The following is a 72,089-nucleotide window of genomic DNA, read 5'->3' as shown; positions in this document are numbered from 1 at the left end:
TTGGTCCAAGGGAGTAAATTTTTTAAATATTTAAGAATGGAAGCCATCGAAAGTGTAAGAACTACAGAGGCATTAATCCTCTGTCCCATGGCTTAAGATCATGGAAAAGATTATCAAAGCTACACTCTCAACCATATTAGAGCCTATCTGAGAGGAAGAACAACATGGCTTTAGATCTCACAGAAGTGCTCATGGAGAAGTACAGGATAAAATTCTATTTGTGATCTTCTTGGATTTGGAAAAAGGCTCTTTACAGCGTTCCAAGAGATGTCATCTGGAGAAGCCTAGAAAAACTAGTCGCACCAGACTCCCTTACTGGCAAGATCGAAATGTTATACAATAAATGCTACAGTTACAACAGAATTGCTGACAATCATTCAGAATGGTTTGAGACAACTTGAGGAATACAACAGGGAAGTGCTCTTTCATATATACTGTTTGTGACAGTCAGATGCTCTAAAGAAAGACTTGAAAAAAGAACTAATTCGAGAGTTAAATGCCTTGGTGTCTGCTGATGATGTAGGTATTTGTGGGATGCAGAAAAGGAGGTACAAGACCAGCTCAACAAATGGGTAGACTAAAAGTAAGAAAAGTAAGTAAGTAAAAGTAAGAAAAACCAAAACCATTGCCATTAAAATGAATAGAGACAAAACTGGTTGCCAAATACGTCTTGAGGGATATTTATTATTAACTTATAGAATGATGAATTAGGAATTCGAATCATTTATCAATGAAAGATTCAAATAATTTCCAGTTCTTTGAAAACCTTTAAAAAACAAGCTATCGATAGGGAATCTGCCATCTGGGTGACAGCCCTACATTACAACAGTACAAGAATTCAAGTAGCGGTACCTTGGGAGCGAGGTCCCAAACAAGGTTGGAGAGAGAAGCGGAGGGGACCGGAGAGTGATCAGGGAGGGAGAGACCTACATGCAGATCACTGATGACGAATGACAATACATTACAACAGTACATGAATTCAAGTACCGGTACCTTGGGAGCGTGGTCCCAAACAAGGTTGGAGAGAGAAGCGGAGGGGACCGGAGAGTGATCAGGGAGGGAGAGACCTACATGCAGATCACTGATGACGAATGACAATACATTACAACAGTACATGAATTCAAGTACCGGTACCTTGGGAGCGTGGTCCCAAACAAGGGTGGAGAGAGAAGAGGAGGGGACCGGAGGGTCATCATGGAGGGAGAGACCTACATGGATAGACAACGCTGGTGCGAGCTCACTGAACACCACTCTATCCGGTAAGCAGGAAGGGTTACATCATAATGAGTAGGGCCCAGATTTTGATGAAAGGTCATCTTTTTTCTGAGTATTCAGAGCCGATGCTTAGTGACAATTAAGTGTATTCTGCAATAAATAAGTTAGATTTGGGAGGTTCACACAAGTATGAAGAATGAGAGTTTTCCACCTAATCAATACTTTATTATATAAAGTGTCTAAAGTATTTCAATCACATTAAAACACGGAACCGGTTTTGACCTGTTAATTAGGTTATCTGCTAATGAACCTGCTTACTCAATAATGATTGTACAATGTAAAACATTACTTAGACTAAACATGAATGTCACATATTCCAATAAAATATAAAATAAAACGCTATATACAACAGAGTACAGTTCCTGAAGTATTTTGTGCAGTGCTCATATAATACAGATATTCTAACCATGTATTCATTATTTGTCTAAGACGATTATTAAGACATTTATAATTTTTATTACGTAATCTTTTAAAACTTGAGGTCAGTTTAAGAGAATTTTAGGGGCATTCTATAGGTCATTTTTCAATAATTTTAGGTCTTCAACATCCGGGCCCTAAATAGCATTAGTTTTGAAAGTTGTTAAGGTACCTTCTGATTGGATGAAAACAGTAACTGTACCTCTCTATAAGCGGGGCAACAGGAAGGATTGCAACAACTGTATTCCATTGATCTGTATACCAGGCTAGTCCCGCTCCTTGGCTGAAAGGTCAACATTGACGCCTTCAGTTCAGAGGGACCCAGGTTCGATTCCTGCCCAGGTCAGGGATTTTAATCGAATCTGATTAATCATTCTGGCTCGGAGACTGGGTGTCTGTGTTTGTCCCAGCACTCTCTTCTTCATACACAGACAACACACCACACTACCAACCAGCACAGAACACACAATAGTGATTAAATCCCTCCATATAGAGTTGGCGTCATGAAGGGCATCCGGCCGTAAAGGAGGGCCAAGTCCCCTTGAGCAACACAGTTCTCACACCCCACAGGTGTGAAAAACGTGATACAAGAAGAAGTACAGTATACCAGGCTAGGTGCTCACCAGCTTTTTGGAAAGGAGGGTACGATCAGTGGTTGAAATTCTGTGTGTTTTCAGACCTCGAAGGTGCTGTACAGAAAGGCGTATGAAGAAAAAGATGTTCGCCGTACTAAGAGATTGTGGGATTGTGAGAGTAATCAAAAAGATTAGAGTATGAAGGCTTATAATATATATAATATATAATATATATATATATATATAATCAAAAAGATATTTATAATGACATATGGGTTACAGTGAGAACTGACAACAGGCTGAATTCTTCGCTCGAGGTACTTACAGGCATTAGAAAAGGCTGTGAGTTTTTCACCTTTGTTGTTCGTAGTTTACCTGGATCATCTACAGAAAGCTATGAAGTGGCATGTAGGGATTCAGTTAGGTGGAAATGTGGTCTGGCATGTGCTGATGACTTGGTCTTACGGTAGTCTGTGCTGAAAGCCTGCAATCAAATATCTTGGTATTAGAAAATTGGTGCAGCAAGTATGATATGAAAATTATAATTTTCAAGACTAAAGTGATGTTAGTAGGGATGAAACCTGAGAGAATTGAATGCCAGATTGGAAATACAAAACTGGAAGAGGTAGTTCATTTGAAGTATTTAGGTTGTGGAGTATGGTGAGATTGAATGAAGGTGCAGCAAAGCTATTGTAGTGAGCTTGCAGTTGCGATCAACAGTATTCTGTAAGAAAGAAGAAACTATCTTTATATTGTTCTGTTTTTAGGCCAACCTGGCTGTACAGGAGTGAAAACTGGGTGGACTCAGGATATCTTTTTCATAAGTTAGAAGTCACAGACATGAAACTAGTGAGAATGATCGCTGGTACAAACATGTGGGAACAATGGCAAGAGGCACTCAGAATGATGAGATGAAAATTAAGTTAGGAACCGATTCGATTGATGAAGTTGAACACATAAACTGGCTTCGGTGGTTGGGTCATGTGAGGGGAATGGATGAGGATAGATTACCTAGGAGACTAATGGATTTGATCATGGAGGGTAGGAGAGGTAGAGGGAGACCAATATGATGATGGTTAGACTAATTATGAACATGATATGGAGGTAAAGAACCGAACTTGCTACAAATAGAGGACTGTGAAGGCATTTAGTAAATTCACAGAGGCTTGCAGACTGAACACTGAACGGCATAACAGTCTATAATGGAGATGTATGTATGATGACCAAGATATGGATATTCATCAAGTAACTACCATAAATGCTTCAGATCAATATGGTAATCTATAATCCAAGTCTCTCCTGCATTTGACTGAATAAGTCATATTAACAAGATTATGCCTTTCTTGTTTTGTGACAGAGATATGGCCCTTCCGTTGATACCCAATAGAATATAATTTTTGTTTCTTTAGGTCTGGTTCTGTATATGTGTATGGGATGGTTTCACCTTTCACTTCGATAATGTATTTTATTAATTCAAAAGGGGAATAATACATGATCTTCCTTTATGGCTTGTTCCGTGTGTCAGGGGAAGGCGATAGCGCGGCCTGGTGACTCATTTGGCGAGTGATATATTGCTTCGTGACCGGCTAAGATGATCTAATGCAGTACGGTACCGATAGCGATAACCATTGCTTCACAACAATAATTCAGTTTAACATCCGCGGTACTGGTAGCGTGTTCATTGTGTTCGCTTTAAAATAGCGAAGTTTCTGTAGGAATACTAGGAGGGATGTACGGTACACAGTAGAACAGCGTGTTGTGCTATGCGAAGCGTTCTTCTTATAGAGAATTCCGCTTTCGATTCATTCGCAAATTTCCTGGCATCCTCCCTCCTCATAGGAGTACGGTACGTAAGTTGGTAAAGAAATTCCGCACCACCGGGTCCTTTCTTAACAAGAAATCACCCAGGAGACGAACCGTATTAACAGAGAAAAATCTTGATGAAATAGGAGCTCACTTGGAAAGAACTCCAACAAAATCTCTGTGGCGTCTCGCCGTACAAGCTAATGTGTCATTATCTCCTGCCCACAAAGCAACAAAACTGCTAAACAAAACCGTACAAACCCACCTTTGCCCAATATTTAAGGGGACCTGACAGTTTCACTAGGGTTCGGTATTGTAACTGGTTGCTTCAGTCAGATCACGATGGGTATGTTGACCCAGAACTTTCATTCTATAGTGATGAAGCATGGCTACACTTAAGTGGCTTGTAAATAGTCAAAACAATCGCTACTGGTGTGCAGAAAATTCCCACCAGGTGCATGTCCGTCCACTTCATGATGTAAAAATAGGAGTTTGGTGCGCAATATGTGCTCGCAGAATTATAAGGTCTATATTTTTCCGCGAAACAATAAATGCTGATCGATACATAGACCTTATTCCAAGACCATTCTTTCAAGACTTGACGGAAGAAGAAAGGAGTAATGTTTACTTCATGGAAGGTAATGGGATGGCTCACTCTGCTAATCGGTCTATGCAGGTAATACGGGAAGTTTTCGAAGATCGTGTGGATAATTATCCCCCTAGATCTCATGATTTAAATCCTTGTGATTATTACCTGTGGGGATGCCAAAGGGAAACTGTATGTCAACAACTCTCAAACAAGAGAAGAAATACAAGAGAATATTACACAACATCACAATGGCTGAGATTCGCTGAGTGTCTGCAAACCTATTTACGAGGTATCAGGCGTGTTTGACAACTGAGGGACAACATTTTGAACATCAAATGTAATGCCAGGTAGGTTTTAAACTAATAGTTGCACTAGAAATGGATTTCTATAAGCGTGAATTGCCGTGAGTAGTAGGGAGGAAAAGCGCGCATTATACCGGCTAGCGACCGAGCCGTGCTCTGAGTGGTGCTCCGGAACCAGTTAAAAAGGATGTTACCAGCTGCTCTGTTTGATTGAATTCATTTTCCATTTCATCCTGAAAGGATTTCAATGATGGTATGAGCTCTGTTATGTTGCCTTCGCAGAGGCCTAGTGCAGTCCCGCAGGCGACCTGCGCTTCGTGATGACGAAGAAATGAGGATGGAGATAACCCCATGCCAGGGGAATGGTTAAAATTCCCGACTGTGCCATTAATAGAACCCGGCACCCCTGTGACCAATGGCCAGTACGCTAACCATTTAGCCATGGAATCGGACAGGTCTGAAATAAGTTGTACTTAGTCCTGTAAAACAACGAATGTGTTTGAATATCAAAATGGTTGCCTATACCGTACAAATACCAAGATTGCTTCCTACCCAAAACTACCTCTCGGTAAATTCAAAGAATAAAACAGTTCATGCATCATATTTTATTTGGCTTCACAGATACTACGGGTAATTTTATATAAGCAGATAGTGACAATGTTGAATGTTTGAGAATTGCTGCCAGTGTGATTCACAGAAAATTACTGCTTTTATACTTTGAGGACTATTTATAAATAACTTTGAGTGATACCGGTAATTTTCTACTGATATATGGGATTGTTATAAAGCCAGATTTGATTCAATTTAGACCATTTTATGCATCACTTGTTTATTCTTCAAACTACTGTTGCTATATTTGGTTTAAACACTTATACCTGTAAATCCTGGTGAAAGGTATCTTGTGTAACCTTCAGTGGCACCGACTTTGGTAGAGGCAAGGTATTTTCTGCCCCCTCCCCCACTAAAAATCATCTCAGGGGGCAGAGTGTCAATTTTCACTCCCGAAAGAATTATCTTTCTAGATGGTAAGTCCCTTACACTACCTCCATCGACATGTTGGTTGACGTGTGACCCGAGTCGACTGCTCCAGGACTTCCTGAGTTTCCATAGAAGTAATCAGTGCAGTTAGTCAAGAGAGGTAAAGACTAGCGAGTTTCGTAAGTGTGAGTTAATGCAGCATGGCCAGAAATGGAGATAACACAACACACTTTTCATAGTTTAATGACAAAGAAATGAAATTAAAAGTAAAAATGTAAATGGTTTGTGGAAAATGAGAAAATAAAAAGAGTAAAATTTAAAAAATGAAATTGCAAGAATTTACATATCTTGGGAAACTTTAAGTTAAAAATAAGAAGTTTAGAAAAATTAAAAGTTAAAAAGGCTGGCATGGCATTTAAACCGAACCATTATTAATTATGGTACATTCCAAGCTCAATACTGAACTTTTAAAATTAGGGGTACTGTTTACGTGTACAATAAATGGTAAATTTATGGGTGTGGCTATCTATAGGTATTTTCAAATTCAATTATCATAAACATACTTAAATTATTTATCTTAACAGATCCAAACCTTTCCCCACCCTTCGCCTTTACCAGATTAAATTTTCATCAACATAGCCACCAGGCGTAACCGACCACAAATTACATCATCTTGGTTTTCAAAGAAAGGGACCTTCGAGAATAGTGAAGAGTTTTTAATGAAAATAAAGAATAACTCTTACAAAGGGAAGCGCCACCATAAATACATCAAAGGAACAATAAACAAATCCAGGTAAACAAGTATCAAAACCATCAATATAAGCAAAAATAAACAGAAGAACATATAATTTAAACCGGGAGAACAGAAATAAAATATAAAGTCCATCAGGACAAGTTAAATACATTTCTTTGACTATGTTCGACACACGAAACACATGATAAAGATGTTGATTCCCATACATTCTGGTGGCCAAGCAGGCATCGATTTTTGGTAGTGAGACAAAGTCTCTCTTAGTGCATTGGTACTGCCGGTGGCTCCAAGTAGCCTACGCAGGAGCTTCCATGGTATGCACTAGCCATGCGTCTTAGTGGATGTGCTAAGTACCAACTGAGGAGCCCAACTTAGCACACGGGGGCGAAACGCTTGCAACCAGGAATGATGTAACTGGAAAATAACGGACCATTTATCTTGGTACATTAAATATACGTACACAAAGCAATTTCTCAACAATACAATGCAGGTGATAACATGAAATAATCACTATCACCACGCCCAATGGCAACAATACAGCATTCAAGAAGACGTGATCTTATCGGCAAGCAAAAGCAACATCTCACAATAATGCAACGGACGGCGTCAGGTCCAGAAAAGAAAAATATTGGAACGTAAATTACCTACGAGGAATAATAAAATAAATTTAGAATAATCAAATCAAGGCAACTGCCTACGCTTTCCGCTGGCTCTGATTGAAATATTTATATTTCATATTCCGTAACAAAAATTACTGTCCTCAGATTCTCACATCCATGAACCTAGGCAGGAAGCTCATCCACTGCCATTCAGGACTAACAAACTCGTACTTTGCTGTCTTATTTCACAAAAAATGGCCATTAGATCCTGTATTGTGAGAAAAAGTGCGAGTAAAATCTCCAGCGCAGCATCCTTTCACCCACCACTCACAGCGGTATCACCTTAACAACCACTAATGACAATGTGACCACCGCTTCTTCTATTTCAGCCAGGTGATTGTAGTCAGTTCAAAGACAGGTGCGTGTTTTGTGGAAGTGGTTTGACCGATTTACAATAAACTAATAAAAGTATCGCCATACCTGTGGATAACTGTGGATAAGGGGTATAAAGAGACACCGTGGAAGTGATTTATCTCTCCTCCTAAAATATTCAGTCCTAATAAAGAACAAGAATAATCAAAAGTACATTGTTTTTCACTTCTACTTCTGCTCCCACCAGCAACATTAATTCTACACCCAAACACAAAGTGTAAATATCAAGATGACTGACGCTCTTTTGAATAATCAAGAACCACCTCAAAATCTTCTTTCTTTGGAGATTTTAGCTAACGACAGTTTGAAGCCTGAGAGACACTTGCAGAGAAAACATCCAGACTGTGTAACTAAACCTACGGAAATTTTTAAGCGTCATGAGCAACAACTAAAAGGTGATGTCAGATTTCCTTGAGAAGCGCGCAACAGTGCCTAAAAGAAAGTGCTAAGAGCATCCTGTTTAATTGCAAAATTCAAATCGACATGGATCATTGGTGAGAAATTATTCTTAGCTGTGAAAATGTACGCAATCATACACGGAGACAAGTCCGGCGAGTGTCTGAAGTGGCTCGCCGTACTGATACAATACCCTCTGACAAAAACATCAATATTGCTACCACGTCACAGTGCCCAGCTCCTTGTTTTCGTACGCTACCGTCATGAACATGAAATGCACGACGATTTTCTATTTCGTGGAGCTCAGGAAGGAAGGACTACAGGGGAAGATATTTTTTCTTGTAAATTCGTTTTTCATTGACAACAATCTGTCGTGGACAAATTGTGTTGGTATATGTACCGATTGAGTGACGGTATTTACTGGAACTTCAAAGAAGCTCAGAGCAAGAGAGAGTCCCGTTACTAATTCTGTAAAATTTACACATTACATGATAGACAGGAAGGCGTTGACTTCAAAAGTATTACAACCAGAAGTCAATAAATTGCTGAACGATGCAGTCAGTGTTGTAAATCATGTAAAACCAAGAGCTTTAAACAGTAGGCCATTTTCCATTGTCTTTTCGAGATCGGATCTACACGATTCGCTTCTATTGCGCAGGGAGGTACGTTGGTTGTCTCGTGGTAGAGTTCTTCGTCACGTTGATGTTACTGCGTGCTTGAACAATGAAGAATGGCGGATGAGAAGTTATATTTATTAGGTTATAAAAGTAAACATTCTTCTGGAGCCTAGCGGGTGTCGCAGTGAACACATTTCTTCTCTACAAGTTATTCCACATAAGATTTGTGACATTTCAAATCCATTATAATGTTATAAAACTTACACTCCACATACTGCATTTTACAATTGTTTGATCAAATAGAACATGTTCTAATTTGCTTTCAAGACTTTTGAAGACCTCTTAAGATTTGTCAAGTACTGCAAGCGATGTGACAAGTAAACTTTTGAAGTACTGAACATTCTTGTGAAGTATTAAACTTGACAAAACTTTGACCGTATACCGCAGGCTTTAGTTTTGCGTTTCACTGTTCCCTTGTCGCACTCATGATTGTGTGGGAAGTAGTTGATTCCTCCCAAACATAGAGTATAATAAAAGTAAGTTGAACAATTAAACTTACATTTATTTTTTGAAAATATCAACTAGTACCATGCACTAAAGTAAATGAATGAGGAATTTTGAAATGGAATCACAATCCAAGGACAGGGAATCAAAACTCTGAGATTTGCTAACGATATTGTTATTTTATCTGAGGCTGTAGAAGACGTGGATGGTGTGGACACAGTCTTGGAGAAGAAGTCCAAAGCAAAAGTAAGGGAGTGCAGTCGAATGATATCTTAAAGTAGGTGAATACTGATGGGAGAAGTAAGGACATAAAATGCAAGGTAGGCCTTTCTTAAGAAATTAGCCTACTTCGAACACTCATATAGGAATCAAGACTTTCGTCTGGTGTGTGGCACTGTATGGAAATGAAACATGGATGATAAATGGAACATGACGTGGTCCAAGCAATAAGAACTTCCGCTCCGTCCCTCAAGATTTATATATACGCAGACGACATGGTGATGGGTTCTCAAGATACTAACGAACTCCAGAAACTCTAGGAACATGGGCTGAATACAACGGATTGCAAATAAACGCAGAAAAGACTGTACACATGGTCTTCAGGACAGGAGGACGCCTATCCGCAAGGGACAAAATTTACCTCAAACATGAACCTTTACAAACTACGAACAGCTTCAAATATCTGGGCGTAACGGTCCAGACAACAGCACGCTCATTCAGAATTCACACAACACAACGAGCAGCTGCCGCAACCAAAGCTATCTACGACATCGTGTCATTAAGCAAACTTTCCCTGGATACAGCTATAGCCCTCTTTGAAGCCAAAATCGTTCCTATTCTAACATACAGAATAGAGATAACATGGGAAAAGTTAAGCTATAAAGACCTAATACGAATGGAAAAAGTGAAAGCCAGATTCTTGAAAGTAGCCCTCGGAATTTCAAAGTACACCAAGTCAAGACTAGCGTACGAACTCGCGAGAGAAACATTTCTAATAGAGGACCTGAGATGGAAATTCAATCTGCCCTGTACAGACAACTGGAAGAAACTGCGATTAGAGAGGGAGAAGAAAAAGAAGGAGATATGGCCAGAGTTCTACTCTTCAGAGGCCATGATGAACAGAGCCTGGACCGGTACAAACCAGGAGCTGAGACATTTTGTAAATTCCATGGCAGTCCATGGCTACCATCACAAAATCTGTAGGTCGAAGACATATCACGACCCGGACTCGATGTGCATATGTACACTCTGTGTTAACATTGTAACCGATATCACGTACTGTCGTGTAAAAATGGTGTGAAATCAATCATAGACCTCTGTATTGATTAATGTATCCTAATATTGCACAACTTGTGCGCAATAAAGTTTATATATAAAATGTATTGTTACAGAAGAATACAGATAGATAGAATTATGAAGCTTATTTTTTACAAATTACTTTACGTCGCAGAGACACAAATAGGTCTTATGGCGACGATGGCATAGGAAGGAAGTTGCCATGGCCTTAAGGTATAGCCCCAACATTTGCCTAGTATGAACGTGGGAAACCACGGAAAACCATCTTCAGTGCTGCCGACAGTGGGGTTCGAACCTACTACCTCCCGAATACTAAATACTGGCCGCACTTAAGCTACTGCAGCTATCGAGCTCTGTGAATTACGAACGAAGAGGTACTGAATCAATTGGCGAGGGGAGAACGATCATAACAAGAGAATAATAGGACACACAGGACTCGTTCAGTTGGTGTAGGAGTAGACAAGGTACGAATATGAGTAGATGTAGTAGGTTAGCACAGGATAGGGTGGGATGGAGGGCTGTATCAAAGCAGTCTATGGACTAATGACCCAAACAAACAACATGTATTTATGCGTCACACTATTGATATCGCGTAAATGATTCCAACTGTCACCACTCAGCCTAACAACCGGAAACTAAAGAATCAACACTTCTCTCCGTCATTTTGGAAAATGTTACCCCTTCTGAATCCCCCCCCCCCCTGCCGGTGGAGGCTGAAGATGGACTTAAAACGACATCCATAGTGTCGAATTCATGTCAGTACCCCCAAAAAATATGGATTCAACACTATTTTGGGTTATTTTTATATGCAATCCTTACCCCACCTCCGTCCCTAGCAGTGCTAGGATGGCTTATCCCACAGTGCTTCTCTCAAGACATTAAGCCATTTAGCACCAATTTATAACTTTGAAATATTTAAACAGAATCTCTTGTAAATACTGAATTTAACGCTTGTATACTTCTCACAGCCATTACTGTAATACTGTAGTGTGGAAATTGGGAGAGTATCTCGGCAGATTAATTTTGTCTATAAGTTTTAAAATATATTTACAATGATCATGCTAATAACAGTGTGGAAATGTGGATCCAGTCGCCATAAGTGTCTAGCAGATTAACGCTAGGTATGAGTTTAAAACGTTTGAAGTAGAATCTCTCCTTAGCTTTGCCTATATTCACGCACATGCCTACTTCGAACACCAAACCTTTATGCTATTGTAGAATCCTTGAGCTGACATATGGCCTGTCATTTCTTCATCAGATTCCTAATGCCAATATCTCCGATGGTTAGTTTTAGGGCCTCAAAACAAGGTTTTCGATGCCCCATAGGGAGTTATCGAGCTTCGTCCTGTCCTTGTACTCTATACCAGATTCGATATTTTGCCTTTATTAACGTGCCAAAGGGCCTAAATCTACGGAATGAGTTATTATAGACAGGGTTATCTGCAGGGTCCTAAAAGGTAAGTACACAAAATTTGATTCAGATTGACGGAACGGTATGGATTTGTATATGGAACGGCCCGACAGACATTCTGCTTAATATATGGTATATATAAGTATACAGATTGCTACGGCTGATATCATACACATCATGATATTATTTATGCGGACAATATAATTCTCACCTCAAGATCCAGCGCGGAACTACAACAGACATTTAACGTGTTGGTGAAATGGACAGAAGCAAACTTCACTGAAATGAGGGTAAGACGAGACATTTCCAAAGACCTTCAGAATGGGTGTAAAAGGGTCTGAATCTAGGGAATGGGTTCTTATAGACAGGGTTATCTGCAGGATCCTAAAAGGTAAGTACACAAAATTTGATTCAGATTGACGGAACGGTATGGATCTGTATATGGAGCGTACGGACAGACATTCTGCTTAACATACGGCATATATAAGTATACAGATTGCTACGGCTATCTTTTTTTTTTTCGTGCTGGTGGCTTCACCTCGCAACGACACAGATAGGTCTTATGGCGACGATGGGAGAGGAAAGAGCTAGGAGTGAGAAGGAAGCGGTCGTGGCCTCAATTAGGGTACAGCCCCAGCATTTGCCCGGTGTGAAAATGGGAAACCACGGAAAACCATCTTCAGGGCTGCCGACAGTGGGGTTCGAACCCACAATCTGCCGGACGCAAGCTCACAGCTGCGCGCTCCTAACCGCACAGCCAAACGCCTTATATACACATCATGAGATTATTTTTGCAGACAATATAATTCTCACCTCAAGATCCAGCGCGGAACTACAACAGACATTTAACATGCTGGTGAAGTGCACAGAAGAAAACTTAAATTAGGATAAGACAAGAAATTTCCAAAGATCTTTAGAATGAGCGTAAAAGCTTCAGAGTTTTCTCTGAAGAATGTATCGAGTTTCAAATATTTGGGCATCACGCTAAAATCTAGGGGTAATGTTTTCTCTGCCCACATGAATGACAGGATAAATGTAGCAATTAAAGTCACAAATGACAAAAGAACCTGAATAAACTTTCTATTAAAACAACATTAAAACTATTTCACCCGTTGTCACATACGGTCTGGAAATTGTCTGGCCACATTTGAAAGTGAAACAACTAATGCAACAGGAAAAAGTGAAGACAACGTTTCTGAACAAAATCATTATGTGTTCCAAAACACAGACCTTCAAGGCTTGTGTATGAGTTAACATGTGAACCGTTCTACGTAGCAGATCTTCGTTATCACGTGATGCTACCATCTACACCGAGTTATGTACAGTTTATAGAGAAATTAAGGACAGAGAAGAGACATATGGAGTGAATTTTACTCCACGGAAGCAATGATCTGCAAAGACTGGCAAGGAGCAGGTTACGAGTTGAGACGCTTTGTTACACGCTGTTTTCTCTTGCCGTGTGAACGCGCCATAGATCTGGGCCAGTGATATGGGGACAAGGAAAAGAGCACCCAGTTAAGAGCCGCAAAGTGGCCTTAGGCCTCTACTTTCTTGCACAAATACCACTGGTCTGGATTGGTTAGGGTAAGTGCTGGACAAGACCATTGGTCAGGTCTGCTTTAATTGTGCCGGAGTTGCTAAAGGAATCCAATTATCATGACAGACGGGAATGAAGTCACGTACCACTTTACCCTGGCCAATAGGAATGCAAGCAGCCACTGCAGCAATGGAAAATGGCATCTAATGCTCTCCATGAGGTTATAAAAGTAAATGTACTTCTTGGGGTGGGATGGTAGGTTCCTGGGCATTGCAATGAACACATCTCTCATCTGACGCTCTTTCCAAGTATGATTTCATTAATGTCTACCTCCCTATAACGCTAGAAACATGTTGTGACTAGGTGTCAATTTTTACCCACGTTGGAAAAAGAGATGCACCCGGGGCCACTGTCAGTCCTTCACAGTTTCATCTTTATATTGTCTTTAGTATGCTTGTTAAGCAAGACAGAGGTGAGGTGTGGTATCAGGTTCCTGATATTCTGTGTGAACGATACACAACTCGCGCAGCCCAGAAACAATAGGCCTACTTATTAAGTGCACCACGTGAGTTGTATGCAGTTCACGCCATCAGTGTTTGTCCTCAGCTCCTCGTTGCATTACATAACAAGAACCATAATGAAGTGTCTGTGCCAAGTCTCGGTCGTCCTCTGCCTTTCTTAGCCGTGATTTTCCCTTCCAGCAGACTGGTAAGAAGGATTCATGTCAGAGGAACAACATATTAAAAAAGATCTGCAATGAATTTATTGATATGAGTGATAAGGATGTGTCATTATCTAATGATGGTTCAGTTGAGTATTTACCTCGTGAATTTACAAATGAAAATAAATGAGAAGTAGGAAGTAAGACCAGGAGTTAAAAACCCGACAGTATAAACAGGATGTGCTGATGCTAAGGACTCTTCAAGGTGATGAAGAAAAGGAAGTTGAAACTAGAGCAGGACCAAGAAGAAGCCGGTAATAGTAATTGACTATGACCATTCAAAATCATTCATAGAAGTCTCTGTCCGATGAAATCATACTTCCATTCCCTAAGACGTGGCATGAAATATACTAATCCCCACAACAGCTGGAGTCTAACGCATAGGCCTAGCGCCACTGGCTCGAGAAGGTTGACTAAAGCTGTTCGAAAAGGATCTATTGCTATGGCAACGATAACAGCGATGCCATCGCCCCGTGGGTTGGCTTGCTCTCAGTCTCTTTTGTAACATTATATGAGCTGTTGCTGTTTGTATATTTACCTGTTTGTTTTATGAATATTATTTTAGTTCTTAGTTCATTTGTGTTTAGTTGTTAATTTTATTGTAAGTTAATCAGTGACCAGTTGTACAGATTTGTTCTCTATTTAACATGTGCACTTATTAAGGTTATTGTCAGAAACTTATAATTCTGTTAGTGATCACAAAATCTATTTATCGGTACTGAGCTATTATTGCATAAGACCAATTTCATGTTTTTGCCCGTATTGAACTTACTACTAGTATTTAAAATTCTTGTCTTTATTATCCACTCAATTCAATACGTGAAATATTTATTATCTCCAAAGGGACATTACAATACAAATAACGAAAACACAACGAAAAAATACTGCAATTTAAATCCTTTAACTTTCACTAATTTCATTTCCCGATAAATACACTAACAGTGTTGGAAAAATCAAGAAACAACCGAGAATTAGCCAAATCTTTCAATTTAATTGTCATATTTAATATGACTTGGACATCAATATTATGTCATTAACGTCTAGGCCATTGATGTTACATTATAATTGTCTAAAAAAAATTGTTGGTTACTACTTTTTAAGTAGTGACGAAATTTTATTGTGTAAAAAATTTTCAATCAAAAAGTTATTATAAATAAGGTTTAATGTATGACTCAACCTTGAGAAAATCGTATAAAAGATGGCCGAAGATGCTCGATATAGCGTAAAATAATAATGAACGTAAAGTGAGTCCACTCGAGACCTCCTTCCAGCCTTCACCGCCAACACCCCTTCCTCCACACCTCAACAACCGAACTTTGCCGAACAGTACCCCTCCCGTCAAGAACGTGAAACCAACAAAGTGCTGGTCTGCATTGATTCAATCGTGACAGTAAGCAGGTTCAAGATATAGAAAGAGAATGGGTGGCATACAGGGATGCTGTAGTAGCAACAGCAAGGGAATGCCTAGGAACAACTGTGTGTAAAGGTAGGAAAAGGTGTACATAGATGAAAGAAACAAAGCGAAAAAATAGTTGCTGAATCCAAAAAGAAGTCTTGGGAAGATTTTGGTAGTAACCTAGAAAGGCTAGGTCAAGCCTCAGGGAACCTTTTTGTACAGTAATAAAGAACGATAGGAAGGGAGGGAAAAAGGAAATGAACAGTGTTCTGGGTCACTCAGGTGAACTCATTATAGATCCCAGGGAATCACTGGACAGGTGGAGGGAATATTTTGAAAATCTTCTGAACATAAAAGGAAATCTTCATGGTGGTGCCGCGAACAATGGAGCTCAAGAGGAGGAGGAAAATGATGTTGGTGAAATTACGCATGAAGATGTAGAAAGGATGGGAAATAAATTCCATTGTCCTAAAGCAGCAGGAATAGATGAAATTAGACCTGAAATAGTGAAGTATAGTGGGAAGTCAGGGATGAAATGGCTTCATAGACTAATAAGATTAGCATGGAGCGTTGGTAGTGCACCTTTACATTGGACAAAAGCAGTAATTGCACCTATAGATAAGACAGGAAGGATTGCATCAACTATCGAGGTATCACTTTGATTAATGTACCAGGCAAAATATCCCCTGGCATCATGGAAGGGAGGGTGCGATCAGTCGTTGAGAGGAAGTTGGTTAAAAACCAATGTGGTTTCAGACCACGCAGAGGCTGTCAGGATCACATTTTCAGTATGCGCCAGGTAATTGAAAAATGCTACCGGAGGAATAGACAGTTGTGTTTATGCTTCGTAGGTCTAGAGGAAGCATATTACAGAGTACCGAGGGAATAGATGTTCCCCATACTGGGAGACTATGGGATTAAGGGTAGATTATTAAAATCAATCAAAGGCATTTATGTTGACAATTGGGCTGCAGTGAGAATTGATGGTAGAATGAGTTCTTGGTTCAGGGTACTTACAGGTGTTAGACAAGGTTGTAATATTTCACCTTTGTTGTTCGTAGTTTACGTGGATCATCTGCTGAAAGGTATGAGGCCACAGCATTCGTTGCAAGTATAGGATTGTGGCGACATTTAGTAAATTCACAGAGGCTTTCAGGCTGAACGCTGAAATACATAACGGTCTATAATGATGATGTATGTATGTTTATATGTTTACTGTCTTAAGCCACACACACATTACGGTACGGTATATAATATTATATAATATTTCTCGATGCGAATCTTGTTCCTAGCATGATTTGTATCATTTGGCTTAGTTGTTTAAGCAGTAACAACAGTACTATTACGTCAAGTGTAAACGAGGTGTCTCATGCGACTCATAGTCAAACGTTGCCAATATGAATCTCGAAGATTGTCGAGGTCTACAGATTCAGCACTAGGGAGTCCACGTATCACTGAAAAGTTTCACGACTAATACACACTCCTTATCCACAACGACGTAATACATAAAATCCAATCTACCTCCAATCAGAAAAGACTGGGATGGAGTACACTACCGTCAGACTAACACAATTCCATAAATTACAGATCCGTAACAGTTACACGACAGTTAGGTACCGGTATAGTTTCTGTACAGTCTTTTTATTTTAATGAACGTTATGAAATACTGTACACTGGAAATATTAGTATCGTGGCCAGAAATACTCATTTCAGGCAAGAAATCAGTCCAGCCCCCGGAACGCTGCTTACACACACTCTCTCATTGGTCACATCCATTAGACGCGTTAACACATGCACACATCTGATGAGTGAGGGGAGGTGGACGAAACGAAGTACGAGGATATCTAGCATGAACGAAACACACGCGGAAGGGAAGGTATTTGCTTCCCCGCCTGCCCATACGTCCCAAGGTCTCGACAATGCAAGGAGAGAGGAATGAAGGGAGGAACCACACGCCGCCCTGAAGGCAACAGACGTATTGGTAGGTCAACCCAATGAGGGTCAAATTCTCCAGTTTATTTGAAAATCATGTGTGCGAGTCTGCTTGAAATGTTAGCGGTCCTGACTATGACTTCATTATCAAATGGTATCGCGCTCAACCACTATAAGAAAGAATGACCCTTATTATCGTCAATGTAGGCCATGTTAAATACTACTAGTAGTAATAGTAATATTAATCATAATTTTTATCCTCGAAAACTGAGGTAAAAATAACCTGGAATTATATAATTATGATTATCAGAAACGCAAAAGCGTTTGGAAGACCGTTCCTATGAAATTATTTTCAGCGCTGATCAAACAATAAAATGTCACATATTAGGGGAATTATATCGTGCTCACTTCATCGCAATTAAATTACAGTTAATTAATTGTTTTCCTTAATTAGGAAAGCTAGTATAGCCAGGATGTTTAACCATAGAATCATCTTAATTAATTCCGGAAAATATGGAGTTGGATATGAAATTTGAGTGCGGAACGTCGCAAGCCACACCTCTTGGAAGACGAGCACATTGGTTACTTCTCCATCATCCTCAGGGTTGGCAAAAATATTCCTCCGAACGTTACCTGTTTCCTTTTTTACCCGTAATTCTTGTGATCGCGACAGTACATACAGCTTACACTGACGTTTTTCTGTGCAGTATGCCGATTTCAATGAATATTATTAAATACTCTATTGGTAGAAAGGCACTAAGGTTAGTTGTATCCCATTTATCGTAATCTTCTTCCCTCACACAAAATATGTACGTTAACTAAAAAGAAAGTATAAACAATACATATGCACAATGAAGTGTGCCGAGCACGATTTTTCTAAAATTAATTTACAGTAAATAATTTAGATCAATTTGGTTGTATAAAGTAAGGAAACATGTGATTACACGTTGTTGTTATAAGTACGCGGCTGTTCACACACCTGAAGAAAAAGACGTTCACCGCAAGATGTCGCGGTGAGCGCACTCCGCTTCGTGTATCAGTAGCTCCATCTGCTGCTGTCGTGCTCCACTCCACACAAAATCTGCGTGCCGCCTCGGTCTCTAGTGTTTAATAAATCCATGTCAAAATCGCAGTCTGAATGGACTTAAGCAAACGCCGTTCCTTTAGGCTCGAACTGGTACGGACGAATGTTATTTATGTCTATTTTGAGTAAAAATAAGCCCACTAACAATGGTAACATTGAGTGGTGTACTGGTTGGACTGGACTTAAGGACTTGATGTGCTCTTTGAGTTTCAAGACAAAGGAGGGTATCTGTCATTGGTGGCGTCTCCTCCACGAAGTCTGCTGGTAACCTCATTGGTTCTCCATAGACGAGTGCAGCAGGAGTAGAACCTAAGTGAAGTATGATGATAGATCGGAGACCAAGAAGAACTAGCGGAAGTTGGGGCATCCAGTTGCTGGAGAGCTGTGTACGCAGTGCAGCTTTTAGTTGACGATGCCAACGTTCGATCTTCCCGTTAGCAGCATGGTGATACGCAGTTGTTTTTATGTGGTGAATGCCTAGGAGTTTCATCAGGTTACTGAAAAGAGACCAGTCGAACTGTTTGCCTCGGTCAGTGGTGATAACAGATGGTATGCCGTATCGAGCTATCCATGTGTGCAGCAGGGCATATGCAACTGTTTCTGCTGTTATATCCACCAGGGACGTAGCTTCCGGCCAGCTTGAAAAACGATAAATTATAGAAAGGATGTAGGTCTATCCTACAGATGGAGGAAGAAGGCCGACGATATCTACATTAATATGACAAAAACGGCGGTCCACAGGTTCATAGGTGCCTATAAGGCTGGCAGTGTGCCTCGTGACCTTGTAGCTGGCAGGCTACACAGGATTTACTCCACAATTTAATGTCCTGTCTCATTGACGGCCATACATACCGTTGTTTTACAAGTTTGGTAGATGCATTAATACCTGGGTGAGCCATATTGTGTAATGCATCAAATGGAAATTCACGGAACTGACTTGGCAAAAATGGTCGGAGTTCTCCTATAGAAACATCAACAATTAATTCCGCTCCTCATGGTAATGCAATGGTCTTGAACTTGAGTGTTGTCTCTGTGGATTGTTGTAGTTGGCGAAGTTCGAATTTCATCATTAGATGCCTGTGCTTGGGCAATTTCATCAGATGATAGTTGTGATGGTATGGAAATGGATGAGATGCGTGAACAGAAGTCAGCTGGAATATTGTCTTTCCCACGTAGGTACCGTAAGTCAGTCGTGAACTGACCAATGTGGTCTAGATATCGAAGTTGTCTGGGCGACGCTTTATCAAGGCGTTGTTGAAAAACAAAAGTCAAGGTTTTGTGGTCAGTGTAGATGGTAGAATTTCTGTCTTCTAGTAAGTGACAAAAGTACTTTACAGCTGAATAAGCTGCCAATAATTCACGGTCATACGTTCTATAATTCTTCTGTGTATTGGGGAAAGTCTTTGAGATGAATCCTAGTGGTTCCATCTTTGTGTCACGGATTTGATGTAAGGAAGTCAGATGCGTCAACCAGCAATGCTAACGGTAAGTCACCTGAAGGATTTGCTATTTGTTCCTTAAGTTGTGACTACTTCTGGTGTCCAGTTAAGCTCTCTGCGTTCACGCTTCCGTGTGTCTTTACGAAGACTGAAGAGTAAGCGTTGAGTAGCAGCTGTGTCTGGTAAGGACCGGCGATAGAAATTTACTAATCCAAGACATCTTCTCAAGTCAGCAATAGTACGAGGTTGTGGGAATGAGTGAATGAGCGAATAGCATCAACACGTTCGGAGAGTGGTTTAAATATGACCACTGTAGCCTAGGAAGGAAATTTCTGAGGCACCAAAAACACATTTTGAAAGATTCACATTGATACTGTATTTATGCAGTCGTTCAAGGAGGATACTTACGTGATGCTCATGCTCTTCTTCATTTTGAGATGCAATCAGGATATCATCGAGATAGCAAATCTCTCAAAATGAGTCCATGTACCTTTGAAAAGTTGGGGCAGCATTTCGGAGACCTGCTTGAGCCCCTGTGCCGCCCCTCATGATATGATACATCACGATTACAAACAATACAGGTGACTACACATTTAATAGATTTCAGGCCAACTTAATCATTAGTAGACTATAGCACGCAGCACTATTATAGAGTAAATACACGTACATAACAGTATTTTGGAGCGTCATCGAGCTCGAAGTGTGAAACTATAGTTTGCTGAGCGGCAACAAAATTATTCTATTCATACAAGAAAGCAAAGACCTACTTCCACTGTTTTTCACACAATTACACTTTTAAAGATATTTCCACAAATCGAACATCTAATGAGCCATATTCCACAGTAAGTAGAGAGAAGGGCATTAAGGGAACTTAGTGGACAAACAAACCTTCAGGCACAGCAAAACTCCACGACACTTCTCCAGAGAGAGATAAGAATTTTGTGTAATAATGACAATAATGATTCTGAGCCACACATCCTGACTGATGTTCAAGGAAAGACCTGCTAGAAAAACGTGGCACTGTATACATGAGAAAAGTGTGGCCTCAATCGTGTGTTAGTGTACTGGTAACATCGACAATTTTACCACTGGGAAAATTTACTATCGTATACATACGCAGATTCATTACCTGAACGTGGACTCTCTCAAGTATGCATAAGCAATTTTCCCTACATACTCGTATTGTCTTGAAGCTCCCTAATATGCGTACGTAGGTGTTCCCAGAGAAGAGAACTTTTAGAAAACTTATTACCACATTGATCACACCAATTTGGACGCTCTTCAGTATCAGTAAGCAGGTGGCGCCGAAGATACATCTGAGATAACCCCTTATCACACTGTTTACAGGAAAGCGGACTCTCACCACTATGTGCAATCAGATATTGCCGAAGATGCGAGTTTTAGAGTAATCATAGAACCACATTAATCACAGGAATGCGGCCGGTCTCTAGTATGTGTAAGCAGGTGTTGCCGAAGAATTGCCTTCTGAGTAAACTTAGAACTGCATTGATCAAACGAATTTTGACGCTCTCCAGTATGTGTAACTACGTGCTGCCGAAGACTTGCCTTTTGAGTAAACTTAGAACCGTATTGATCACAAGAAAATCGATGCTCTGCAGTATGAGTAAGAAGGTGACGCCGAAGATGTGACTTTTGAGTAAACTTAGAACCGCACTGATAACAGAAATGTGGCCGCTCACCAGTATGTGTAAGCAGGTGTTGCTGCAAACCCGACTTCCGAGAAAATTTAGAACCACATTGTTTACAGGAATGTAAACTCTCACCGCTATGTCTAAGCAGGTGTTGCCGAAGACTTGCCTTGTAAATAAAATTTAAACCGCAAAGATCACACAAGTATCGACGCTCTCCAGTATGTAAAACCAGGTGTTGCCGAAGACTTTCCTTTAGAGTAAACTTAGAACCGCATTGATGACATGAATGTGGGCGTTCTCCAGTATGTGTAAGAAGGTGACGCCGAAGAGACGACTTCAGTGTAAACTTACAATCGCATTCATCACAGGAATGTGGCCGCTCACCAGTATGTGTAACCAGATGTCGCCGAAGACTTGCCTTGTGAGTAAAGTTAGAACCACATTGACCGCAAGAATGTTGACGCTCTCCAGTATGTAATACCAAGTGTTCCCGAAGACTTGCCTTTTGAGTAAACTTAGAACCGCATTGATCACACGAATATCGACGCACGCCATTATGAGTAAGAAGATGACGCCAAAGATGAGACTTCTGAGAAAACTTATTACCACATACCTTACAGAAATGTTGACGCTCTCCTGTATGTGTAACCAGGTGTCGGCGAAGACCTGCCTTTTGAGTAAAGTTAGAACCACATTGATTACAAGAATGTTGACGCTCTCCAGTATGTGTAAGCAGGTGTCGCTGAAGATTTGCCTTTTTATTAAAGTTAGAACCACATTGATCACAAGAATGTAGCCGCCCACCACTATGTGTACGCAGGTGTTGCCGAAGATGTGACTTCCGAGAATACTTAGAACCACATCCATTACAAGGAAATGCGCACTGGCTAAGGGGATGGACTGACCTTTGATCAGATGCTGAGAACTTGTGTAGGTTGCATTCATTACAAGTGGACAAAATGCACATTACCTCACTTCCTTTTTTCAATATCTTGCACCTATTGTTACATGTACTCACAGGACCTCCGGTCAATAATGCAACGCTCCCAAATCTAGAAAACAGCAAACTAAAAGTTATTACATTGTACGATCAAGATAACACAATCAAATACAATATCCAGAAGCAAACTCAATTTATGTACAAAGACTGCTTCTTATCCATTCCATAGCACTCCAAATCTCAATAATTCCAGATAAAGGCTCTAACACATAAGCCCATATAATTTCCAATTGCCAAATAGAATATATGATAGCTTTGCACTTAACCACAGCATATCCAAAGAATTCAAGAGGGTCCACTAAGGAAGGAATTAATGCGAGATTGCTTCCCATAGTGATTTCATTACGTGCATTCTTGAACTTTATATTAAATTGTCATCGCATTTAGGATGCCAAATAATAACTAATGTTTTAATAGCTTCATCCTTAGTGGGATTACATGTTGACAAGATTTCTTTATCATCGACAGGGACATTGGCAAGGGCGTCTAGACAATTTGACGTCCAATTTCTGAGATACACATGTGTACTATAAAGCCAGGAAGAAATTTCTGACTGAAAATCGTCAGCTACCTCAACTGGGCTAGTACCTGTCAACAAATCAACGTAAAAACAATCATATGCAGTAGGGCGAGATTCTGTGTCTTCGTCAGCAAGTTGAAGTAGAAATGTCGGACCAAGAAATGGGGCGGAACTTGTAACAGTAGTAAGGTGGTTGTCCTTGATCTTTTCATCAGAGGATTCATGCGATGCAATATTCTGAAGACTCCTGTGGTCGGGATATATTAACACAAATGTGTATACGTTACGAATATATAACAATGTAAGTTATAATAATAAGAATTTATTGCAGCCAGATGGTCATACAGTAGGTTTCAAGGTTACAAAGTAAGCATGAAATATTGTCACACAACATACTGCAGTTTAATCTTTGCCATAGTCATCTATGCTCTTTTACCTGTTACTACACAGTCTTATGTGGTATTTGTCGCATACCAAATACATATACATTCTTTGTTCGGTTCATGGCATTTTACGTTTTTGAATATTATGTGATGGAAGCTGTGTAGGACGAGACTTGTGACTACGTTTCTTGGTTCCTGATTTTCCTGTGTCCATCTTCTATCGGTCATTGCTTCCGTTGCGTAAAATACAGTGGTATATCCTGTTGCTACAGACGCTTCTGCTCAAGTACCTTCTCCATTTGCAGGGTAGATTGCAGGTGTAGTCTGAATCGGAGGCCTTCGATATAGAAAGGTTCCTCGCTAATTTATAAATTAATCTAGTTATGAACTTTAAAACAATAGACAGGAAGTTAGGCTGAATTTCAGGGTCAATCATTTACAAAGAGTTCAAAGCTATCCCTTTTAAGGATTCACAACATCTGTCAAACTCAACTCTTGGCTTGTTTGACATGCTAGAATCTTTGAGCAGACAATGATGGGGTATATGAAAGCTTGAGTTAAAAGTCACAAGGGGTACATTTTTCCATGTGTCCCATTTCACGGTATTCACGCATGAAAATTACATACAGCTCTTTCAAATCTGGAAACCTAGCAAACATATCTTCAATGTGTTCGAGCAATTTAACAGAATTATGCTTAGACTGAGCTACAGGTAACACTTCAGGAAGAACAGGAGGTATGGCATTAAACCTGCCAGAATCATCCATTTGATCATTATTCAAGAAAACGTTCTTCAAATGCCCTTTATTCACGAGTAAGAAATCGCCGATGGAGTTATTCAAGCTTCCAAAAGCTTAGCAAATTTTGTGTAAAGAGAATCAATATTTATAAGCCTGGCACACCGAACCTTGGCGTCATTCTTAACACAAAACTCAGAGATAGTGCCTACAATCCCCAAACAAATGTGGTCATCTAACGAGGTGAGATAACCTTCCTTATGCAAGGTATTAGAAGACAAAATATCATAGTAGACTTCAGCTCTTAGCAAGATATAAAGAGGAGAACGCTGCTTAAATATACTAACACTTAAAATGATCTCACGAGCAATATACCAACTGGAACAATCAATTTTCTGTGCAGGAAGTTGGCTTGTGGTTGTATTCACAACTGCACAGTTCAACTTCAATGTATAATCTGACACATTACAGAACGCAACAAGGTTGCATGTGAATCATTCAGGCGATACATCAGTATTGCCTATAAAAAATATAGGTAGCCAACAAATCTTTGTACAAATGCCAAGCTTCGTGAAAAGGCTAAACGACACAGGATAAATGAGTCCCCCAATCCAAAATATCTTTAAGTAGTACAACCTCTCCTGAACTGTTATTCACTGCTACATGCTTAACTAAATATTTGAGTGGGTGGCACAATTGAAGAACTTCTAACATTTATATCATTATTGGGAATTGTTTGTTGTTTACAAAGCAATAAGGTGTGGTGTCCATTGTACCGGGGGCACTTCTGTCGCTTACACCGTTTAGATACATGAGAAGCAAAAAAACATAGATATCGAAAGTTTTTCCCTCACAAACTTGCGGCGATAATCAATGTTGTTTGAACTTTCTACAATCAGAATTGCTATGATTATCAAGTTTTCAGCACTTACAATTAAAGAAAATGCTCTTGTTGGTATTAAGAAATAAAATCTAAAACGAATGACAATGATAAAATGGCCATGAATCAAAGACAATCAGTGGATACAATTCACAATGCCTTATTTTCAGAGATAATGCTTGTTGGCCAAAAGGGTCCAAAATCCATGTCACTGAACCTTGCAATAGTATTAATTACTGGTAAATCAGAACCATGGCCTTCCTCTCACGCTGGAACTAATCACAGGTAATATAGACACATGGCATGTCATACATAATGGCACCACTCACCGGTAACACAGACCAGTGGTGTTCCCCACATTTTGTTACTACTCACAAGCAATGCAGACTGATGGTGTTCCTCACATAGTGGGACTAAATACGGTCACCGACGAGATCGGTGATCATAATTCTGGTATAAGGGGCCTACTGGTACGAGGTGCAACAAAATGAAACAATAATTAAAACTCCATCATGTATTCATTGACAAGAATCTAAAGTAAAAGATGATGAAAAATTGGCATGAATTCAAAACAATCAGTGGATCCGATTGACAATGCTTTAATGACTTCTCTATGCAGCGTAGGATTAGAGACACATTAAGATAAAACATACAACTTAGCTTGGAGTCCCACCGCTTAATGCTGCATCAGCCTGTTTACATCACGGAGTCGGCGTGCTTTCCTCCTCCACACAGCGAGTTAGATACATGTTTTAGGCCCTATAGCCAAGAACATCCCCTCGAGGGATGGTGAGTTCGAATCGATAGTTCAGAAGATAGTTTTAAAGTGGTTTCACATTTTCATACCGAGCTGGTTAACATAACGTCACTGTAGTCTGAAAATCCTTCTCCTCAAAGAGTTAGTAGCGCTTGACCTCCTCATGGACAGAGTAGTGTATGACCTCTTCCTACTCAGTACACAATTCTGTTACAAAATTGAGTAAATCTCAGATTTATCTCTCGGACCTCTTAACAGAAAATCATACTTACACCTTTATCGAATAGACCTAAATGAATTGCTGTTAAAATTTGATTCTTCATCCATTCAGATTAAAATAAATGTCTTCCTCACCACCTACATTAAGAAACAAACGCTGAATCTCTGAGTTCACTTAGCAAACTGGTATCGTTATACTTTTACAGACAATCGGTTCATCATGAGATTCAACTACTGAATCGTGTGCCTGTACACTGACTATTTTGGCGAAATTTGCGTACAGTTATCCGTTTCAGATATAATTATTAGCGTGTTTTGGTGGATCAGCAGAGGTGAAAGAAGGTGCGGGCTGGAATGGGTCTAACTACAAGTCCGAAAGATAAATTTAAAATTTAAATAAAGGTTATATTTTCAACAGAAAACAAAATTTAACAAATTTTTACATATAATTTGACAACTTAACAAGTACAAGTCAAATCAGTTACAAGACCAGGAAGGCCGAGATTTAGAGGGATTTTAACAATCTGGGCCACAAGCCCTAATTTTTTTTCAATTCCTGAGCTGTCAGCTCATGACCAACATATTACCAAAGGACAGAAAACCCCTCATAACATGGAGCACTTGCTCCCTCCTAGTAATATCACGCCTCCCAGAGGCACTTTTCAAACTCAAGAAAGAGCTGGGCCGCTCTCAATTTTTCAAGCCTATTAAAGGCATTACCTAGACTTCAGAATTCACTGCCATCAAGGCACAACTTACAAATATAAACAGGGGTATCTCATACCCAATCTACTGGGCCTTCGTGGAAAAAGAACAAATTAATTAAATGAACTTGCACTCCTACATGAAGCTTGTTAAAACCTAAGTGGCGCTAGTCCGATCAGCAGGGGCTATTCCCATACTATGGAGGTGACACGTATACAGAATAAATTTAACACTTTAAGAAGGAATATAGGAACAGTTACAAAAACGTAGTCACCTCAAATTCAAGATGAAAGGGAGCTCGAGAGGGTAAGGTACTCTCTATCCCCGATTTACAGTTAAAGTTATATGAAAATTTTACAAAGACCGGAATGATTTTACATTTTCAATGGATTGTTTACATACTAAAGGCTTCGGACCTGCCCGGAGGGTTAAACTGCTGAGCTAGCAAGAAATAAAGATGTTAAACGGCCATTACCTTGTTGAAGAACGGCTGCCTAAAGAAACAGGCACTTCCCGTCCCATGCTACATATCCACACGCTGAGCTCGATGTTGTTCGTGGAAGCTTCGAGACCTTTCATGAATAATTAAGACACACCCACTCAACTTCATTGGGTAGCTAAAAGTTACACATCAACATCGAAGAAGAAAGACACCATTGGTCAAAAATTAATTAAAGAAATTCGGGATTGGCTGAGTTCAAAACTGGCGGAAAGAAAGATTAATATTGCCAACCCAAAAAAAGAAAGAACAAAATATAGTAAAGACAAACTTTCCAATACAAAATTTCTTCAAAAAGTTCCTTCCCTTCGCACCAGGGAGCATGATCATGGTATTTTTTGGTAGAGACATCTGCCAGAGAAGGTCCACACTTCTTCATCAACCAAAAAACAAAAACAAATCGAAATACACACAGTGGCATCTTCTGAGGAACTGTTGAATTAATTCAGTTGTTAAAGTTCAGAGTTTCTCCGGTAGAGAAGTACTTTAAGGCGGAAAATTCAAAAGTGCGACGTTGAGGTGTACCAGCCGGTACAGACCTCCCCCCACCACAAATGTCCTTCCCTGATGTGGCACAGAAGGATTTCTTTAACATGATTATTTTTTAAAAATCCATTTTTAGTGGTTGCTAATGTGAAGTTAGTTGGATTCCAGCTTCCTTGCAAATAGATGTGTGGGAGAGTATTAAAGAAACGTTAATAGATGAGAAAGTCTTTTACGTTGAATAGAAGAAGAATTTAGAAGAAAGAAAATAAATTTCAAAGTCTTTTTGTTGATAACTTCTTAAGACTCCAGACTTAGAATGACTTGTTTGCCGTAGAATACGAGGTACATGTTGCTACTTTTAACGGCAAGACCAGCCGTCGCTGCCAATGTCCAGTCGAGGTCGCCCGGACCCCTCAAGTACCCTGAGATACCTCTCTCCCGCACTATGTGAGGGGTAGTCGTGGTGAAGCCCGCCGCAGATGCGAAGTTGGTTTACAGTCCAGAGATAAGCTGGCGGATGTTGCACCGCACATCAGCCTGTCCCGGGAGATAGACTCCGGCGCGCCGTACCCAGGAAGACATCACGGGATTGAGGTGGGCCCTTACCCTTCCACAGTGGAGGTAAGGCGCCGAACGGCTGCGGGGCGCTGAAACAGTAAAATCTTGCCGGCAGAATTGTTGTAGGAACTAATGCTTTAGGGTAGTATCTTGGTGGTGAGGCAGATGGGCCAGCGGCGTGGAGACTTTTTTTAATGTCACTGGAATGGTTTAGCAGGAGACGGGAGCTTGGTAATGGTCGTACAGGAAAGGACAGCAGAATAACCGTCGGATCAGATTTTACATACATATACAAAGGTAGATGAAAACACCAAGTGCACAAGGCCTAAGATTTAGCACACAATATAACCTTCCGAGTTCCAGCAAAATGTTAATGACAAAATTAACAAGGATTTTACACAGGCTTAATTTGTGAAATATGGACCCTAAAGATCCTCTCGGTGGCTGGATTGCCCACTAATAATGTTACTGGAGTTAGGAAATCCAAAACCTTGCACGGCCCGTGAAATCTGGGGGCAAGCTTGCCCGCGGGAACAAAGTTCTTGACCATAACTTGGTCTCCTATTTTTAAATTGGTGGGCCTCCGTCCACGATCATATCTTTCCCTAACCTTTTCATGAGAAATTTTAAGGTTGGCCTTAGCCTTCTTCCAAAGATCTCTAATATTATCTGGATCTATTGTCTCAAAGGTTGGAGATCGGCGTGTTGGGTACAAACTTAAACATCAATGAAGCTGGAGTAAATTTATGAGATTCATGAACCGCCGAATTCAAAGCGAAAGCTAACCAATGCAAGGACGTGTCCCACCTCGAATGATCATCATGATGATAGACAATTAGAGCCGACCTCAGATTACGATTGACCCGTTCGGCTAGAGATGGCTGAGGATAATATGCAGAGGTAGTCACATGAGAGATGGACAGATCAAAACAGAATTAACGGAAGAGATTGGAGGTGAAAGCTTTAGCATTGTCGGAAACAATATATTGACACGGACCGAAAGAAGCGAAGATGGAATTTAAACACGAAATGGTGGACTGAGCGGTAGCCAGCTTAGTCGGGAATAACCACGCAAATCTTGTAAAACCATCTACACACACAATGATAAATTTATTGGCATTCCCCTTTGATTGGGGGAAGGATCCTACGTAGTCGATGTAAAGATATTCCATGGGGCGCGACGCTTGATGGGAGGACAGAAGACCTAGCTTGGTGCACATGGTAGGTTTACTTGGCCAACAAGCTTTACAAGCTTTTACTAATTGACGAATTTCTCCATCCATACCCTTCCAAATGAACATCACTCGGATCTTTTCTCGAGTTTTAAAGATGCCTAAATGCCCTCCTAATGGGGTCTCATGGTAGTACTTGAAGATCAATGGTACAAGAACAGCTGGAACCACAACTTTCATCTTTTGATCATGCCTTGACGGGCAACATAAAACACCATTCCTCAATACATAAGGGACGACATGTTCCCCACAAGAAGGATTTCAATAATAGGAGCCAGCACTGGATCTTCACGTTGATATTTTTCAAGATCCCTAAACAACATGGGAACATCCGTTAGTATGGCATTTACACCCGAGGGTATAGACTCGGAAAGTGAAGAACTATCATCCTGTCCAGAGGTCTCTACATCATTGGCAAACATCCGGCTTAGTCCATCTGCCACAACATTTTCAGTTACTCTTATATGCCTAACATCAAACTGGAAGGCAGAAATCCTGATGGCCCAGCGGGCTATGCGACCAGTGCTACGCGGCCTACCTAAGACCCAACTTAAGGGTTGGTTATCTGTCTCCAAGTCGAATTTGACATGTTCCAGATAGAGGCGGAACTTTTCTAGAGCAAATAAGACCGCCAAACCTTCAAGTTCATAAATTGAATACTTGGCTTCTTGAGCCGATAAAGTTCTAGACGCATAGGCGATGGGTCGCCTCCCTAGTTCAGTCTCTTGAAGAAGGACTGCAGCTACCGCCGACGACGATGCGTCGGTTTGGACGATACATTTCTTCGAGAAATCAGGCATGGCAAGAACGGGGGTATTACACAGAGCTAATTTGAGATCATCGAAAGCGGCTTATTGAGAAGGTCCCCACTCAAATCTGACGCCTTTCCTACGAAGTAAGTTCAAGGGTGCCGCTCTATTAGCGAAGTTATGAATAAATTTCCTGAAGAAATTCACCATGCCAATGAATCTGGCAATACCCTTCATGTCCTTCGGAGGTTTAAAATCACGGATGGCCTGTGTTCTAGAATGATCTACAGTGACAACATCGGGCGACACAATATGCCCTAGAAATGACATGGAAGGTTTAGCGAAAGCAACTTTGGACAGCGTAACTGTTAACCCTGCCTGACGAAAGCGATTAAGGACCTTTTTCAGATGATCAAGATGTTCTTCAAAGGTCTCGGAAAATACGACATCATCAAGATAATGGTATAGATACTCAAATTTGATGTCGGAGAAGACCCTGTCTAGCAGTCTCGTAAGCACGGCTGCTCCCGTGGGAATCCCGAAAGGCACACGGTTGTATTCATACAAGTTCCAATCCGTGGCAAACGCTGTAAGATGTTTAGATTCTTCAGCTGGAGGGATCTGATTATACGCCTGGTTGGGGTCTAAGATGGTGAAGAACTTAGCTTTTCGAAACCATGAAAAACAAGAGTGAAGGTCGGGAAGGGGCACAGACTGTAACACCACCTTCCGATTGAGAGCCCTAGAATCAATCACAGGCCTGAAGCCACCTTGGGGTTTCGGAACAAGGGAAATAGGCGATGAATACGCCGACTTAGAGGGCCGAAATATACCATCTTTCAATATCGGATCTATGATTTCTTTCAGTCTTCATTTTAGGTGGAGATAGCCTATAAGGTGGATATCGAACAGGGATCGAATCCGTAACTTCAATCTTGTATTCAATAAGGTCAGTAACACCAAGAGTATCGGAGAAAACTTCTGGAAACGACTGACACAACTTACGAATACTATCAGCCTGCTCCTGAGGAAGATGTCTAAGATCTAACAACATCTCATCCTGAGTAGGCGAAACAGATGAACATGATACAGAATTACATTTCAATAAAGGGATTTTACAATTAAAAGCAAATTTGAAGGTGCACGACTTTCTCTGAATGTCGAGCACAAGGCCGGTGTGAGACATGAAATCCGCTCCTAATATAATGGGGCAAGACAAGTGCTTAGCCACGAACAATTTAAATTTCCAAGTAAATTTGGCAATTCTAATTTTGGCATACAGAAAACCTAACATTTCTACTGGAGAAGTGTTAGCCGAAATGCATTGAACCGAAGACGAACAAACATCAGAAAATTAACAAACATATTTTAATTTAGAATACCATTCAGCCGAAATAATGGAACACACACTCCCAGAATCTAATAGAGCGGTGACAGGTTCATTATTTATTCAATTTTGAGAAATGGTACTGGTTGCGGGGAATCCGCCGCAATCCTAAGACATTCTTTAGGGCATTCAAATGCGGGGTTGGAGGACTTCCTACCGTGTTCTGATCCTGAGAGTTCGGCTGGTTTACTTGGGGCTGAGCCTCGGAAAGATGAGTTAGCCGACTCAGCCGAAGCCACTAGTCACTTCTGATTATTGGTGGAAGTTGCACCCGAAGTTGAGCAGGAGGGAGTGCTATTAGAATTCGGGCAATTCTTGGCTATATGAAAAAAAAACGCCGCATTTAAAACAGCCCCGAGATGACCCTGCTCCATTCTTTGCCCCGTTGGATTTGATCAAAGGGCACTTATTGCGGAAATGGTCAGCAGACCCACAAGCATAACATTTGCGGGTTACGATGGTTCGGCGAGGTGGAGGCCGAAGATTACTTAAAGAAGGAGAGGGCTCCCTCGCCACGCGTAGTGTGTCAGCATATCTAACTCCCTCGGCTGAGAGAGCCATAGCTTCTAAATCGGCAAAAGATTGCGGACGCGACGCAAAACACAAGTATGACCTGTATGATGGTGAAATTCCTTCCACAATGGCCTGTACAATTTGATTTTCAGGGAAATGTAAAGCAAATACCCTGGTGTAAAATTTAATGTCTTGGATGAAGTCGGCAAGATTTTCATCCAGTCGCTGTACTCGGTAATAGTACTTCTGAATTAGAGAGGACATTGCCCTAGCCGGAATGAAGTTTGCTAATAGGTGGGCGTGGAAGTCTTCTATAGAGGATTGATCAGAAATGGCTCGTACTATTCTGTCTGAGAGAACACCAATGGAATAGCGATAAATAATCTGTAGAATTTGACACGGGGAAAGCGAAAATACAAGAGCATGATCCTGAAACTCAACTAAAAATCTTAAAAATGCAATGACCTCATTAGTAGAGTTAACGGAAAATTTAGAAATACCTCTGAGCAACATTGCTAATGGATGAGGCAAACTACTGAACCCGGGTGACATAGTAAGTAAAGGCCTAGGGGGCGGAGAAGCTGTTTCAGAAACTGCATTATTCAACACAAAGGGTGGAATGGATGTGCGACGACCGGACTCAGTTTCTAATGGGGCAGATGTTTCTTGGACTCCTACAGATTTCCTACTTTGTTCCCCCGTGGGAGAATGCTCCTCGCTAACTACGTTTACCAGTGTGGGTTGGTCGGTTTCGGAGGGTACTGCCCCAGTTAACAATAGGCTAACCTTATTGGACAATTTAGAAAAGATTAACTTCAGAGACAATAGATCAGTAACCCTCTTGTAAAAATGGAACAATCTTGCTTGTACACGTTTAAGTTGATTAGGTGATGGATCACCCCCTTCAAAAAACTAACTACAGATGCTAGCTCAGTGGCATTATCAGTGATAGTGGAGAGATCGTCATCAATATCTTTCTCCCCCAAGATGGGGATACTAATAGGCAAGTCAAGAGAATCTTTAAGCTTGGTGGTATCGGCCGCAACCGTGCCTCCAGATGAAACATTTCTAATAGTTAATTCGTAAATCAAATCTTCCTTTCGCAAAGAGCCGGGATGAAGGACATCGCGAGGGCCGGACATGATGACAGACACTTTACAAATTTAGAAAAGTCGAAAAATTCCAGCGACTGAGAAATTGTTAGAGTTCAAAACAAAAGCAATGTTAAGCCGCCAAAAGGGGCTAAAATGAGACCCATTCAACCACGCTCTGCTACCACTTGTTAACGAGTTTTGGTGGATCAGCAGAGCTAAAAGAAGGTGCGGGCTAGAATGGGTCAAACTACAAGTCTGAAAGGTAAATTTAAAATTTAAATAAAGATTATATTTTGAACAGACCACAAGATTTAACAAATTTTTACATAGAATTTGACAACTTAACGAGTACAACAAGTCAAATCGGGTACAAGACCAAGAAAGCCGAGATTTAGATAGATTTTAACAATCTGGGCCACAAGCCCCATTTTTTCAATTCCAGAGCTCTCAGCTTATAACGAACATATTACCAAAGGGCAGAAAACCCCTCATAACATGGAGCACTTGCTCCCGCCTAGTAATATCACGCCTCTCAGAGGCACTTTTCAAACCCAAGAAAGAGCTGGGCCACTCTCAATTTTTCAAGCCTATTAAAGGCACCAGGACGAGGAAATTAGACAGAAGTACATGGATATGATTAGTGAGAAGTTTCGAACAGTAGCAGTAAGCAGGTTCAGGATATAGAAAGTGAATGGGTGGCATACAGGGATGCTGTAGTAGAAACAGCAAGGGAATGCCTAGGAACAACTGTGTGTAAAGATGGGAAAAGGCGAACATCTTGGTGGAATAATGAAGTGAGAGCAGCCTGTAAACGTAAAATGAAGGCTTATCAGAAATGGCTCCAAACAAGGACCGAGGCAGACAGGGATTTGTACGTAGATGAAAGAAACAGAGCGAAACAAACAGTTGTTGAATCCAAAAAGAAGTCATGGGAAGATTTTGGTAATAACCTGGAAAGGCTAGGTCAAGCAGCAGGAAAACTTTTCTGGACAGTAATAAAGAATCTTAGGAAGGGAGGGAAAAAAGAAATGAACAGTGTTTTGAGTAATTCAGGTGAACTCATAATAGATCCCAGGGAATCACTGGAGAGGTGGAGGGAATATTTTGAACATCTCAATGTAAAAGAAAATCATCATGGTGGTGTTGCAAACAGCCAAGCTCATGGGGAGGAGGAAAAGGATGTTTGTGAAATTATGCTTGAGGAAGTGGAAAGGATAGTAAATAAACTCCATTGTCATAAAGCAGCAGGAATAGATGAAATTAGACCTGAAATGGTGAAGTATAGTGGGAAGGCAGGAATGAAATGGCTTCATAGAGTAGTAAAATTAGCGTGTAGTGTTGGTAAGGTACCTTCAGATTGGACAAACGTAAATGCTCCCGTCTATAAGCAAGGGAACAGGGAGGATTGCAACAACTATCGAAGTATCTCATTGATTAGTATACCGGGCAAAGTATTCACTGGCATCTTAGAAGGGAGGGTGCGTTCAGTCATTGAGAGGAAGTTGGATGAAAACCAGTGTGGTTTCAGACCACAGAGAGGCTGTCAGGATCAGATTTTCTGTATGCGCCAGGTAATGGAAAAATGCTACGAGAGGAATAGGCAGTTGTGTTTATGTTTCGTAGATCTAGAGAAAGCATATGACAGGGTACCGAGGGAAAAGATGTTCGCCATACTGGGGGACTATGGAATTAAAGGTAGATTATTAAAATCAATCAAAGGCATTTATGTTGACAATTGGGCTTCAGTGAGAATTGATGGTAGAATGAGTTCTTGGTTCAGGCTACTCACAGGAGGTAGACAAGGCTGTAATATTTCACCTTTGCTGTTCATAGTTTACATGGATCATCTGCTGAGAGGTATAAAATGGCAGGGAGGGATTCAGTTAGGTGGAAATGTAGTAATCAGCTTGGCCTATGCTTGGTCTTAATGGCAGACTGTGCCGAAAGCCGGCAGTCTATTATCTTGGAACTTGAAAATGGGTGCAATGAGTATGTTATGAAAATTAGCCTCTCGAAGACTAAATTGATGTCAGTAGGTAAGAAATTCAACAGAATTGAATGTCAGATTGGTGATACAAAGCTAGAACAGGTCGACAATTTCAAGTATTTAGGTTGTGCGTTCTCCCAGGATGGTAATATAGTAAGCGAGATTGAATCAAGGTGGAGTAAAGCTAATGCAGTGAGCTCGCAGTTGCGATCAGCAGTATTCTGTAAGACGAAACTATCTTTACATCGGTCTGTTTTCAGACCAACTTTGCTTTACGGGAGCGAAAGCTGGGTGGACTCAGGATATCTTATTCATAAGTTAGAAGTAACAGACATGAAAGTAGCAAGAATGATTGCTGGTAAAAACAGGTGGGAACAATGGCAGGATGGTACTCGGAATGAGGAGATAAAGGCTAATTTAGGAATGAACTCGATGGATGAAGCTGTACGCATAAACCGGCTTCGGTGGTGGGGTCATGTGAGGCGAATGGAGGAGGATACGTTACCTAGGAGAATAATGGACTCTGTTATGGAGGGTAAGAGAAGTAGAGGGAGACCAAGACGACGATGGTTAGACTCGGTTTCTAATGATTTAAAGATAAGAGGAATAGAACTAAATGAGGCCACAAGACTAGTTGCAAATCGAGGATTGTGGCGACGTTTAGCAAATTCTCAGAGGCTTGCAGACTGAACGCTGAAAGAAATAACAGTCTATAATGATAATGTATGTATGTATGTATGTATGTATGTATGTATGTATGTATGTATGTATGTATGTATGTATGTATGTATGTATGTATTAAAGGCATTACCTAGACTTAAGAATTCACTGCCTTCAAGACACAACTTACAATTAAAAACAGGGGTATCTCGTACCCAATCTACTGGGCCTTCGTGGAAAAAGAACAAATTAATTAAATGGCCCCAAAATACCAAGATGAATGGAGGCGTGAACTTGCACTCCTACATGAAGCTTGTTAAAACCTAAGTGGTGCTAGGCCCATCAGCAGGGGCTATTTCCATACTATGGAGGTGACACGTATACAGAATAAATTTAACACATTAGGAAGGAATATAGGAACGGTTACAAAAACGTAGTCACCTCAAATTCAAGATGAAGGGGAGCTCGAGAGGGTAAGGTACTCTCTATCCCCGATTTACAGTTACATGAAAATTTTACAAAGACCGGAATGATATGTTTCAATGAATTGTTTATATATTAAAGTTTTCGGACCTGTCCCAAGGGTTAATCTGCTGAGCTAGCAAGAAATAAAGATGTTAAACGGCCATTACCTTGTTGAAGAACGGCTGCCTAAAGAAAGAGGCGCTTCCCGTCCCCTGCTACATATCCACACGCTGAGCTAGATGTTGTTCGAGTGGCCAAGAGCCGTGAAAATCAGCAGTTTTTAAACCCTCGTGGAAGATTCGAGACCTTTCATGAATAATTAAGACACACCCACTCAACTTTATTGGGTAGCTAAAAGTTACACATCAACATCGAAGAAGAAAGACACCATTGGTCAAAAATTAATTAAAGAAATTCGGGATTGGCTGAGTTCAAAACTGGCGGAAAGAAAGATTAATATTGCCAACCCAAAAAAAGAAAGAACAAAATTTAGTAAAGACAAACTTTCCAATACAAAATTTCTTCAAAAAGTTCCTTCCCTTCGCACCAGGGAGCATGATCATGGTATTTTTTGGTAGAGACATCTGCCAGAGAAGGTCCACACTTCTTCATCAACCAAAAAACAAAAACAAATCGAAATACACACAGTGGCATCTTCTGAGGAACTGTTGAATTAATTCAGTTGTTAAAGTTCAGAGTTTCTCCGGTAGAGAAGTACTTTAAGGCGGAAAATTAAATTGTGCGGCGTAGAGGTGTACCAGCCGGTATAACAATAATGACCATCTGCATAATTGTAAAGTTTGGTGTCGGTCGGTTTGTCTCCTTGTCTGCTCTTCTATAACTTGAAAACTACTGGATATATTTCCACCAAACTTCGTATTTGGAATCCACCTGTCCTTGGGTAGGGTTTAGCGCAAATATTGTTTCTAAATCCCTGAAATGACTGTGGGTTTTTACGAAACCAAAACTGTGATTTTGCACTCCCTCAGAATGTACACAACCAAACTTAATGGAAATCTGCCTGTCTTAATGAAAATTAATTTCTAAACCTTTATTCTCAAGCGGATCATTTCGATAACAGGATTAATAAGGGAGATATCATTAACGGACCGTTTTTCGGTACAAATCCCACCAGACTTAACGCAAGAGCGGGTGCGTGTAAAGCGTATTTCTTACAGCTTGAAAACTACTGAAGATATTTGAACCTAACTTTATATTTAGCATCCACCTGTCCAAGGGTAGGTTTTAAAGTCAATACCATTTCAAATTCCCGGAAATGACGGGTTTTATAGGGAAACGAAATGGTGAGTTTACTCTCCCACAATATATAACGTACAAGACCAACCTGACTGGAAATAGACCAAACTTGATGGAAATCAATTCTAAACATTTTTATGTGTATTTTTCGACAGGAGGATTAATAAGGAAGTTATCATGAAAGGTGGGTTTCTCAAGTTATGTCCAGCGGACATGGCCCTAAAGGTGTTATATACGGAGCAGATTCCTTATCTATCTACATAAATTATATCGTAACGACACTGTGCCTCTGCATTGACTATTTTGGCGAAATTTTGGTACAGATATCCGTTTAAGGGGTCATAATGACCATCTGCATATTTTTAGCTATAGTTTACTGAAAGTCCTCTAAATTTTACCCTCCTCGCCCAAAAACAAGATTGCCTCACAATCTGCCACACGAGTTGGAAAATTGAAATTAAGCAAAATTATACGTTTTAGCCGGTAACCTACAGAAAACTTTCAAGATCTTATAATTTTTCACTTTTTGTGCCAAAGAATATCGAAATATGGAGGCATTTTATTGGCGGTGCAGACCTTCGTTTCGAGGTATTTCGCAGCTAAACTGTAAGTTCTATCACAAAACGGATGACATGATCTCCGTTCAATTTGGAGTGATCTACAACTTTGGTCCTGTTACATTTTGTCGTCTCTGTCTCCGTTATAGGGTAGATTTGGCTGTATATTTCGATTGTTCGTAAATGTTGTGCTTTTTACACGTATGTTACTTTGACTGACACGCTTATAGGAAAGCAAGAATCATAAAATTTAGCACACACACTGACACAACCAATGGCTATATGCGAACCAAATTTCATGATTCTAGCTTCCACATAACTATGTAAAAAATAAGGTAAAATAATAAAACAATTACACAAATTTCAACCCATTCAAGTATCGTAACTCAATGGAACACATCAATATGGGAGAGACGAGAATTTTTTTTAAAGACCAGACATGTAGATCGATAAAAGGGACGTCTGGGGGAGCAAACCGTTTGTTGGTATGATGTACCGTTTAGGAGCAGTAAATCTCGAAATGAAGAATTGCACTTAACACCGTGCTCGTGCTTATCTGCCCTCTATCTAAATAACATCGTAACGACCGTCTGGCTGTACAATGACTATTTTGGCGGAATTTCCGTACAATTATCTGTTTCAGGTGTAATAATGACCATCTGCATATTTCTTAGCTTTGGTGTCTGGTTGTTTCTCTGTTTGATTGTGTGAGTTCTTGTAACTTGAAAACCACTGAATATATTTCTACCAAACTTGATATTTAGAAGCCACCTGTCCTTGAGAAGGTTTTAGGGTCAATATTATTGCCGAATACCTAAACTTACTGGGGGTTTATCTGAAACCGAAACCATGATTTTGCACTGCCTCAAAATATGTACATCCGAAATAATGGAAATCTGCAATCCTTAATGGAAATCCTTTTGGAAAACATTTTTTCTCATGTGAATTTTGCTACAGGAGATATCAGATATCATGAACGTTCGGTTTTGCAGGCTAAGTAAAGCGGACGTAGCCCAAAAGGTGTTGTACGTGGAGCAGATTCCTTATCTATCTATATAAATAAAATTGTAACGACTGTATGTGTCTGTACATTGACTATTTTGGTGAAGTTTTCATTCAGCTAAACATTTGAGGGGTAATAATGACCATCTGCATATTTTTGGTGTACTTCCCTGAAAGTCCTAATTTTTACTCCCCTCAACCAAAATTAAGATTGCGGCATAGTCTGCTAGACGAGCAAGAAAACTGAAATTTGGCAAAATTATACGTTTTAGGCTGTAACGGACAGAAAACTTCCAAGATCGTTAAACTGTTCACTTTTTATCCCCGAAGAACACCGAAATATTGAGTCAATTTTAATGATGGTGCAGACCTTCGTTTCGAGGTATTTCGTAGAATAAACGGGAAGCCGTTTCTCATAACGGATGGCACAATCTCCGTTCAATTTGTAGTGATCTTCAACCTTGGTCTTATGACTTTTCGTCATATCTGTATCCCTTATACGTTAGCTTCGTCTAAATATCTTGATTTTAAGAAAATTTGGACTTTTTACATTCCTAATTCATTTTTTCAATCACTTACAGGAAAGATACAATCATCAAACTCTACATGAACATTGGTCCACTCAATACCCATATGTGAACCAAATGCTATGTCACATAATTATCCGAAAAGTAATGCAATGTAAGATAATCTTACACAAATTTCAACGTATTCAGCGTCTCTAACTCAATCTGACCCATGAATAGATTAGATGCGAGAAAATATCATAGGACCAGCCATTTAGGCCACTAAATACTGCGTCTTATGGTACAATCCGTTTAGCAACAGTTAATCTGTAAATGAAGGTCTGCAATAATTTCAACATGCATATACTTTCGTATGTCGATTTATTCATATTCATTGATGTCGATTTGTAGCGATCGAGAAAGGGTGTGTCTGGTATTGTAATCAGGACTCCCCACAACGAATTTGACTGGCGGTAGGAATGGTGTCCTCCTCCAACTCCTGTGTAACTGGCATTAGTAAGGGGCCTACCACTGTAATGAGTAATTCACATCTCGATTTGACTTGTAGAATGCAAGTGAGCGTGCAATTTTCTACAAAACTCCCCCACCCGAATGCGATTGGCTGTAGCGAAGGGTGGCCACCATTATAAAGACGTGTATCCATCTAAAATGTGACTAGCATTAGGCATAGTGGCCTGCTATTTTAATGGAAACTCACCAACATAATGTGACTGGCAGTAAGCTGGCTGGCAGAAGAAAAAAAGGCCTGTCATTATGATGATAACTAAACAACCCAATTTGACTGGTAGGGAAGTTGACTGCTATTATAATAAAAACTCCTCAAGTGGAATCTGTCTGGAAATAGGAAAGGAGGCCTGCCGTTTTAACGAAAACTCCCCAAATCGATTGTGATCGCGCAGTAGGCAATGGGGCCTGCAGTTATAATGTAAACTTCCCAACTCGATTGTGAATGGCAGTAGGCAAGTGAGCCTGCTTTTATCATCACATCTCCGCAACCCACACTTTACATTGGAAACGACGTATGGGGACCTCCCCACACTATTTCTCGGATAACGCTAAGGGACATGCTATTTTAAAGCCTTATTTACTGCACGCACAGGATTTACTTCGATATCCGTATACAATGCAGAATACCGTAGCGAAGCACGGGTACATTTGCTAGTAGACAATATAGTACTGGAAAGGTGAGTAGTATGGCAAAGCAAGTATGAGCTGCAACATAACAATTTCACCAGAATCAAGCAGGGAACACCATCGGTAAGAAATATACGACTGCGGGAAAATCGTCCATGGTGTCTGGAAATACCCCACCATTATCACAACCGTGAGAACAACAAATTGCGATGGCGGAGAATGCAGGGAAGGAGGCTAGGAGCAACCGACGCGAAATCGGGAAGTTGTGGGTTCGGATCCCACCGGTGTCCGGCTGGCCATTTTTGTTCTGTACATAACATCTCTTCAACACGTACTGAGCCACACCCACCCTACCTAAAGAACACACACAGTGAATCACGACCATCGTAGGGAAACAAATTAGCCGTGGATCCCCGATCAGGAAGGGCGAAAGACACAGCCCTGAGCTGAAAACGTTATTCTGCTCAAACAATTCAAGCTAGCAACAAACACTACTTCGAGTAAAAATCCGTATAAATGATAGATGAGAATTTATTGTAATGTAACGTAAATCAAAGGGATTAATTTAATGAAATAATCAGTAATAATAACAGGGTAATACATACATACTCGACGTCAGCCCAAAAGACAATCGTACCAAGGTTTCGTGACCTCATGCATAGGGCACAGTTACTCTTGAGATGTTAGCATTTATTCAACCACTGACCTCGCTACTCAAAACTGCGAGCTGAATATCATTTACTCAATCTTTATTCGATCTTTTCTTCGGCGAGGAATAGAAACTCAATTTCAAGCGTGGGAGTCATTTATCTGTATCAAACCTCTTTTTTCTCTTTCATTTATTTAACAATACCTCTCTCAGATCGATTCCCACACGCCAAGGAGCAGATTAAATAATAAAGTGATAAAATCAGAGAACTGCCAGACAAAAGAAATTATCCAAGAGAGGCAAAGACAATGCTCCATGGAGCAATGAACGGAAAACAAAACAATAAGAGTAACATGGACCAGCCCATGGCTATGAAAGAAATAAACCTATACGGCGAGCTCCAGGTCGTAAACGACTAGGACCCCACCAAAAAAATAAAGACTTCGCACCCAAGAGAAAAAGAAGCGCGATAGGGAACGAATTCAACAGACCGATACGTCATCTTGGCACTCAGCTCATTCATCTACACATTCATTCAATCACGCGATCCTTTTGCCCCCAAAGGCAAATAATTCCGGCAGACTGGTGCGAGTAAATAAAATCAAGGCAACTCGTAGAGTGCAATTCAACATTTCATCAATAAGGTCTCACGTCAATAGTAGATATATAGCTCACCTAGGGCAAATGACAGTAGGACGTTTGTGACCCCACGGTCACGCGTAGATCATCACCTTGTCAACTCACACACATGCCATTCTCGCCCCGAGTACCAAGATGGGTATCGGTCGGCCATAATAAAAAAGAAAAAGAAAACCGATAATATACAAAGGAATCAAATTCAAAATGTTCCATTACCTCCTACATCTCTTCATTCACCGGCATAAATAGCACAACATTTAATTCACGGAGAAGATATTGCATAGGTCTCGCCGAGAAAAGAACGTCGAAATACATATTCTATTGGAACAGTCAGATACCTACTCTTGGAGACATCGGTAAAATCACATTGGAAACCAAGCTAAATTACCATGTTTCAGTACTAAATGTATGTAACACGACCTAATAGGTAGAAAGTCGGTTTCGATTAAAATGCGGTCGTGAAAATTCAATATTCATTGACTTGGCCCTCAACGGGCGACTTAAACGCACTCCAGAGTGTGATGGCAGTAGTGCCAGACCAGTAGCTTAGATCCTTTCCAACAGAACAAAGATGGCCTTGGCCACCATAGCTCAACTGGTAGAGCAAACGACGCGAAATCGGGAGGTTGTGGGTTCGGATCCCACTGGTGTCCGGTTGGTCATTTTTGTTCTGTACTTAACATCTCTTCAACACTTACTAAATGTACGTAATACGACGTAATAGTTTGAAAGTTGGTTTCGATTACAATGCGGTCGCCAAAATTCAATATTCATTGACTAGGCCCCCAACGGGCGACTTAAACGTACTCTACAGTTTGATGGCAGTAGTGCCAGACCAGTAGCTTAGATCCTTTCCAACAGAACAAAGATTGGCCTAGGTCACCATAGCTCAACTGGTAGAGCAACCGACGCGAAATCGGGAGGTTGTGGGTTAAGATTCCACTGGTGTCCGGTTGGCAATTTTTGTTTTGTACATAACATACTAAATGTACGTAACACGACCTAATAGGTTGAAAGTCGGTTTCGGGGATAGTTATCATCCTGTAATTGTAGTCACACTACTATTAAACAGAGAGCGTAGCCTTGTTTCACAACAACCTAAACAATCTAAGCAGTTATTTGCTTTAGAGGGGCTAATTTCCTTCAAATGTACAAAATGTTAGAGCAAATGGATTGGTCAAGGATTGTAGAATTTACAAACGCTGACCAGCCTGTTGAGTATTTATATGCTCAGGTACACTCCGTATTTTGTGAAGCTGTATTAATGAAGAATTTTCACACTACGAAGAAATATCCTCCATGGTTTTATAAAGACATAATAAATAACCTGAAACTCAAGGAAATATTCAGAGTATAGTAAGGTAATATTTAGCCAGTTAAGGAGAGTAAGGAAATATATGATCAATAAAGCGTATAAGAATTATATTGCTAGACTTGAAGAGAAGATAAAAAGCGATGTCAAACAGTTGTGGATCTATATAAAATGCAAAAGAAATACCAAGGAAAGTCTGCAACAAGGCATGAAATTTAACAATATCTTACTTAATAATAACAAAAGTATAGCTGATGACTTTGCGAACTTTTTTGGATCGGTATGTTCGAAACCTCCACCAACTTATGATATTCCTGAATCATCTGATTTATATGTTAATTATCCGTTATCTTTAGAATTCGTGGATGAAAAGGAATATGTTAGCTATTAAAAATTAAAAATTAAAGGCCATATGGTGTTGATGGAATACCGCCGTACCTACTGAAAGCATGTTCAAATGTGTTGGAATTCCCCTTACGAGCCTTATATAACATTGTAGTAAAAACGCAAACCTTTCCAAAAGTACGGAAGATAGCAAAAGTGTGTCCAGTTTTTAAATGAGGGGACAGTAAATATATTGAAAACTACTGCCCTGTTTGTATTTTATGTGCACCAGCTAAGGTATTTGAGAAAATAATGTACACGCGTATATTTAAGCATGTGAGGGTCGCCATACATATTAGTCAGCTTGGTTTTATGCCTGGTAGATAAGCTACGACTAATCTATTAAAATTTATACAATTTGTGCATGCCCTTTTGAATAATCAAGGACAGGTCGACGTAATACACACAGATTTTCAAAAGCTTTAGACAAATTAGATCACTACATTAACTAGACAACATTGGAAACAATCTCCGAGAACGAGACCGCTAAACTGAGAAGAAATTAAGAATGCTGCTATTCTAATTATTTTGAATTCAACGGCGTTTTTCCATCACTTATCACATGCATTTCATCTGGCACATTGTCTCCTCTCAAACTTGGTTTCTCAAGTTTTTCCGCTCCCCTCCTAGCCATTCATAGTGTTGGCATTTCTACAACAAAAAAGAAACACTGTCAGCCTGAATTTTCAACACAGGGTTTTCATCCTGTTTTCTGGATCGTAATCAAACTAAAAATTTTAGACTAGGCACTTATTGTTCATTTCCGTCTGTATCATTTCTCTTTTCTTCTCAAGCTAGCACACTTTTTGGACTCAATTTTGTTTTATATTAAGCTTTTTTCACCGAATTTGTCTCAGCGAGTTATTTATTGCTCAATCTAAATGTAAATATTGTACTGTATATTTTCATTGTATTATTTCCGTCGTGTCTCCTTTGCCTTTCATTTGTTCCTTCATTATGTTGTTTAGCACATATTTAGCTCGTATTATCTAGACTACTTTAACCCCCCGCCCTTATTTCACTGAACGTGGCCCATCTAATGATAGAATTATTGTTTGTATTGAATTAGCAGGATACATTTATTTTATTGCTCCATCTAATGATAGAATTATTGTTTGTATTGAATTAGGAGGATACATTTATTTTTTCTCCTTTTTAAATTAGACCATGGCATTTTAAATAGAAAATCGTCGCGTTTTGGACTGACCCATCCTTGGTTAAAAAGCTTGCATGTTATCTTACTGCATGGAAACAATATGTTTGCTATCATCAACATGAGTCTTATGCAAACAATGTTACTTCTGGTGTAGCCCTTTATCCTTCATTTTATAATATTACCGATTTGCCCACTAGAATTAGATTTGCTCAATGTTTATTACATGTTGATGACGTGAAACTTTATAAATTAATTAAAAATGTTGATGATAAGTCGAAATTACAATATGATTTGGATTTCTTATACGCATGAAGTATTGAAAACTGTTTGCGACTTAATATAAATAAATGCTGTTTTCTTCAGATTTCAAACAAGAAAAATACATTGAATTATAAAATATGAAATTAATAACGAAGAATTTAAAGTTGTCCAATCTGTTAATGACTAACGGGTAATTGTTACAAGAAACTTTAGTCTCAAGGAGCATATCAATACTATGGTTGATGATTCCTATAAGAAATTCTAGAGATTTGACTAACACGTATGCACTCACTTTATTGTTCAATAGTACTGTCCGATCAAAACATGATTATTCATGTATAATTTGGTCTCCATGCTATAAATATTATTGAAATTGAGTTGAAAGAGTGCAGTAACGCTTTTTAAGATATCTTCATTATAAAAAATATAACATATTCCCTTTTAGATATTACGTTTCATATGAATTTTTGCTGAATGAATTTAAATATGTATCGCTAGCCAGTAGGCGTGTAATAGCTCAACAAATTTCTCTCTATAAGAATGTTAATGCATTAATTGACGATACTAGTTTGCTTTACGAGTAATGCTTTAATGTTACAAAAGGAAATTTAAGATTTCGGCAATTGTTCATAACTCCATTCTCCAAAACTGTATTTCTGAGAACTCTCCGTTTATCAGTATGTGTGAAACATACAATACTGTAACTTAATTAATAAATATCATATAGATCTTGACTTTGTGTATGAATATGACACATATGTAAATATATTAAAAGAATTGTGGTTGACAAAGTGATTTGTTTATATGTATAATATTTACACGACTTATTTGCAAGTTATTTTTTAAATGTAGTAACAGACTTCTGTATATGAGATACTGTTTCATCCATTTCATCATCTCATTTACATAGCATTTTCATATTTTCTTCTTTTTGGTATTTCTGTGTGATTTGTGTCAAATAATTCAAAAAAGCCACCTATAATTGGAGTGTCTCTCTGTTGGTGGCACATTTTCATAAATAAATAAATAAATAAATAAATAAATAAATAAATAAATAAATAAATAAATAAATAAATAAATAAATAAATAAATAAATAAATAAATAAATATAATGCTACAAAGGTTTTAAGTTCACTTCTATCATTCTTAGACCATGCAGTATTTCAAGACACAAAAAAGCTAGTGCTCTGCCACCTAAGCTACTCAGCCTAAGTTAGTCTGCAAAGTTTCCACATCACCTTTGTCCAGTCATCCTTAGATCAGCCCTTTAGGCTGATGACAGTGGAGCTCTAACCTCCTAAGTTAGACTATATAGCTATCTCTCAACATGCTGCCTCTGCGGATCAGCGGTAGAGTGTCGGCCTCCGGATCCCAAGATAGCGGGTTCAAACCCGGCAGAGGCAGTCGGATCTTTGAAGGGCGGTAAAAAGTCCATTCGCCACTCCATGTCGTATGATGTCGGCATGTAAAAGATCTCTGGTGACACATTTGGTGTTTACCCGACAAAATTCATTAAATCTCAGCCATAGATGCCCAAGATAGATTCGGTTTACTCAGTCTGCCATCTAGTGGGGACCTAGAGTAAAACGGAACGTCAAAATTGACGAGCAGACAGCCAGATGGCGTAAAATTGAAATGTCTGCACATGGTAGCTGAGGCCATACGATTATTATTATTTATTATTATTATTATCTCTCAACAAATTTTTTAAAATTCTGATCCAAAGCCTTAATCTCTAATTTATGTAAACATTATGGTATACGATTAGAAGTCTCAAGTTCAAATCTATAAGTTCAAAAAGTTAAAATCAACAAGTGAATCACTCCGTGGTCGCTCAGCTCTATGATCGACCTCCATTACGTCCATATAATAAATTCAAATGTGTTAGGCCTTACACCACATTCCGAGTCCCATATAAACTATGTATACCCACTATCTTGTGCAGAACTATATGTTCAACTCCGTTTCCCACAGGATCAGTATTGAACATTACACCATCGCCCTAGTCTCATTAGCAAAATGTATAGCCAACATCTTGTTCCATGTCCAGCACCGAGTCCCCAAGATCACCCTCCAATGTTTCCCCTTTATGAATAAAGCATACGTATTAAGCCTTACACCATGTCCCTAGCCTCATTAGTACAAAGTGCAGCCGAAATTTTGTTGCAATGTCCGCTGCGAGAGAGCTAATGCTCCTGCACGTTGCACAAAAAAATAATTTTAGGTAAGTTGTCAAGTATGGAAGCAGTATTTTGAAGGCAGTTAATTACCTCGATCTTTGTGAAGTAAAGGATGGAGAGGGATACTGGTAATGACTTAGCTGTGTTTAGGTATATATTCATGCTTTTCCCTGGCTCATTATTGCCACCTTTAAATTTCTCACTGAACGTTGAGGCAATGGCCTCGGGGGAGGCAACTATTGTCATTAGAGTAGAATGTGTGCTGATTTGCCGTATTAAGGTATTAACTTATGTTTTTGCTGTTGTTCTTATCTTGTTTATGCAGTTTTTGTATGCTTCGTGAATGAATTTCTTGGTGGCATTCCTCACACATTTATATTTGTCCCACATAAGATTGCGTGTATCCTGTTTCCATTTCTTGTAAAGTATATTCCTTATGCATATCATTTTGACTATTTATTTTGTGATATGTGAAGCCTTTTTTTGGTAACGATGGGTAGATTGCTTCTTAGAAGTTATGATAGCAGTTCCCAGCCAGCTTTCTTGTAGTAATAGACTGCTCTAATATATTATTTTAATGGTGGTTTCTTGTATTTTGTGGTAGCTGTAACTGCTAGGTGTTCGGAGGAATAGGGAATTACTGCTGTTTCCAGTACTGAGGATTGGAGGGTTAGTAAGGACAAGAGTTTTCATTATACAGGTTGGTTCAGTAATTAATTATTCAAGGAACAAGTTGTAGAATCCTACAACGAATGTTGCTGCTAACGGACTGATGGGAAGAGGCAGGAGTTGAGGGCAAACACGCTGCCAGAACATTTCCAAGATAAAATCACCAGCCTTCTAGATACTTCTGAATCAATGTTGTATATTTTGTTCATGGTTTAGAGACAGCAGGTATTCCTCATTGATGTCACCGGTGGAGTTCGGAGCTCGGTACATGGAACCCAAAAGGAACTTGCTTCCAGCGAACATGAATTCCACCAAAACAAATTCTGCCATTGTTTCCAGCAATTCAAAAAGCACAGGATTGAATTCGGGTTTCATGGCAATAAGTGATCCTCCCCCTGAGGTTTCCCAAATACTATGTATGACTGAGGTACCACTTCTATGTCATAGATTGACGAATTCAGCCAGGTTTCACTAATGCACACAATTGCAACAAGAGTGGACAGAACTGCCTGCCTACACTTCACATATTTCAGGCTGTAAAACACAGTAACTGTCCTGTTATGTCAGTCCAATATTCTGAGTGGCTAACATTATTTACACTGCTTGATGTCATGTTAAAAAAGATTCTGAGATTGAGGAGATCAACATTTCCAACATGACCATGTCTTCACCCCTGGGTTAATTTCCTACAGTAGAGATGTATTAATCATTGCACATGTTCTCTGGACTGGTGAGTAAAAATTGTACATGTCACAAACAGCTGATTTACATTATGTTTATAATTACACATGTCGCATGCATTTGAATGAGTCTTCTGAGTTTGGTCCTGGGTTCAATTCCACATCTCCACTAAGAGCAACTGAACACATCACAAGGTGGGGAAATAATACGGGCGGTTTGGAAATTTTGCTCCCTCCAGCAACCCTCCAACAACCCAGACGTCCGATGCCCATTCCTACTGTAGCCGTATAAATATGAGGACTATATGGAATTACCGCCACACCGGAAATCAGTTCGTGTGGAATTTAAAAGAAAAAGAGAAAGGAAACTATTGTTCAACCTTGCCCAATGGAACGCAACTTTGCCATGATTAACTGTTAAACGTTTAGGGTTCTTATTGGTGTAGATGGTAATATAACTGTGGGCAATTGCTTCACCACTGGACTTTTATTGTACGTTCTTGCGTATGAACTTGCTATTGGAAAACTCCGCTGCTTGACCCCCAACTGTTCTGCACGGTGCTCCCTAGCTGCTGTTATTCAAAATCTAACTTCTGTTCCAGCGTTCGACGAGTGCAGGCGTGATGTCGCTTGCCTTGCTGCCATTCGCTATGGCAGGCAAGAATGATTTGAAACCACTGTGAGGTAATTGTGAAAGGAAGGCATAGGCCAGTGTATTACTTTTATATTTACGTTTTCTTTATTTGGTAGTGATGTAATTTAAATTTGTGTGAAAATTTGGAATGCAACTTTACGGGTGACTCGGAGTGACTGCAGCTGATCATAATGTTATCCTTAGGAATATTTTGAACGAAATGGTACAAGTGAGTACTTCAAAATTGTTGTCGCCAGACTGGTAAGTGATCATCTAGCATGATATTAACTCCAACAGACTTCCCATGTAAACCACGGTGCATTTTTCTGCAGTGAGTAAAACGCCAACATGGCTACCGTCGTCGATGTTTCTGAATTAATCTTTTTGGGAGACGTCTTGTGAACCACAACATCAGTTTACTACTTACAGGAGAGCAATGTTTATTCACTAAATTATATTCTGAGAAGATTTTCGTGTGAATCTTCTTGAAAGACAGGTATTTAAAAATGTCAATAATAATAATAAAAATAATAATAATAATAATAATAATAAAATCTAGTTGAGAGTAATGTGCTGGGTTCGTAAACATTCTTATGGTTTTCATACTCCCAAACCTGCTAGGGTTAATGTTAATATCATGCTGCATCTTGGTGATGTGATAAAGATGGTTTTCCAGGCATTAATAAAATGGAATTGTTTCCAGGCTACTGGATAAATATATTAGCTGTTGGACACTCTCTCATAAATATATTTTATTAAGGTAAAATTTTAGAGAGATTCATTATATTTTGATCCTTCTCAAGTATAATGAAGTTGCTAATTTTCTTAATATTATTTGCCTTGTAGGCATTGTTATATCGATCTTGTGACCGTTAGATTGTCTTATCTTGATGTTGTCTATGATATTCCGATGCATTTGTTATTGAATTCCGCCAATGTAAATATGCCCTACCAATTATGTTATATTTAAACAAGTGAATAATTTCTATTGATGGACATACTTTCGCGCCACGAAAACAGTGTGATTTCAAATGACCTCCTCTTTTAACAGGAGCTGTGACAAGTAAATGTGTGTGTAGTCTGTTGTACCTCTAGCCTCATAAGGGCGACTGAATATTTAAAATTAATTTAAACCCTAGTGAATACTGAAGCGTGCTTTGGGTTGCATTTTATTCCATTTTTAAAATTAATTTATTCCTTATTATTATTATTATTATTATTATTATTATTACTAAATTTTCCTTCCTTTAAATGTCAATTAATGGCTACGGTTCTGAAGCTACACTCCATTTTAACTGCATTGTTGTTGGTATGCTTCCGTCTTTTATTTGCTTGATAACGGTTTGATTTGCTTGCATTGTCACGGTGAAAGTCAATGTTGTAACAATATTTGAGTTGTGCGGACGTTCGTTGTTGTGTGATGTACTTATGCCGTTGGTGTGATGAACTGCGTCACGAGATGAGTGTTAATTACTTCAGTATTATTGTGTTACCTTATAATGGTTTCCATACAATCATTTATTTGTTTCTCTCTTGATGTGGGCTCTCTCTTAACTTAATTTCACCTACCTTAATGCTACTTTAGGACATTATCGTTCTGCTGGGGGACGCGGAGAGATGTTCTCATTTGAAACGCTTCCTGTTCACTGAGGGATCTCAAACCATGTCTAATTTAAATGTATTAATGCCTGTTGGCTTTTAGTTGTTTAATAACAATTTGGAAAATTGCAAAAGGTTGTAAATTGAAAGGGGCGCGCGTACCCAGACAGGTGCACCTAAAGTATAAATGACTTTAAAAATCTTTATATCTTCCTCAAAAGGAAAGGGGTTTGACCTCGAAAGGTAATTTGTTATGAACTTCAAGGTCAAACTCAAGTTGATTTCTTCTTGAAAATATTAGTGAAATTTTTAAAATGGTTGAGGTTGTAGGGATTCTAACTTGGTGACAACGCTTGGTGGTAATTCTTTGAAAACGAGCCTTGCCATTAGTTTTCCTTTTAAATTTAATAGATTTTAATTTGTTTTATACACCCGACTTATCGTCTCTTATATTGTATTAAATTTTGGTCTTTTAAGTGTGACAGTGAGTGTTATTATTGTCAATTGCTCTATCGTTTTAGCTCCTTCCACACTCTGTTATGGTCGATGACCTATTGGTTTTTCCCATACTCCATCGCTTCCCCTTTCTGTGTTTGTGTTTGATCGAGGCCCTTCCCTCCGTAGTTGGCGTGAATCCGAGCTGAGAGGCGCCTCTTATCTCTTTAGTGGTAGTGCTGACAGTCGAAGACTTGGGCTGCAATGTTGTAATTTTTTTTACTGACCCCTTCTTCGATTGTTGGTGTGCCACACTACAGTGAACTGTAGACCTTCACGTCTATACCATGTCCAAGAATTAATCTCACATTTAGATACTAATAATAAGCACTTATTAATTTACAAATCTGTATACAATTCTCTGTTTGTCAAGGAGTACTTATATACTACCTCTGCAGATGTTATTACACTTTATACCATAAAAACACGACACAAAATCGGAGAACTCATATCGCTACAGAGCTGCTTGCCACCATTTTGAACTAATTCCTGGTTATTTTGTTGTGATGAGCTACAGATTTAAATATTAGAGAATAGCATTCTTGCAAAACTAAACATTTCAATCCTTCACTTCATCCAAAACAGCCAGACATGAGGCAGTGTTGCCAACATTCTTACCACAGAATATACTTTCCACATGCCTGAACACTGAGGATGCCGAGGCCAACCTCACGCTCTGAATCAACTCCACTTTTAATTTTGTTTACACACTTAATTTAACCGTACCAGGATGCATTTCTCAAATAGGTTGCTTACCTGTTACTTATGACCATATTTCAGTTCTATTGATTTGATAGTTCTTGGAATATTGTGAAGAGTGAGTGAGTGGTGTTTGGCACTTCTACCATACATTGCGCATGATTGTGCAGAAATCAGCCACTAGTTACACTGTCAGACGTAAGAACAAAGATTGTGGAGGAGCAACAGGAGGCCACGTTAAATGTTGGAGAGCAACAAAGACTTGCCATTTAGATACCTAAATATATCCAAACTGCATGGAGCAGTGTTTATAATGAGGTGATAGAGGTGAAGAAGAATAAACAAAATACATATGATGGAATATAACACACCAGCCACTGTGGACCATTGCTGGATTTTCAGACACTCGATCCCAAGATCAAATTTTCAAAGGTCAGAATAAATTCTGAGTATGGAAAGCAAATTGAGTACATCAGGACATGATCATCCAACTGCAAATAATGAGGCCTTGAAATATAAGAAAGATTCCAGGCAGGTCTTGGACATTATTCCTCAACCTGTACCTAATAACACTAAGATAAAAATCTACTATGTCATCATATGACCCATTATATTTAATGGCTTTGAAACTAAACAAGCTACTGAAGGCAAGAGTAAATATATCGATATCACAGAAAGAAGGTATTAGCGAAATATCACTAATGAAAGAAATAGGGGTTTCAAAAGAAAAATCATAAAGATGTACAGAGGTATAAACGGAGACAGAATCAAGTGCCTAATACACAGCAGGTTGATTCTCTGGACTGGTCATGTTGCAAGAATTGCCAATAGCAAAATCATGGTCACCCAGGCACCCCAAGAACACCTATTACAATACGGAGAAAGTAACTGGGATGGTAATATTAATAATCATTGTACTGGTTCAGATAAAAAGTGGTGCCAACTATTGCAAGCTGTGCACTTCGTGACCATATCAATGAATTCAATCAACAAATTATTAAACAAATTAATTTAAAACACCACCTAACTGATACTTTATTTCTTGCCTTTTGGCACAATTATAAAAACATCATCATATACAGAACATGTTTCGACAATTTAGTGGTCATCTTAAGCTGCCTTTAAATGGCTTAGCTGAAACACTTTGATTAGTAAGTACATTAAAATCTTAAATTACTTTCCCATGGAAACTTACAACTATTGCTTAAATCACTTGAAATTTGGGGGGGGGGGGGGGGGAAGGGGAATAAGTGTGGAGGATTTTAGTGATGCGGTGTGTAAAAAGTTTCTTAATTACAATTAATTATAATTTGCATCTACGGTAATATTAAAAAACTTATTTCCTAATTGAACACATTAAAAAATCTCAAAAAGTCTGTATGGGCACTTTTAGTAAAAACACTAGGTGGCCTGATCTTGCTTATGTTAAACTCGATGTGTATAACAGTCTTCAAGTTTCTTACTGATTGTCTGTTGTGTTGATTATCCTCTTTTAAAGTTGCCTTTTATTTTTAGTAGCAGGTTGTGTTGAACTGTTAATATACAATGGTCTTATGGTGACTTCTTTATTGAGTTATGTCAAATAGCAGTCTTCAGATTTAGGCAGCTTGCCTCACAATATGCAACCAGCAGAAAGTACGTAAAATTTTAAAATGTGTCGTTCAACGAAATTGCTCTAATTTAGTTTGACCTCGGAAAGAAGGTATTGGTAAGGGGTATATTGTTTTAACTCACCTTTCTGGAATGGTGTTTATACTCCGCCGCCTTGGGACTGTTTTCGTGTACACGATCTAGTGTTATAGCGATGTGTCACAGTGTGTTCGTTTGTATGATTCGCCGGAGAGAGGGGTAGTGAAGTCGTGTCGTCATCTAATACGTCTCGCGAAGGGGGAGGGAGTACTATCTGTGCTTCCATCACGTCGTGTTTGGTTATTTTACTTCTTCGTCTTATTTGTCTTCTGTTTACCCATTCTATGTATTCAATTACATGCTCATATAGGAGGTTATGTTGGTCATTCATTTCATTTAAATTCTTTACTTTGTTTTCTAATTTGTCGAGAAAAATGTGGATATTTTCTAGGTTGTTCATAAGACTTCCTTTATTAATCCAACTAAGGATTTGAAGATCTTGCTTGATGTTATTGAATATATGGCTTGCCTCTTTCATATGAGCTCCCATAGCAGATAATCTCCTGTACTTCTCTGCATTAACATGCTCCTGATATCTAATTGTAAGGCTTCTCCACATTGTCCTACATGTTTTTTTTTTTTTTTTTTACACTGATTGCATATCTACTTGTAAATGCCTGACTACTGAAATTCGTCATCCTTAAGTTTATTGACCTTGTTATGATTGAAGAGTCTATGTTTTGTGTTGTAGTTAGTTGAGTATGTTACTTCGGTGCATTGTTTCTTAAACGAGTTTGTCATTTCGTAAAGCCTCGGGTTATTAAAGGTGAATTTCATGTACCCCTTCGCTTTCCCCGATTGTTGCTTTAATTTTATTTGTTGTTGATATTTGCACTTAGTAATGATTTTATTGATGAATTTCAAACTATAACCGTTAAAAAGAGCTTGCTGGCAGACGTGAGCTAGTTCCTCCTTCCTGTCTTTTTCTGTTAATGGAATTTCATAGGCCCTGTTTACGATGCTATAGTAAGCAGATTTCTTTTGTGAAATAGGGTGCAAGGAGTCGCTTTGTATTGTGGTCGGTGTAAAAGTGGGTTTTCTGTGTATTCCTAAATGGAACTTCTTGTTTTCCTGGATTGCCCGAATGTCTAGAAAATTCAGTATGCCTTCTTGTTCTTCTACAGTAAATTTAATGTTAGGGTCTAAGTTATTTAAGGTATTCAGAATGTTGTGACTGTTATCAAGTTCATTATTTATTATGGCATAAGTGTCATCAACATAGCGCAGCCAGGATCTAGTCCTTTAATGTGGCGTACTATCTGAGTGCGTTCTAGGTAATCGAGGTATATATTAGCTAAAATCCCAGTAGCCGGAGCTCCAATGGGGAGTCAATCTTTCTGATATATTCTATTATTGATAGAAAAGAAATTATGGTTAAGTACGAATTCCAAGATAATCATAACATTTTGTATTTCAAGTTTCCTAAAGTGTTTGTGTTCCAATAGATTCTTTTATAATCTTAATGGTGTCTTTTATGGCAAAATTAGTATACATATCTTTAATATCAAAGGAGCTTCTTGTGTGGGAGGAAGTTAATTTAAACTCTTTAACAAGCTTGCAAAACTCCTTGGAGTTTTTTTAACGACGTTTTGGTGAAAAAAACGTAATTTGAGTTAAAAGTTATGGATGAATTGAGAGGTTTTGTATGTGCGACTTTTACAAAAGTTAATTACCGGTCTAATAGAAACATCCTTTTTATGTAGTTTAGGCTTATCCCTTGCTTTGGGAAGTCCTGGGTTCATATTTATGAGCTTCTGTATTTCTTGGTTGTTTAAGAGGAAGTTACTTTGTTTTAGTATTCCTTTCAAGTTCCTTTCTATTTTTAGGGTGGTGTCCTTCTTATGACCTTAATGTTGTTGTTATGGAAAAAGGTTTCTATTTTCTTAAAGTATTCGGTTTTGTTTATTATTGCAACTGTTCCACCTTTATCGGCTTTCGTTACAACTACATTACTTTGTCTAATTTTACGTTGAAGTTCTCTATCTATCTTTTAATAGTCTGAAATCGATTCTAATCCTTTAATTACAGAGGGAATATTTTTCCTAGCTTTGTACCTTAGATCGTTTTGAATATCAATTGGTAGGGTCTGTATGGACGATTCTGTTTCTGCTAACGTTTGTATTAGTTCTTGACTTTTATTGATACTATGCCAATTGAGATTTGGTCCTTTTCCTAACATTTGTAATTCCTGTTCAACAAATTTTTGACAGGAGGTGAGAGTTTTTCATTATTAAAGGGTGCCTTAAGCTGTGGTGTATTTTGTTTTGCTGGTGCATTGTTTCTTAGATTTTCTGGTTTCTTATTTAATGTCAACTGTTTCTTTTCCATCAGACACTCTATTTTATCTCTACTGTATTTTTGTACGGAATCCCATTCTAGCGGTACTAGATTTCTTGAAGCTGAAAGGTGCGCTTAATAAAGTTCCCTGTTAAGGAACGATTTCTCCCTGTACATAAATTTGATTTCTCTTTTAATCCAAAGATGGTTGATTGTTCTTTGTATTGTAATTTGGAATACAGAATGTATGTTGTTTCTTTGAGTCCCTTTTCAAAATGTTGGAATCAGGTAGTTATTAAGACATTCTTTAAAACTTTTACAAGTTTCATCTTTAGTTTTAGATAGATGTTTGCACTATTTCTTGCTTGGTTAGAGTTCGTATTGCAAACTGTGCACTTCATGACCACATCGATGAATTCAATCAACTAATCATTAAACAAATTAATATAAAGGTTCGGTTAAGTGGTGTTTTAAATTAATTAAATTAATTTGTTTAATAATTTTTGATGGTGCCAACTAGGCGGCCTGCTGATCACTAGATACTACAGGCTGACTTATTGTAATTTTGTGGAATTTTCTCATGAGCCATGATCAAACCAACAAGTTTGACCTTGACTGAAGTACAGGAGACAGAATTCGAGAATGATCTTGATGGACCTGTCCTCGCCTTGAACCCAAGATATTGGAATATCGAGGACATCACTCCATGTCTTGTCTGCAGAGGGAGCTACTCAACATATAAATAGCAAATTCCATAATGTCTAGGATTAGAGGTGTAAAATCTAATTAAGCTAAACAGTACTTACTTGTCTTCTTCTTTGAAGCAAGTCACCAACTGATCTACTGTGTGTTCATCTACAGTTATTTCATTCTTAATATTGCTGGAAGGCTGTAAGGAACAAATATGCAAAACAAAGTAAGAAATGTAGAGTAAACAGATTACTAGAGTAAAAGTTTATAAATAGACATGACATAGCTAACAAAATGAACATAATTGCACAATAAAAATAACAATTTATTCTCCCAATATAAAAATGAAACAAGCAAACAAGTGTTAAGTCAAAGTTATATGAAGTACACGAACAAGAAAAGGAACCCCTAATAATATAAAGAGGACAGCACTGGAAGAGGGAGAAAAATAACATAAAAATAATCTCTGCAATTCTTTTCTTCTCTTCCTACAACTTCCTGTCACCACGTTCATCCTTTATGTGTTCTTAAATGACTGGTCACTTGTTTGTTTCTCGTGTTCCCACAGACGACTCTGATTGTCATATAGACATGCGTTGGATCTTAACCTGAGAAAGGCCGATCTCTTTCTTGCCTACCATGTTCAAGTTTGTACAACAAATAGTCTGTTGTTGGACTTTTCATTGACTCTAGACAATCTGAAGGCATTATTAATATGGACTTAAAATATTTACATGGTTCATGGTGTGGTAACTGTAGTCACATCCTAGTTCGTGAACCATGAGCAACGGCTGAGTGGTCTAGTAAGTGGTCCTGAGAGTCGGGATACCAGTTGCTATGGAATGGGAGTGGGCACCTGGGACATATTCTGAGTCATGGCCCTCCTTGTGCTCTGGCGGCTAGGGCTATACAATCCACCGGTGGTTCATAACCCGTTAGAGGAGATATCCTCAATTGGACTATGTGTAAGTAGGGTAGCATCCTGCTTCATGAATTTACCAAGCTCAGAACATTTTAAGCAAACCTCGGAACTATGGGAGTAACGGAGTCCCACTCCCATTTGACTGGCGAGGGACTTCTTGGAATTAACTTGGCAAACGAAATGGAATTCGATGGGGAGCTATGAATATTAATGGGGCTTATGGAAGAATGAAAGTAGAATTAGCTGAGTCAGCAAAGAGGATGCACCTGGAGGTGCTAGGATTAAGTGATATTAAGGTAAGGGGAGATGACGAGGAAGAGATAGGAGATTATAAAGTGTACTGGACGGGTGTTAGAAAGGGAAGGGGAGAGTCTGGGGTAGGGCTCTTTATCAGGAATACCATTGCACGCAACATAGTTCCTGTTAGGCAGGTAAATGAGCGAATGATGTGGGTAGATTTGGCAGTTGGAGGAATTACGACGAAAATTGTCTCAGTGTATTCACCATGTGAGGGTGCAGATGAGGATGAAGTTGACAAGTTTTATGAAGCATTGGGTGACATCGTGGTCAGGGTCAACAGCAAGGATAGAATAGTGCTAATAGGCGATTTCAATGCGAGAGTTGGAAATAGAACTGAAGGAGATGAAAGGGTGATTGGTAAATGTGGGGAAGATATGGAAGCTCATGGAAATGGGAAGCGTTTTCTGGACTTCTGTGCTAGTATGGCTTTAACAGTTACGAATACATTCTTCAAGCATAAGGCTATTCACCGCTGCACATGGGAGGCTAGGGGTACCAGATTCATAATAGACTATATCTTAACCGACTTCGAATTCAGGAAATCTGTTACGAATGTACGAGTTTTTCGGGGATTTTTCGATGATACAGACCACTATCTGATCTGTAGTGAACTAAGTATCTCTAGGCCTAGGGTAGAGAAAGTGAACTCTGTCTGCAAACGAATAAGGGTGGAAAATCTCCAGGACGAGGATATTAGACAGAAGTACATGGATATGATTAGTGAGTAGTTTTGAACAGTAGATAGTAAGCAGGATCAGGATATAGAAAGTGAATGGGTGGCATACAGGGATGCTGTAGTAGAAACAGGAAGGGAATGCCGAGGAAGAACTGTGTGTAAAGATACGAAAAGGCGAACATCTTGGTGGAATGATAAAGTGAGAGGAGCTTGTAAACGTAAAAAGAAGGCTTATCAGAAATGGCCCCAAACAAGGGCCGAGGCAGACAGGGATTTGTACGTAGATGAAAGAAACAGAGCGAAACAAATAGATGTTGAACCCAAAAAGAAGTCTTGGGAAGATTTTGGTAATAACCTGGAAAGGCTAGGTCAAGCAGCGGGGAAACCTTTCTGGACAGTAATAAAGAATCTCAGGAAGGGAGGGAAAAAGGAAAGGAACAGTGTTTTGAGTAACTCAGGGTGAACTCTTAAGATACTAGGGAATCACTGGAGAGGTGGAAGGAATATTTTGAATATCTTCTCAACGTAGAAGGAAATCTTTCTGGTGGTATTGCGAACAGCCAAGTTCATGGGGAAGAGAACAATGATGTGGGTGAAATTACGCTTGAGGAAGTGGAAAGGATGGTAAATAAACTCGACTGTCATAAAGCAGCAGGAATAGATGAAATTAGACCTGAAATGGTGAAGTATAGTGGGAAGGCAGGGATGAAATGGCTGCGTAGAGTAGTAAGATTAGCATGGAATGTTGGTAAGGTACCTTCAGATTGGACAAAAGCAGTAATTGCTCCTATCTATAAGCAAGGGAACAGGAAGGATTGCAACAACTATCGAGGTATCTCATTGATTAGTATACCAGGCAAAGTATTCACTGGCATCTTCGAAGGGAAGGGTGCGATCAGTAGTTGAGTGTAAGTTGGATGAAAACCAGTGTGGTTTCAGACCACAGAGGGGCTGTCAGGATCAGATTTTTCAGTATGCGCCAGGTAACTGAGAAATGCTACGAGAGAAATAAGCAGTTGTGTTTATGTTTCATAGATCTAGAGAAAGCATATGACAGGGTACCAAGGGAAAAGATGTTCGCCATACTGGGGGACTGTGGGATTAAGGGGAGATTATTAAAATCAATGAAAGGTATTTATGTTGACAATTGGGCTTCAGTGAGAATTGATGGTAGAATGAGTTCTTGGTTCAGGGTACTTACAGGGGTTAGACAAGGCTGCAAACTTTCACCTTTGCTGTTCGTAGTTTACATGGATCATCTGCTGAAAGGTATAGAATGGCAGGGAAGGATTCAGTTACGTGGAAATGTAGTAAACAGTCTGGTCTATGCTGACAACTTGGTCTTCATAGCAGATTGTGCCGAAAGCCTGCAGTCTAATATATCGGAACTTGAAAATAGGTGCAATGAGTATGGTATGGATATTAGCCTTTCGAAGACTAAATTGATGTCAGTAGGTAAGAATTTCTACAGAATTGAATGTCAGATTGGTGATACAAAGCTAGAACAGGTCGATAATTTCAAGTATTTATGTGGTGTGTTCTCCCAGGATGGCAATATAATAAGTGAGATTGAATCAAGGTGTAGTAAAGCTAATGCAGTGAGCTCATAGTGGCGATCAACAGTATTCTGTAAGAAGGAAGTCAGCTTCCAGACGAAACTATCTTTACATCGGTCTGTTTTCAGGCCAACTTTGCTTTACGGGAGCGAAAGCTAGGTGGACTCAGGATATCTTATTCATAAGTTAGAAGTAACAGACATGAAAGTAGCGAGAATGATTGGTGGTACAAACAGGTGGGAACAATGGCAGGAGGGTACTCGGAATGAGGAGATAAGGCTAATTTAGGAATGAACTCGATGGATTAACCTGTACGTGTAAACTGGCTTCGGTGGTGGGGTCAAGTAAGGCGAATGGAGGATAGGTTGCCTAGGAGAATAATGGCCTCTGTTATGGAGGGTAAGAGAAGTAGAGGGAGCCCTAGACAACGATGGTGAGACTCAGTTTATAATGATTTAAAGATAAGAGGTATAGAACTAAATGAGGCAACAGCACTAGTTGCAAATGGGCGATTGTGGCGACGTTTAGTAAATTCACAGAGGCTTGCAGACTGAAGGCTGAAAGGCATAACAGTCTATAATGATAATGTATGTATGTATGTATGTATGTTAAAATATTTACATTCAGATTCTAAAGGACAATGCTAGACAAGTCAGAGATTATTATCAGACTCTGACAGCTAATTGCTGGTCCAATCAGGCTGTATGAGAACAAAGTGGTTGTTATTTGATAGAGAGATAGAGTCCTTATTCTAAAAAGCCACTTCCTCAGAAGTCAACCTTCCACTGTTCTAACAAAGGTGAAAGGATTCAATTTAGTTAAATGTCATTGATTATTTCATCAATAGAGCAATATTCAAACAAATTCATTAATCTAAACCTTACTAATGACAGTTGAAGGATCATAACTAATTTTGTATATTTTGAAACCAACAACCAGCAAAAGAGAAGAAACTCCCACTGTCCTGTGTAGAAAATGCTGCAAAAAATCGAGGATTCAATGCACATGGGTAACATTTCCCTGGAAAATCTCAAGGCTAAATTCTTCACAGATGAGTATCTCCAGGATCGGCTGCATCTATGAATATGCCACGAAGTACATGTAGAATTATATTGACTTTAATGTACAACTGTATACTGGAAAGGCAACCCCATTTTTTCATAACAACAAAGCTTTAAACAACAATCTATATTAACTTCATGAAAAGAAACATGCTGGAAACATGCGATTCTCCAGATATATCTATAAAATATTTTCAATGGACTGGTTATATGAAGATTAAGTAGGCCACAGGTGGATGAACAGAAATGATCCTTAATTAGCTGTAGAAAATGAAGGCGAATTGAAGTATGGGAGATAAGATGGTTGGTACTTTAAGAGTGACAACACTGCTGATGAGACGCCATGCAATGGGATCTAATAATGTCACTGACAGCACATGTTAGTTGTATACCTACCTTACCTCAGAGCATACCTTCTCACATCACACGCATGCAAACTGGCATAATGAACACAGCCTCAGGTTAGCTGGCAATCTAAGTCAGCGTTGTCACGATGTTTTTGAAACAGGAACAATGTAACTGGATCAACATTGATTGTGCCAGGGGTCGTAAAGCACGAGAGTGTGCTCAAGGTCTTCAAGAAGCTTGCAGCGAAACTGCATAGCCTTATAGGACAGTGGTACGATGGGTAAAAGCCTTTAACGAGGGACGCCCATAAGTGGCAGACGTGTGTCAGCCAGGTCATCCTAGTGTCAGTGAAGGAGAAGTGCCGTGTCATATGATATGTGAGCTGGCCCGAGACACCGGGCTGGCAAATACGACTGTGCTTCATATTAGAAGGAACGCCTGGGCATGAGAACGGTTTCATCAAAATCGGTTCAGCGCGATTCTGTGGAAATGCAGAAATGATTACGATACGATGATGCTCGTAACCATTTGGAGTACTGTAAGTACGAAGAAGAGGCATGCTTATGCAATATCGTTACACTGGATAAGATTATGTCTAAAATGTATGAGCCACAGCTAAAATGCTGATCGAAGTAATGGCATCATTACGGGAAGCCACAAAGATTGAGACTTCGTGAAAACCCCAGCCATGTGAAAGTTATCGTTTTCTTGTTTTTTTCCTAGTTGCTTTTCGTCACACCGACATAGATAGGTCTTATGGCGATGATGGGACAGGAAAGTTCTAGGAGTGGGAAGGAAGCTGCCGTGGCCTTAATTAAGGTACAGCCCCAGCATTTGCCTGGTGTAAAAATGGGAAATCACGGAAAACCATTTTCAAGGATGCTGACAGTGGGGTTCGAACCTACTATCTCCCGAATTCTGGATATTGGCCGCACTTAAGCGACTGCAGCTATCGAGCTCGGTAAAGTTATTGTTATACTCATGTATGACTGTGATGGTTTTATCCAAATGCACTATGTTCCTGCATCATCATTTTCCACGACAACGCACGGCCGCATACAGTGCAATCGTGTTTTATGTTACTGAGCTACGCTTGAAATATTGAATGTGTTGTCCGACTGACGAGTATCTATTACATTTGTGGCATTTACATGTCCCATGTATCTGATTTTGAAGCTAATCCCCGTCTGTCCAATATATGAGGACTCATAGATTTGATATTGGAATATGTAGACAATGATATTTAGTTCATTTTATGTTTAATTATTTTGTAAACTGAAAAAATATCAATAAACTATCTATTACATGTGTGTTCAGAATTTCTTGGGGATGAGTTCTGGGAAATGACTGTGATAGGAACCAATGGCTATGCTGCTTTCCAGGAGAATAATTTGATGAGAAAAAAAATCTGAAGTGTGACAGTAAATGGTATCCTTGCACGGTTGAAGAGATAAAAGTGTATTATTTGCTGATGATTCTCGTGAGTCAGGTAAGAAAACCTAAACTCAAGTTGTGCTGGTCCATCAGGAAGGTTCAGAAAGTAAACTATTTTCAAGAGACTGTGACATTTGAACTATTCTGTCAAATTTCACAATTTCTGCACTTCTCTGATGACACGTTTACAGATCCAAATGACCGTCTAAGAAAAATCAGACCAGTTTCAAATTTGCAAAAAAAGTTTCAGAATATCTACAATCTTGACAGAGATATAGGTATTGATTACAGTGTTACAAAATTTCTAGGTAGACTCACATTTGAGCAATACAATCTTTCAAAAAAAAAAGCCAGGTTTGTTATTAAAATTTATAATCTCTTCTGGATACTGTTCCCAGTTCAAAATTTATACCAGACAAGGCAAACAGGGTGTTATTACAGCAACAAAAGCAGCAGTGCTGGAACTAATGGAAGCAAACTTGAACCAAGGTCATATATTATATCTTGATAGCTGGTATGTCTCTCCTGAACTGGGGGTATACTGTTGCTTCACATCCGTAGGTTAAACCTTAAAAAGCCCTAAACGTGACCCCTGGGTGGTGCTAAGGAAGCAACAACATTGCTGCTGGAGCTATCTTCTAAAGATCTCCCAGCAAAGACGCAAACTGTACGAAGTAATCCACTCAACGGCTCTTTTAAAAACCAATTGACTCGAAAGCATGGACACGGTATTAAAATTTATCAACTAAATACTAAAGGTATCAGTAGATCTAAGTGTGACTTTTGTCAAAATTGCTACGTAATAATGACACTGATCTGGTACTCATTCAAGAAACGCATGCTGCTACAGAAGATGAGTTAAGGAAGAGAGGGAAGATTTATGGTTATAGTATTATTGGTGCACCCTTTGGTAATGTATAAGGTATTGCTTCATATGCCTGTAAGAATTTGGAGCAGGTTGAATTCATCTCATTTTGTACAATTAATAATTTATACTGTAACAATAAAACTGCAAGATGTAACCATCGTAAATATCCACACACCTCCAGCCATCTGCTGCCCAACCCCAGCTTTTCCAGATGCAAGTCATCCAACTACCTATGCTGGCGACATCAACAGCCACCATGAAACTTGGAAATATGCAAGAAATGATGATAAAGGCATAGCTTTAGTAGAATGGTCAGTAGACCAAAATGTACATCTTATATTTGATGCACATGAGAAGGGCATGTTTAGATCTGCTGCTTGGAAGCGAGAGTCCAACCCAGACCTCTATTTCGTCACACATGACTCTGTAGGCAACCCTCTACCCATGATGAGAGAAGTGTTGGGAGACTTCCCAAATAGTCAACACAGACCAAATCTTCCTTGAGATGGGCATCTCTGTTCCCTTAATTACATCTTTCCCATGCCCACGCTGGAACTTTATAAAGGTAAACTGGAGGAAATTCTCTGAAGAGCTGGACATATGCATCAGATAGATTCCTGCAACTAGCCATAATAGATCAGAGAATTGTAGGGCTTGTGAAATCTGTAGCCAAAAAGCACATCCCAAGAGGTTACAGGAAAGAATATAACCCTGGATGAAGTGAACAGTGCGATGCCATATACAAAGATTTTCTTGAAACAGGTGCCCATATGACTGGTGAGGAGGTATTATGGAGTCTAGATGAAAATCGTACACAGAAATGGACAGCAACAGTTAGGGATTTCAAAATCAAATCAAAATCTCTTTATTTGCAAATGAGGTGTCTACTCTCATTCCAGTAGAGAAGCCTGGAGCCTACTAAGAAAACTTGGAGGAAGCTCAACAGGAGTTAGAGAGAAGGCAACTATCTCACCAAACAAAGTAGCCTCCCATATTGTTTTAACTTCAAGGGTTACTAAAGACAAAAAACATACAAAAATGGTGAAAAAGAACCTAAGGATGCTTAAACATACCTCTCCAACCTCTTCCAAGTACTCTGAACCTTCACGATTGATGAGGTTGATACAGCAATAAAGGACATGAAAGTTGGTAAGGCACCACGTTTTGATGGAATACATCCTGAATTTATCTTAAATATGGGACGGAATGCGAGAAGGTGGTTGACGTGTTTCTTTACCCACATACTTCAGACAGGTATTCTTCCCAAGGAGATTAAGAACACTAAAATCCTTGCCATATTGAAAACTGGCAAACCGAAAGATATACCACTAAACTACAGACCAATCGCTCTCCTCACTTGTTGCTATAAATTCCTTGAAAGACTACTATACAATGGAATTAGCATTGTAATTAATCAACATATTCCTATTGACCAAGCTGATTTTAGTCAGAATCGTAGCTGTTTTGACCAAGTCCCAGCGCTCACAACATGCACTGAAGCAGGCTTTCAGCAACAGTTGAAAACCTCTGCTGTTTTTTTTATTTTAATCTTTCCGCTGTTTATGACACGGTTTGGAGAGAAGGGCTGCCGTATAAACTTCTTCAGGTATTACCATGCAAAACCACAGAACAATTAATTGGAAACATGCTTAATAGTAGACTCTTTCAGGTTGTTCTAGGGAATAGGATTATTTCAGGAGTAATAAGATCAACTCCTACCCACTGGCTTCCTGTCTTGAGCAACATCATGCCTCCTTCATTCCGTAGAGCACAAGTACTGTTGAGAGAATACTCCAAGATAAATGAGAAGTCTGACTTGCCCATCCATTCCAATATTCCTGACCTTCAGAGGAACCGGCTGAAATCTAGACATCCACCGGTTGAGTTTGCTCAGAGGCTCACAGAAGACAATTTCAACCCCTATGTCCAGTGGAAGGAAGAATGGATCTCAAAAACAGGTGAACATTTCTGGCCTTTCTTCCCACCTAATTCGAGGTCTGATCTTCCAAGAAGAACTTGGACCATACTTTATAGGATTCGATGTGGTCACGGAGTCTGTGCTGCATCCCTGTATAAATGGGGAAGATACAATCCTCCGAGTGTGACTGTGGTGCTCCTTTTCAAACCATCGAACACACTGCAAAGGAGTGTAGCAGAAGAGCCTACCCTGGAGATTGGTTTTATTTTCTAGAGGCCAATACAGAGGCTCTAGAATGGATAACAACTTTGGACATTAAAATATAATGTAATTGCTTTCCTGTTTCTGTATATATATGCTGTACGATAAATAACAATAAATCTCTTGAACTTTTTCACACCTTGTTGGAGAATGGAACTCATGCAGTGGGTACCATATGCTGTAACAGGAAGAATGTGCCTCCAGAGTTGCACGCAGTAAAACTGACGAAAGGTGAGGCTATTAGTATGACAGCTAATAATATTCTCACCATAAAATGGAAAGACAGAAAGGATGTGCATTTACTTTCAACAGTTGATAAGGACTTGGACCTTGATGTGAAACTTCAAAGAAAATGATGTGAAGGAGAGGAAGTGGTGAAAGACTCCAAAGATAATGGAAGATACAACCGGAAAATGAATGCAGTATATCGTCAAGACCAAGTCCTTGCATGTTTTCCCGTAACGCAATGGACTATCAAGGGTCATAAAAAAGATAACGAAGTACCTATTAGATATGGCTAACTTGAATTCATACATTGTGTTCATGAAGGATACTGGCAGGTGGCTGCACTATACAAAATGTCTCACAGCATTTGCGAGCGAATGTTGCAGAGTGTTGCTCTCCTGCCTAGGACAACAAAAGAAAGAATGCCTACTCAACACAGCCCCTGTGACTTCAGGCAAATGTATGGGGACATTTTCTGGTGCCTATTCCTCAAACAGAGAGAAGAAACATCCATCTAGGACATGCAAAATATGCTAGGGTCATAAAATATGGCCCAAAGTGAGGTGGCTATGTAAAAAGTGCAGTATTCCACTCCATCTGAAAACTGCTTCAAAAACTATCTTCAGTACTCTGGAGATAGTGGGTTCTAACCCCACTGTTGGCAGCCATGAAGGTAGTTTTCCATGGTTTCCCATTTTCACACCAGGAAAATGCTGGATTAAGGCCATGGCCACTTCCTTCCCACTTCTAGGCCTTTCCTGTCCCATCGTCGCCATAAGAATTATCTGTGTCGGTGCGACATAAAGCAAAAGAAACCAAACTGCAAACCCCATGGTGCAACAGCCCCTGAAGGGCCATGGCCTACCAAGCAACTGCTGCTCAGCCAGAAGGCCTACTGATTATGAGGTGTCGTGTGGTCAGCACGACGGAACCTCTCGGCCGTTGTTCTTGGCTTCCTAGACTGGGGCCACTATCTTACCATCAGGTAGCTCTTCAAATTTGATCACATAGGCTGAGTGGAACATCCACCAGCCCTCATATGCAGGTTAAAATCCTTTCCCTGGCTGGGAATCAAACCCGGGGCCTCCAGGTAAGAGGCAGGCAAGCTACCCCTACACTGCGTGGCCGGCAAAAAAATAATACAAAAAGGAAGCCTACACCATCAGAAATCTTTCTGATGTACAAAATACAGGCAGACAAGGTAAAAAATATGGTATATCCAGGGAGTAACATAGGACCATTGTGCTGAAATCAAATGCTGGATAGAGAAAGCGAAGTCCATCATCATTAGCATTTGGCAACTCCTATCTTGAAACGATCTCAGAAAGCTCAAAAAGAGAATAACATATTGCAGTGTCCTCTCCCCCCTACTAAATGCTGTAGAGCCCTATATATTTTATTACCCACAGAAAAGAGAATCCAAACTTTCAAGATGTGGATATATAATGGCAAGTTGTGTCATTCCTGTGGGTATTTCCATGTTACAGCAACAGAGATAGGTCTTATGTCGACAAGAGGATAGGAAAGGGCAAGTAGAAAGGAAGCAGCCATGGCCTCAATTAACGTACAGCCCCAGCATATTAATGATATGAAAATGGGAAACAATAAAAACCATCGTCAGGGCTGCCGACAGTGTGGTACACCACACAACGAGCTGTCGACCTGAGCTTATCAAGACAATTTAACTAAAGAGGCTGGAATACATGTATCACATTATGAGGACTCCTAAAAAGGACAGTCTGTTACAAGTAAAATTTTGAGGAAAAAATCTTGGCAAAAGAGGACTCAGAAGAAGACTGGCATCTCGGATAAACATTTTGAAGAAATGGGTTGGAGCTCTTCGGCACATGACGAAAGAAAGATAGCCATGCTCATAGCCTAAATCTGGTTAGGATAAGGTAGCAGTAACCATGAAGAAACCAGCCACAAGATGCTATGCAGTGGAGGGACTCTGAACAATAATAGCTGCTATACATATCCTAGCATAAAATTTTGAACTACATGAAGAAAATATGAAAATTGTTTAAAAGTATTGGAAACCTCACTATACATCTCTCCAAGCATCTTCAAAATGTCTGCTTTAAAATGAGAAGTTGCTCAATTAAGTCCATTCAGCAGTTTGTAAAAATTTCCGTTATCAGAAAAATGTCATCAAAATAATAGATTACTTCAAATGTGTTCACCTGTGTTTCTCTTGGCACTGCCAACTCTGATTTTGGTTCTTCTTTCAAATGTACCTCTTCTGATATAATTTTGTGATTGTCCTGTGGAAAAGTAAATATATTAAACAAATTTTCCAGACACATCTAGAAATATATTTATATATGAGTGGGCTTAACAATTCATCATTTCCAGGTAAATGAGACAGTTTCAGTTCCAAATCTTCATTATCATTTGTCAGAAAATTACCATGTTGAGTATCCATAAAAGCATGACAACTAAGAGAACTTCAGGAGTGGAGGAATGTCCTATTTAAAGGCTCAGAGTTATTTTTGAAGAGTAGAACAATTATGTAATATAAAACCTTTCAAAATAACACTGAATGATCAGGAAAATGTACAGACATACTTACATATAATCTGTTTTTAAAAAAAAATTTATAGTTGCTTTACGTCGCACCGACATAGATAGGTCATATTGCGACAAGGGGGCAGGAAAAGCCTAGGAGTTGGAAGGAAGCGGCCACAGCCTTAATTACGGTACAGCCCCAGCATTTGTCTGGTGTGAAAATTGGAAACCATGGAAAACCATCTTCAGGACTGCCAACAGTGGGATCCGAACCCACTATCTCCTGGATGCAAGCTAACAGCTGCATGCCCCTGACCGCATGGCCAACTCACCCAGTCAAGTAATCTGCTTATTATATACAAACCAATTTTGAAATATTAAGAACTTCACAATTTATCACGTATCTTTCACATCCTGTACCAGCTAATAAAACTCAGCAGGAAAATGTATCTTCCAAATTTCTTCTTGTATATGAAGTACTCCGCCTGAAGGCAGGGAGGATCCTCAACAGCTTTGCCATCAGCTGCAATACAGAGCAAGGTGTCTCTGGGGAGGCAAACTAAGGATATGAAGAGTAAGGTAGTTTCACATTGCTTTCCTCTTTCAGCAAGACAGTGCTGTTACATAACAGTCTCTCATATTCACTGAACTGTACACACAGACCAGCTATTTCACACCTTTTCCTATAGGTTCTGGCTGTATTAGGAATGGTGTTACCCATACTGCTCATATCTCAGTCACTTTCATATCGTAAGAGCCAAGGATGAAACTGAGACCCTAAATACAAGTGACAAACTTGTTCTGGGCCAATCCAGAAGACAACAGGCATTGAGCACCAGAGATGGATTAGAGCAGGCCACCTCATTTGGACGGCATCAAGGACATAACCCCTAAACAACATGAACCATAACCTATAGGTTATCTACAATATCGCAGAGGGCCTGTATGCCTGACATCAGTGCTCCTTGTGAAGGCACGAGCACATATGGTCAGCTGACAGGGATATTGCAACTTGCTCTACGTTGCACCGACACAGATAGGTCTTTTGGCAGCGATAGGAAAGGGCTAGGATTGGAAAGAAACTGACCACGGCCCTAATTAAGGTACAGCCCCAGCATTTGCCTGCCGCAAAAACAGGAAAATAGAAACCACCTTAAGGCTACCAACAGTGGGTTTGACCCACTATTTTCCTAATAGAAGCTCACAGCTGTATGACCCTAACCGCATGGCCACTTGCTCAATATATATATTGTGCATTGGGACAGGACTTCATATTTATTGAAAAGCAAAAGGTCAGATTGTTGTCCCAAGAATGCCAGACCTATGTTCAACATATGGCTGCACTAATCAGTGTAACTAATCCAAGGATACATTTTGTTTTAACTAAGTTTACTGAATTATAACTGACATTGCTTTTGCAATTCCTGTTTGATATTAAACCCATTTTAATGTTTAAACACAGGAAGTACTGTGAGACAGAGTTATTATTCACTGACCATGTTTCTGATTTCCTTTTCAAAGACCAAGGAATTAACTCAACAACGGGTTGTGAGGATGAAAAAAGACAAATTTTATCCCACCTAGTACAGTCATTTATGCTCTGCATACTTCGAAGTTAAGTACATGTATCAAATGACCATTGGCTATTTCTGCCAAACATGACATGGTTCTAAGCATTTTATTTTCCCTCACTTTTGCAAACAAGGAAAATAGTGTGCTCACTGCCAATGAAATGTAACCAAGAAAACCCACCAGATGCCACCTGTTCAAATTTAAGTATATAAAGTGAGACAAGATAGATTTAAATTATATTTTCCTAACCATTTGCTGCTCCTATTTATGATGCAACTTAAAATTGTAGTGATCTGGTGACGCTGTTTTAAAATTTTATTTTAAAATCACCAAACCTATGACTAAATCTACAGCTTTTGCCCCATTCCTAAAAATTAATGCAGTAATTGGAACAGGCTACCAGAAAAATAAAATGGCTGAAATCATAGCAAAGCAAACAACGAGGAACAGGAGGAAAGTCTTCCATCAGCAAGAAATCATTGAAAGTCTTCACAAGAAACAATGGTTCCGGTCAGCTATTTCCAAGAGGTGATCCAAGATCTTGTCAAGCTTTAGACTTTATGGTGGCAACAGTGAATAGGAGCTCAAAAATACCAGTTTATGGAGGGCTCATACAAAAAAATCATATAGTCAGCAGCTGTGATGGGATTGCGACTAATAACTGTAGGAATGAAGTCTGTTGGACTGAACTCCCCAGTGTTCTTTTCCACATCCAGCAGAGTCAGAGCAAAAGGCATTAAGTTTCCTTGATGCTGCTTACCATATAAAATTTGCAAAGAAATCCCTAGCACAAAAGCAGGTGTTTGTAGATGGTAGTGCTCCAGACCAAGAAAATATTACTGAGGTGAAATACCTGGAAGAACTTGGTACTATTACGGGAAGTGAAAGGCCTGCACACTGGTTATAGATTAAGGAGAAAGAATTTAGAGTGGGTGAGACAGAAGATAAACATTTCCTTAGGTGCATAAACCTTCAGTAATTGTGTGGGTAATACCCTTAAATTTTGCAGTGATCTAGGTCTTGAAGCGTTTACAGATTGTGAAAGTACCATTCAGGTTGCAATGTTCCTAGATTTTGCATTTCATTTAATAAATTCAAGGCATCTTACGAGTAAGTGAACCAAGGCTGCAAACAGATATTCCAACCAGGACAAAACCTGTACTGATATTGAAGAATGCATAAGTTATCCTAATAATACTATGTTAACTGATGGTTTGTACCTCTGTAACACTAAGAAAATAACTGCAATGAAATGAAATGTCGTATGGCTTTTAGTGCCGGGATATCCCAGGACGGGTTCAGCTCGCCAGGTGCAGGTCTTTCTGTTTGACACCCGTTGGCGACCTGCACATCGTGATGAGGATGAAATGATGATGAAGACAACACATACATCCAGCCCTCGTGCCAATGGAA

This window comes from Anabrus simplex, chromosome 10 (genome assembly GCF_040414725.1).
Source record: "Anabrus simplex isolate iqAnaSimp1 chromosome 10, ASM4041472v1, whole genome shotgun sequence".
Taxonomy (NCBI): Eukaryota; Metazoa; Arthropoda; class Insecta; order Orthoptera; family Tettigoniidae; genus Anabrus; species Anabrus simplex.
Note: the sequence above shows the minus strand (reverse complement) of the source record.